The sequence below is a fragment of the Salmo salar genome, chromosome 23 (genome assembly GCF_965601325.2).
Source record: "Salmo salar chromosome 23, fSalSal1, whole genome shotgun sequence".
NCBI lineage: Eukaryota > Metazoa > Chordata > Actinopteri > Salmoniformes > Salmonidae > Salmo > Salmo salar.
In genome coordinates this window covers 44,571,655-44,643,743 of record NC_138313.1, presented here as the reverse complement: position 1 = coordinate 44,643,743, position 72,089 = coordinate 44,571,655, and the positions used below count along the sequence as shown (strand labels likewise).

The 72,089-nt window shown below is 41.6% G+C and overlaps 2 protein-coding genes across 2 annotated transcripts; both read left to right on the top strand.

The window, feature by feature from the left end:
- The first annotated feature begins 17,490 nt into the window (after nt 1-17,490).
- On the top strand, nt 17,491-27,819 carry LOC106584709 (cytochrome c oxidase subunit 5A, mitochondrial). The gene is made up of 5 exons (XM_014170224.3): nt 17,491-17,689; nt 20,755-20,874; nt 26,299-26,420; nt 26,719-26,836; nt 27,644-27,819. Exons 1-4 carry the CDS (start codon nt 17,617-17,619, stop codon nt 26,824-26,826), a joined length of 423 nt encoding a protein of 140 aa, XP_014025699.1. The 5' UTR covers nt 17,491-17,616; the 3' UTR covers nt 26,827-26,836; nt 27,644-27,819.
- A 3,023-nt stretch (nt 27,820-30,842) lies between these two features.
- On the top strand, nt 30,843-65,627 carry LOC106584708 (AT-rich interactive domain-containing protein 3B). Its single transcript, XM_014170223.3, has 9 exons — nt 30,843-31,166; nt 32,796-33,446; nt 54,180-54,254; nt 56,302-56,374; nt 60,724-60,907; nt 61,248-61,501; nt 62,980-63,261; nt 63,461-63,556; nt 63,729-65,627. The coding sequence occupies exons 1-9, from the start codon at nt 31,143-31,145 to the stop codon at nt 63,872-63,874; spliced, it is 1,785 nt and encodes a 594-aa protein (XP_014025698.1). The 5' UTR covers nt 30,843-31,142; the 3' UTR covers nt 63,875-65,627.
- Nucleotides 65,628-72,089: the final 6,462 nt, after the last annotated feature.

Genomic DNA, 72,089 nt, shown 5'->3' with positions numbered 1-72,089 from the left:
CCCAGTCTCTCTCAATCCTGGTCCTGGGGACCCAAAGGGGTGCACATTTAAGTTTTTGCCCTAACACTACACAGCTGATTTGAAATCATCAACTCATCAAAAGGCTTTGATGATTTGAATCAGGTTGTGTAGTGCTAGGGTAAAAACAAAAATGTGCACCCCTTTGTGTCCCCAGGACCAGGAATGAGAACCACTGGTCTAACCTATGGACTGAACCATTTCAGTGCTCTGCCACAAGGTGGGGATGCTCAGCACTGCAGGCTGTCATGCAGATACTGTACAGTACGTGCCATATGCCAGGTGCTCCCATTTCACAGGACAGTGGAGTGTCATCAATGTCCACAAGGAGGAGATACAGACACGTAGTTAGCCGTGTGTGTGTGTGTGTGTGTGTGTGTGTGTGTGTGTGTGTGTGTGTGGTGTGTGTGTGTGTGTGTGTGTGTGTGTGTGTGTGTGTGTGAGAGGGAATGTGTCCATGTGTGTGCATGTGGGTGTGTATGCCTTTTAATGTCTTTGGTGTGTGCGTGTTTGTATGCATGTCTGTATGTGTGTGTGTGTGCATGTATATGTGTGTGTCAATGTATATGTGTGTGTGTGTGTGTGTGTGTGTGTGTGTGTCTGTCTTACCTCTGCTCCATTCGACACCTCCTCTGCAGCTCCTGCCATCACTCCCAAGGTGTAGAAAGAAAACACACACAGTTCCCCGCTACACACTGCAGGCTGTAAACACACACAGTTCCCTGCTACACACTGCTGGCTGTAAACACACACAGTTCCCTGCTACACACTGCAGGCTGTAAACACACACAGTTCCCTGCTACACACTGCAGGCTGTAAACACACACAGTTCCCTGCTACACACTGCAGGCTGTAAACACACACAGTTCCCTGCTACACACTGCAGGCTGTAAACACACACAGTTCCCTGCTACACACTGCAGGCTGTAAACACACACAGTTCCCTGCTACACACTGCAGGCTGTAAACACACACAGTTCCCTGCTACACACTGCAGGCTGTAAACACACACAGTTCCCTGCTACACACTGCAGGCTGTAAACACACACAGTTCCCTGCTACACACTGCAGGCTGTAAACACACACAGTTCCCTGCTACACACTGCAGGCTGTAAACACACACAGTTCCCTGCTACACACTGCAGGCTGTAAACACACACAGTTCCCTGCTACACACTGCAGGCTGTAAACACACACAGTTCCCTGCTACACACTGCAGGCTGTAAACACACACAGTTCCCTGCTACACACTGCAGGCTGTAAACACACACAGTTCCCTGCTACACACTGCAGGCTGTAAACACACACAGTTCCCTGCTTACACACTGCAGGCTGTAAACACACACAGTTCCCTGCTACACACTGCAGGCTGTAAACACACACAGTTCCCTGCTACACACTGCAGGCTGTAAACACACACAGTTCCCTGCTACACACTGCAGGCTGTAAACACACACAGTTCCCTGCTACACACTGCAGGCTGTAAACACACACATAATTTCAGCATTATAACACTGTACCTTTTCCATATGAGGGCCACAGCAACTGCTTCATGTCAAATCCCTCTACTACTCTAGCGAGTGTTGCATACTCTTGGATAAGGAGGCAGAACAATAGCTTGGCTATATTGTAGATAAACACATTAAATGGGTTTTAAGTGGAAACATAACATTTATGAATTTTCTGGCTGTGCTATAGAACAGTGCCCTTAAAGGTAAAGTGATAGCTGAACTCTTAGAAACAAAAAGGTTCTTTGCGGATGTCACGCTCGTCGTAGTAATTGGACCAAGGCGCAGCGGGTTGAGTGGTCATCTTAACTTTTATTGTGAACACGACTAATAAACAAACAACCAGTCTTGTAGGCTCACACAGCCGTACAAAGAACAACCTCCCACAATTCCCAAAACAAACATACTCCTAATTATAGGACCTTCAGTCAGAGGCAACGATAAACAGCTGCCTCCAATTGAAGGCCCCAATCCCAAATACCTAAACATAAAATTAAACACCCTAGAACCGACATAGAACTATACAACATAGAACTTAACCAAAAAACCCCGGACTAATAAATCAAACACCCCTCTACATAAACACATACTCAAACACACCCTGAACCACATAAAACAAATCCCCCCTGCCACGTCCTGACCAAACAATAATAACAAATAACCCCTTTACTGGTCAGGACGTGACAGCGGAGGGACAGGGTTCTACAAATACATATTTTGATCAAGGGTTCTCTGTAAGGCAACAGGTTCTACCTAGAACCTTTAACATCCTAAGAACCATTTTTGGAAGACAAGAAGGGTTCTACAAAGAACCATTCGTAATATTTCCCAGCATGCTCTATTGCAGGGAGATTACCAGAATTGTTTGTTTTACTTTAATATCTGTGTTTTTGCATGTACATTTATTGGTTGATACATTTTATGCTTCATAAAGATAAATAACTTTTTCTAAACTACTCCATCTGCTAGTAATTGGACTTATTGCACCTGTTACTGAGATGGTTGTTCCAGTTTAGATGATTGAGGTACAGTAGTCTCAGTATTAAATCTTCCCTTCCCTGCCAGTCATTCTGGATACAGGTCGCCGGTGATTAACAATTCCACTTGTTGGATATCCTAACTCTGTCTGGATTCCAATAGGAATTACACATCACTTTGCAAGCCAGTATAATGTGACTTGCAGGCCTGATGTGACCTGTTAACCAGGAGTTTCCTAACACCTGTGTTGGGGTATAATTAGGCCCTCAAATAAAGGCCTTATGATACATGTAATGTATTGTCATAAATAATTAAAATGTAAAGGCTAATAAGGCTGGTGGAACCGTTCATAGAGGGTTCTAGGAAGAAAAAAATAAATAATAATAATATAATAATGTATGAAATGAATTGAAATGTATGCATTCACTACTGTAAGTCGCTCTGGATAAGAGCGTCTGCTAAATGACTAAAATGTCAAATGTAAATGTAGATGATAAAATGGTTCTTGGTAGAATCCTTCATAGAGTGTTCTAGGTAGATTTATATACAGGGGTTCTTTGAAGAACCCTACATAGAGGATTCTAGATTCTACCCAGCAGCAAAAATGGTTGCCATATGGGGACAAATTCAAGAACCCTGTCTGATTCTACTTAGTACCTTTTATTTCTAAGAGTGTGGTTCCTCACCAGAAAAGAGAAGTATGGAAGACTCGAATGTTCTGACAAATATCTGTCTATGTTTTTCCGGCCTCTTACTACTAACCAAGTAAAACAAAGAACTTGAGTACAATCATCTTACTAATTGATAATGTGCCAAATCCCTTTCCTTTTCTGGGTCACTCACACAGTGAGGGACATGAGGTGTGATGAAGATGGGGACTACTGAGTTATTCACCACGCTCACCTTGCGTCCCCCTCCCCTTAAAAAACACAGCCTCCAAACAGCCATTTCCCCAACACCAGATGGCCCTCTCTCAGGAAACAAGTAGACCTACTAGCCATAGGCTATGTGGGCTGTTGATATTAATAACGGCCTCGATACAAAATGTTGTCTAAATCCAAAATGATCTTATGTTATCTTGCTGCCAAACCTGTGAAAAGGAAATACACAATGCCTCTGAACTTGCCTTTAACTAATCAATTTCAGGTTCCTCCAGCCAGGTGTCTGTGTATATCTTTTGACACTCCGTTTGAGAGACTTTGTAATAAATGACTACGTACTATCCCTGTACTATCCCTGTACTATCCCTGTATTATCCCTGTACGATCCCTGTACGATCCCTGTATTACCCCTGTACTATCCCTGTACTATCCCTGTACTATCCATGTACTATCCCTGGACTGGCAGCAGGCATTCTTGAAATGCGAGTGAAGGAGGGGAGCAAGTTCTGAAACTTCTTGAGATTCGCCATGGCTCACATGCAGGGAGATTAAGAGGGACTCTTGGACAGTGGTCAGATGACAAGGCTGAGGACAGTGAGAGGAAGAGGGACTCTTGGACAGTGGTCAGATGACATGGCTGAGGACAGTGAGAGGAAGAGGGACTCTTGGACAGTGGTCGGACGACAAGGCTGAGGACAGTGAGAGGAAGAGGGACTCTTGGACATTGGTCGGACGACATGGCTGAGGACAGTGAGAGGAAGAGGGACTCTTGGACATTGGTCGGACGACATGGCTGAGGACAGTGAGAGGAAGAGGGACTCTTGGACAGTGGTCAGATGACAAGGCTGAGGACAGTGAGAGGAAGAGGGACTCTTGGACAGTGGTCAGATGACAAGGCTGAGGACAGTGAGAGGAAGAGGGACTCTTGGACAGTGGTCGGATGACATGGCTGAGGACAGTGAGAGGAAGAGGGACTCTTGGACAGTGGTCGGATGACATGGCTGAGGACAGTGAGAGGAAGAGGGACTCTTGGACAGTGGTCAGATGACATGGCTGAGGACAGTGAGAGGACGACATGTACATACTACCTCAATTGGGCCGACCAACCAGTGAGCCCGGTTAGCCAATGTGCGGGAGATCTGCATTGTGTCCCACCCACCACCCGCCAACCCCTCTTTTACGCTACTGCTACTCTCTGTTCATCATATATACATAGTCACTTTAACCATACCTACATGTACATACTACCTCAATCAGCTTGACTCACCGGTGTCTGTATGTAGCCTCGCTACTTTTATAGCCTCGCTACTGTATATAGCCTGTCTTTTTACTGTTGTTTTATTTCTTTACTTACCTATTGCTCATCTAATACCTATTTTGCACTATTGGTTGGTGCAGTAAGTAAGCATTTCACTGTAAGGTCTACACCTGTTGTATTCAGCACACGTGACAAATAAACTTTGATTTGATTTGATGCAGGGAAAAGGATTCTTGGATGGAGGTACAATCCTGCCGGGGCTTAGGCAAGGACAGGGAATCATGGATAGTGATCGTCTGAGCCGTACAGGGCTTAGAGTGAGACAGGTAGTTTTACTGGGTCAGGCAAGGGGATTACCGAGACCATAACTTGTGTTGAGTTCCTGAAGCATAAACTGGGAGGACTGCAGCATATGTCCAAGGTAACTCCCAGGTCCAGGATTAATGTCCCTACTATCAGTTTACTGCTGTGTATAGACCCACTGGACCAACGCGAGCCTGGGTATCAGCCACCAGAAACCCTGCATGATTTTGGGTACCAGCACTCAGGGTACCAACCACTTGGGTTCAAGCCCCAAATGACCCTATAAGACAAAGTAGAAATTCCATCCTGACCAGGGCTTGAACTCACAACCCTCTACACCGTAACACAACATACTCATGAAGCACCGTTAATACCACTGACCCAGAAAAGCAAAAGCATTTTCTGGATCTTGGGGTGACAGTACTTCTAGGTCTCAGAAAAGCACTAGTGATGTGCTTAGCCATTCACTACACCTACATACACTCCCTGGGTAGAGGGACAGGGAAAGAGCTCCCCTAGCTGGAGGGAAAAATATATCTCACCAAAGTCTCTGGTTACCGTCTGCCGAGTCCCCAACAACCAGATGTTCCGGTTGTCAGGGGAAATGGAAAGTGAGCCTGTGATGCGACTTCCGATTTTGGACGTTAACAAGGCGACACTCCATCTCAACTCCTCCTCCACATATACTGGATTGGTTAAACAGTGCTGTTTTTATAGGAGATATATTTTCAGGCATTTCTTTTACGCCTGCTACGTTAGGTTTGCTACCTTTTGGCGCCAAGAGAGCCTTTCTGGAAGGCCGCATTGTGTTCCCCTCGACTCCCACACTATGATTGGTCATTGTGAAACACAAACTCCCTTTAGACACAACAGAGAAACTGAAAAAATACATTGTCTTTGATAAAACACTATTAAACACCTTGTAAGATGACGCCGGAGAAGATGGCAGACGTTTTACGTGCTCCCAATTGTGTTTTTTTGTTTGTTTATAACTTATTTTTTTACTTATTTTGTACATAATGTTGCCACTACCGTCTCTTATGACCGAAAATAACTTCTAGACATCAGGACTGCGATTACTCACCACGGACTGGCAGAATCCTCTTTTTCCTTTCACGAGTCTGACGAGCCTGACGTGAATGATATACTGCTTCCTCGGGAACAGGCCCCGATCCCCGTGATCTGCGTGAAAAGGACACGGAGAAAGAGGGGCCAAAGGTCGGGCTGCCTTCTGAGAATTTGTAGGCGATCAAATAAACCCCCACTTCTCTCCATTCTGCTAGCAAACGTGCAATCTTTGGACAATAAAATCGACGAGTTCTGCGGAAGATTAAACTACCAACAGGACATTAAAAACTGTAACATCTTATGCTTCATGGAGTTGTGGCTGAACAACGACAACCTCAACATACAGGTGGCTGGTTATATGATGCACCGGCAGGATAGAACAGCGGCATCTGGTAAGACAAGGGGTGGCGATCTGTGTATTTTTGTAAACAACAGCTGGTGCATGACATCTAAGGAAGTCTCGAGCTACTGCTCACCTGAGGTAGAGTATCTCACAGTACCTACCGAGAGAGTTTTCATCTGCATTCTTTGTAGCTGTTTACATACCACCACAGTCAGAGGCTGACAGCATGGTATTCCACCATAAGCAAACAAGAAAACGCTCACCCAGAGGCGGCACTCCTAGTAGCCGGGGAATTTAATGCAGGGAAACTTAAATCCATTTTACCAAATTTCTATCAGCATGTTAAATGTGCAACCAGAGGTAAAGGAACTCTGGACCACCTTTACTCCACACAGAGACACATACAAAGCTCTCCCTCGTCCTCCATTTGGCAAATCTGACCATAATTCTATCCTCCTGATTCCTGCTTACAAGGAAATATTAAAGCAGGAAGCACCAGTGACTAGATCAATAAAAAAAGTGGTCAGAGGAAGCAGATGCTAAGCTACAGGACTGTTTTGCTAGAACAGAAATCCTGCATGATTTTGGGTACCAGCACCCAGGGTACCAACCTCTTCGGTTTAAGCCCCAAATTACCCTATCTGACAAAATTCATATTCCATCCTGACCAGGGCTTGACCTCACACTAGATCAATAAAAAAGTAGTCAGAGGAAGCAGATGCTAAGTTACAGGACTATTTTGCTAGAACCAGAAACCCTGCATTATTTGGGTACACAGACTGGAATATGTTCCGGGATTCCTCCGATGGCATTGAGGAGTACAACACATCAGTCACTGGCTTCATCAATCGATGTGCATCGATGATGTCATCCTCACAGTGACCGTATGTACATACCCCGTTTCTAGCTACAATAGTCGTTTACAACATTAACAATGTCTACACTGTATTTCTGATCAATTTGATGTTATTTTAATGGACAAAAAATTAGCTTTTCTTTCAAAAACAAGGACATTTCTAAGTGTCCCCAATTTATTCTCTGCAGCAGAGGTAACTCTGGGTCTTCCTTTCCTGTGGTGGTCCTGAAAGCCTGTTTCATCATAGCGCTTGATGGTTTTTGCGACTGCACTTGAAGAAACTTTAAAAGTTATTGAAATTTTCCGTATTGACTTACCTTCATGTTTTAAAGTAATGATGGACTGTCGTTTCTCTTTGCTTATTTGAGCTGTTCCTGACCTAATATAGACTTGGTCTTTTACTAAATAGGGCTATCTTCTGTATACCAACCCTACCTTGTCACAATACAACTGATTGGCTCAAACGCATTCATTTCCATAAATTAACTTTTAACAAGGCACGCCTGTTAATTGAAATGCATTCCAGGTGACTACCTCATGAAACTGGTTGAGAGAATGCCAAGAATGTGCAAAGCTGTCATCAAGGCAAAGGGGGGCTACTTTGAAGAATCTCAAATATAAAATATATTTTGATTTGTTTAACACTTTTTTGGTTACTACATGATTCCACATGTATTATTTCATAGTTTTGATGTCTTCTACAATGTAGAAAATAGTCAAAATAAAGAAAAACCCTTAAATGAGAAGTTGTGTCCAAACTTTTGACTGGCACTGTGTGTGTGTGTATATATATATACTGCTCAAAAAAATAAAGGGAACACTTAAACAACACAATGTAAATCCAAGTCAATCACACTTCTGTGAAATCAAACTGTCCACTTAGGAAGCAACACTGATTGACAATAAATTTCACATGCTGTTGTGCAAATGGAATAGACAACAGGTGGAAATTATAGGCAATTAGCAAGACACCCCCAATAAAGGAGTGGTTCTGCAGATGGTAACCACAGACCACTTCTCAGTATCTATGCTTCCTGGCTGATGTTTTGGTCACTTTTGAATGCTGGCGGTGCTTTCACTCTAGTGGTAGCATGAGACGGAGTCTACAACTCACACAAGTGGCTCAGGTAGTGCAGCTCATCCAGGATGGCACATCAATGCGAGCTGTGGCAAGAAGGTTTGCTGTGTCTGTCAGCGTAGTGTCCAGAGCATGGAGGCGCTACCAGGAGACAGGCCAGTACATCAGGAGATGTGGAGGAGGCCGTAGGAGGGCAACAACCCAGCAGCAGGACCGCTACCTCCGCCTTTGTGCAAGGAGGAGCAGGAGGAGCACTGCCAGAGCCCTGCAAAATGACCTCCAGCAGGCCACAAATGTGCATGTGTCTGCTCAAACGGTCAGAAACAGACTCCATGAGGGTGGTATGAGGGCCCGACGTCCACAGGTGGGGGTTGTGCTTACAGCCCAACACCGTGCAGGACGTTTGGCATTTGCCAGAGAAGATTGGCAAATTCGCCACTGGTGCCCTGTGCTCTTCACAGATGAAAGCAGGTTCACACTGAGCACATGTGACAGACGTGACACTCTGGAGACGCCGTGGAGAACGTTCTGCTGCCTGCAACATCCTCCAGCATGACCGGTTTGGCGGTGGGTCAGTCATGGTGTGGGGTGGCATTTCTTTGGGGGGCCGCACAGCCCTCCATGTGCTCGCCAGAGGTAGCCTGACTGCCATTAGGTACCGAGATGAGACCCTCAGACCCCTTGTCTGGGTTGTGGGTTCGATTCCCACGGGGTGCCAGCACAGACAAAAAAAAAATGTATGAAATTGTATGAAATGTATGCATTCACTACTGTAAGTCGCTCTGGATAAGAGCGTCTGCTAAATGACTAAAATGTAATGTAAATGTTGTGAGACCATATGCTGGTGCGGTTGGCCCTGGGTTCCTCCTAATGCAAGACAATGCTAGACCTCATGTGGCTGGAGTGTGTCAGCAGTTCCTGCAAGAGGAAGGCATTGATGCTATGGACTGGCCCGCCTGTTCCCCAGACCTGAATCCAATTGAGCACATCTGGGACATCATGTCTCGCTCCATCCACCAACGCCACGTTGCACCACAGACTGTCCAGGAGTTGGCAGATGCTTTAGTCCAGGTCTGGGAGGAGATCCCTCAGGAGACCATCCGCCACCTCATCAGGAGCATGCCCAGGCGTTGTAGGGAGGTCATACAGGCACGTGGAGGCCACACACACTACTGAGCCTCATTTTGAGTTGTTTTAAGGACATTACATCAAAGTTGGATCAGCCTGTAGTGTGGTTTTCCACTTTAATTTTGAGTGTGACTCCAAATCCAGACCTCCATGGGTTGATAAATTGGATTTCCATTGATTATTTTTGTGTGATTTTGTTGTCAGCACATTCAACTATGTAAAGAAAAAAGTATTTAATAAGATTATTTCATTCATTCAGATCTAGGATGTGTTATTTTAGTGTTCCCTTTATTTTTTTGAGCATATATATATGTGTGTGTGTGATGGGATGTATAGACATTATGGACAGTATGTGGATAGAACATGTAGTATATCTATAGAATACGTAGGATAGAATAGTACATGTACAGCATTAGTTGAATAGGATGGCCTTGAATAGAATACAGTATATACATGAAGTGGGTAAAACAGTATAGTGCAGCGTTTCCCAAACTTGGTCCTCAAGACCCCAAAGGTTGCATGTGTTGTTTTTTGCCTTAACACTACAATGCTGATTCAAATGATCAATGCTTGATGATTAGTTGATTATTTGAATCAGTTGTGTAGTGCTGGGGCAAAAAGCAAAACTTGCACCCTTTGGGGTCCTGATGACAGAGTTTGGGAAACCCTGCATAGCGTTACCTGGTCTAATTAGCAAAGTAAAGTTGTTCTAATTAAATCCTTATTGTCATTGGTTAATAAGTGTGGTTGGGGTTGAGGAGAAAAGGGTTAAATTCTGTCCTTTTCATCCAGCTCAGGGTTTTAACAATGTGCTCAATAGCAGTTTGTTGTGTCCTGTATGTACAGACAGTTGCTTTAGGCCAGGTCTGCCCAATCCTCTTCCTGGAGATCTTCTGTCCTGTAGGTTTTCAGTCCAACCCTAATAGCGTATGAGTTTTTCTGACTTGGGTAGTAGATACTTTTTCTTGCCACTGTATGTGAACTCTTTGGAATTACCTGGATTTCTGCATAAATTGGTCGTTAAATTTGATCTGATCTTCATCTAAGTCACAACAATAGACAAACCTAGAGTGCTTAAAATAACACACATAATTTACATAATTTAAACATTCACAGTGTAGGTTGGAAAAAGTATGTGAACCTCTAGGCTAATGAGTTCTCAAAGCTAATTGGAGTCAGGAGTCAACTAACCTGGAGTCTAATCAATGAGACGAGATTGGAGATGTTGGTTAGAGCTGCCTTGCCCTATAAAAAACACTTACAAAATCTGAGTTTGCTATTCACAAGAAGCATTGCCAGATGTGAACCATGCCTCAAACAAAAGAGATCTCGGAAGACCTAAGATTAAGAATTGTTGACTTGCATAAAGCTTGGAAGGGTTACAAAAGTATGACTAAAAGCTCAATGAGGTTAAGAAGAATCCTAGTGTCAGCTAAAGACTTAAAGAAATCTCTGGAACATGCTAACATCTCTGTTGACGAGTCTACGATTCGTAAAACACTTAACAAGAATGGTGTTCATGGGAGGACACCACAGAAGAAGCCACTGCTCTCAAAAAAAAAACATTGCTGTGTATCTGAAGTTTTCAAAAGTGCACCTGAATGTTCTACAGTGCCACTGGCAAAATATTCTGTGGCCGGATTAAACTAAAGTTGAGTTGTTTGGAAGGAACACACAATACTATGTGTGGAGAGAAAAAAGGCACAGCACACCAACATTAAAACCCCATCCCAACTGTAAAGTATGGTGGAGGGAACATCATGGTTTGGGCTGCTTTGCTGCCCCAGGGCCTGGACAGCTTGCTATCATCGACGGAAAAATGAATTCCCATGTTTATCCTAACATTCTCCTGCAAAATGTATTGATATCTGTCCGCCAGTTGAAGCTCGACAGATGGGTGATGCAACAGGACAATGACCCAAAACACAGTAGTCCTGACCTCAACCCGATTTGAGATGCTGTGGCATAACCTTGAGAGCCATTCACACCAGACATCCCAAGAATATTGCTAAACTGTTTTGTATAGAGGAATGGTCAAAAAATTCCTCCTGACCGTTGTGCAGGTCTGATCCGCAACTACAGAAAATGTTTGCTTGAGGTTATTGCTGCCAAAGGAGGGTCAACCAGTTATTAAATCCAAGAGTTCACATATACTTTTTCCACTCTGCACTGGAAGTGTTTACACTGTGTGATTTAATAAAGACATGAAAACGTATAATTGTTTATGTGTTATTAGTTTAAGCAGACTGTCTGTTGTTGTGACCTAGATGAAGATCAGATCAAATTTCATGAACAATTTCTTTCAGAAATCCAAAGGGTTTACATACTTTTTCTTGCCACTGTAAATGGCCTAATTGCCAAAATCACAAAGTATCCCTTTTACGATCCAGGCTGTATCACATCCGGCCGTGATTGGGAGTCCCATAGGGCGTCGCACAATTGGCCCAGCGTCGTCCAGGTTTTGCTGGGGTAGGCCGTCATTGTAAATAAGAATTTGTTCTTAACTGACTTGCCTAGTTAAATAAAGGTGAGAAGAAAAAAAATATGTTTAGTGTTGGGCTGTCACTGGAAAATAATTGGATCTTGGTCGACCGAAAGTTGTCTGTTCTTTCGACCAATCTAAGGTGTATTTTTCCTTATGTAGACACACCTTTAATAAACTCAACTATATGCATTGAGCTTGTCTGAGGGTTTAAGCGCACTGTGTGATGAAATAAGACACACATGACTCAAAAGAGGGAGCCAGGGATCAAGATAACCAGAAGAAAAAAAATCCTTAACCTGACCCAATCATCCTTCTCCTGCTGGCTTTCTAACGTTACACTCCTGAAGTTGCTGGTAATAAGCTACACGAGTAGTCGGCAACTTTTTCTCACATGGAATGCCAATGTATCTTACCATTTCCACTGATCTGCGTTCCAATTATGGTTTTCATATGCACATTTTCATGGAACAGTTTATTTTATAATGACGTCTTCGTATCTCAAAATCATTGTCGTGTTCATTGGCGAAAATCTGATATCAACTTTGGAGGGGACAATTACATGAAATTTTCTCAAGAGCAATTCCTGAGGGGGACACCAAAAGTAGTGCTGTAAAACATAGCCTACATTGTAATATGGTAAATGTATATTGAGGAACCAAAGAAATAAGGTGTTTGCCGTACTCCTAACTACCGGTACCCAAAACTACACAACTAATCACAACAGCAATACCATTGCCTTTAACAAATCTTAGTTCAGTCACCAGTTTAAGTTGAGAGTGGGGGTATCCATGGCATTTTCCAATTATGTTCCTATTTTACAAGTCAAAAAAATTGAGAACCTTTCATAATGTTGCCAAACAAAGACTCAACAAACTTACCTGAGACTCCCTGTCTCTGCCAGTCTGTCCCTGCATATCTGTCCCCAACTCTGCTGTCTATGTGCCATCTGTTGCCTGCTCTGCCTAATGATATCATTGTGAAACATTTCCATTAGAATTTAATTTCTTTCTTATGAACATTTTATCAACTAGTCTTTGAGATATTAGGCTACTAGGGTTCTTACTATGCGTTTTGGTGTATTGAAAAATACTCTGATGTCCGTCTTTTATTTTTCTGCCATTTTTCTACCTGGCTGGCTGGCTGGCTACACACACAGTGCGTAGGTTATTTACAGTAGGAGATGGGCTTCTATCATCTTCAATCATTCTATTTGGGCTTCGATCTAAAAGGTAGCTAGCAAATGTGAAACGGATTAAAATGACAAGAGTTGACAGCTGTATGAGTTCACAATTTACACAACATATGCTGCAACCTTTTGTAATTTTAATAGTTTGTTTCATATTGGCTGGCTTCCAACAATAGCTGAATTTGCAAAGCTAGCGAGCACCAATTCAGTTTCAGTGGTGTTTGCTATAATCTTTGCTACCCGGGTTAAATAAAGGTGAAATAAAATAAATAAATAAAAGTTCACTTGCGACAATTTAGCTTTTGCAACGAGACCATTAAATATATTTAAGACAATGGTAGAAGAGAGTGTAGTTCTGTTCAGTTTGGATTTCAGTTTATCGCTAACCTTATCACAGGGACTTTGAAGCACTAACTTACATCATCTGCATGCTGATTCCATTTTTGACGACGCCACATAAATGGAATAGGTACTAGCTAGCTTAATAGTTAATATTTGCGCGCTAGCTCTGCATATTCTGCTAGTGTGTGTGCGCGATTGACTGGATTAACCTCACGTCAGTTACGTGCATTGAGTGCCTTTCAGACAGTAGATACGACCTCTCTGTTACGGAGCAAGCTAAGGAACTGGCAGTGGACCAAACCATTGTGAGGCAAGGGTGGGGGGGTTGCAATCTTTTGAAACTTAAAAATGCGCTATTAAGTGTCTATAATCTGCACAATTGCTTTCGTTGCGTATTATTAATATTATTTAAATTGCATAGTTATGTTTCAGTGATATATTGGGGGGGACAAATCATATTTTTCCCAGGATGGGGGGGTCGTGTCCCCCCCGTCCCCCCCGGGATTTCCGCCCCTGGTAGTGTTTAATCAAAATTAGATCCAAATGAAAATGATTCAAACCTAAAATAACTTATATTGCCATCTATGTAAAAATAGCCTACATTAAAGCCAACAAATAAAAACATTACAGCCTGCAGGCAGAAAATATCCTGATTTAATAGTAGAGAGACTGATTTATTTAAGTTTTTTTAATATCTTTCATCACATTCCCAATGGGTCAAAAGGTTGCATGCTACCAAATACTAATTGAGTGTATTGCCTTTAAATTGTTTAACCTGGGTCAAATGTTTAGGGTATCCTTCCACAAGCTTCCCATAATAAGTTGGGTGAAATTTGGCCCATTCCTCCTGACAGAGCTGGTGTAACTGAGTCAGGTTTGTAGGCCTCCTTGCTCACACATGCTTTTTCAGTTCTGCCCACAAATGTTCTATGGGATTGAGGTCAGGGCTTTGTGATGGCCACTCCAATACCTTGACTTTGTTGTCCTTAAGCCATTTTGCCACAACTTTGGAAGTATGCTTGGGGTCATTGTCAATTTGGAAGACCTATTTGCGACCAAGCATCACCTTCCTGACTGATGTCTTGAGATGTTGCTTCAATATATCTACATTTTCCTTTCTCATGATGCCATATATTTTGTGAAGTGCACCAGAGCCCGGATCTCAACCACATTGAGCACGTCTAGGACCTGTTGGATCGGGGGGTGAGGGCTAGGGCCATTCCACCCAGAAATGTTCGGGAACTTGCAGGTGGAAGAGTGGGGTAACATCTCACAGCAAGAACTGGCAAATCTGGTGCAGTCCATGAGGAGATGCACTGCAGTACTTAATGCAGCTGGTGGCCACACCAGATACTTACTGTTACTTTTGATTTTGACCCCACCTTTGTTCAGGGACACATCATTCCATTTCTGTTAGTCACATGTCTGTGGAACTTGTTCAGGTTTTCTCAGTTGTTGAATCTTATGTTCATGAAAATATTTGCACATTTTAAATTTGCTGAAAATTAACACAGGTGACAGTGAGAGGACGTTTCTTTTTTTATTTATTTATATATATATATACACACACACACACCTTTAAAAAATATATATTTTCTTTATTACCCTACCTACCCTCCCCCAATTGGAGCAAACTAGTCAACAACAATGCTTTAGGCCTTTACCTCCAGCTTATACATACTATATGCATTTTATGGACAGTCTATTTTACAATAGTTTTATTTTGTTTGTTTTTAACTCTTGTCCTTCCTCTACCCTCAACCTCTCCCATATATTTATGATGTCCATCCGGTTTGATTTCCTTTTGCCAAACAATTTCCTAACCTATATACGTTTTACGGGCACAGTACACATTAGTTATCTTGTTGTTATTAGTCCCAACCTTCAGCTTCATTCAACCCCTCCCATCTATCTCTTAACACTATCCATATTGGATTTCTATTTGCCATGTTTTTCAACTGTGCTGTGATGTTTCACAGAAGCTCTGAAACTTTCCATTCTCATTGTTTCTACAGATTGTAAATTGAAAATATTTTTCTTTGCTAAAAGTATTATATCGCCCATTAGTGCTATCTGCAGGGTTAGCTCCAGGTAAATATTGCAATTCTTCAGCCATTCCTGGACCTGTGACCAAAAACAAGCTATATATGGACAATACCAAAACAAATGATCTAATGTTTCTGCCTCTTCGCAGCAAAATCTGCAGAGCTGGGAAGGTTGTATCCCCCATATAAATAACGTTCTGTTGGTTGCAGGAATTCCGTATTATAATTGATATTGAAAAATTCTACGTTTTGAATCCGGCGTCGTTTTGCGTATCAGTTCATAAACCATGTGCCATGGAATCCGTACGTCAAAAATCTAGGGCCGACAGACAAGTTCCTTACTTTTTGAGTGAAATACAGAATCGTTCCGTATTTTATCGAACGGGTGGCAACCCTAAGTCTAAATATTGCTGTTACATTGCACAACTTTCAATGTTATGTCATAATTGTGTATAATTCTGGTAAATTAATTACGATCTTTCCTCCATTTTTTTTTGTTTTTCCTCTAACTTACTCTGAGCCTCTATGGTACAATTTTTATTGCTATCAATCTGTTCTGTTAGATCTTCTATTTCCTTTGTAAGTATGGACTCCTTTGACCTAACTTGCTTTTGTTTTAGAGATGAGTACTGAATTCCATGACCTCTAAATGCACATTTAAAAGTGTCCCATACAATAAGCGGATTTGCTGTACCTATGTTATGTCGGGAAAAATTCAGTTATAAATTCCTCTGTCCTAGTTAAAAACAAGTTATCATCCAATAGGCTTTTATTCAATTTCCAATATCCTCGCCCACGTGGAAATTCAGTAAGAGTAATGTATATGCCAATTATCTGATGGTCCTACCACATTCTATCCCCTTTCAATTAGAGCTGGGCGATTATATTGAGTTTTTTCAATATAATCGAGTTTGTTTTGCGCGATATGGAAAATGCCTGTATCGCAAGAATCGAGGTTCTGTTATAATGTTGTGACGATTTACAAATGCAGCATCTCACTGTCTCTTCTCTGTCAGCCCAGTGTTGAATCATGTCCCAATTGCTTGACAACACATGCACAGAGGTTACCCACCAATCACAACCCTAGACAGCCTTTCACAAATTGTAACCACGCTGGAGAAGTGTAGCGGCGGTAAGAGTTCCACCAAAATGGAAAGCGAGGAAGCCAACTCAGCCTCTCGTGAGGATGAAATCAACCCCAAAAAGGGCAGCAATGTTTTTTAGTAATATAAATTTTTAGTAAAATGTATGAAATGTATGCATTCACTACTGTAAGTCGCTCTGGATAAGAGCGTCTGCTAAATGACTAAAATGTAAAAATGTATCTGATTCAGCTAGTTAAGGTCTTGTTGAGCAGCTAATTAGTAGAATCGGGTGTGTTTTAAATCAGGGTTGGACTGAAAACCAACAGGACTGTAGATCTCCAGGAAGAGGGTTGGGCAGCCCTGCTTTAGGCTGTTCTTGTAGACTCTCTTTAGTCCCAGTAAGGGGAGAGTTAGGCTTTGTTTAGAACTGGAAAAGGGGTAATCCCTAGTTATGCTGTTTAGCATTTAGGCCAAGTTTTAGCTGCAGCAGGAACCCAATTGAGGGGCTGTGCTTTAGACACAGTTATGTCATTTTTGTGAATTTTCTTTTCCTGACTGTTGCTGTTATGGACAACTGTGACAAGCCATGTATCCTGAAATTCAGCATCTCTAATAAATTGCAAGTATTGTTTTTGTACAATGATGGATCCTCATTCTGACCTATCACCTCCCTTGGCTACTCTTGATCCGCTCACTTACAAGTAGTTATTGACTCAACATTTTCAGCTTTAGACATTTTTACAAATTAAAATTATTTAAACAAAATTCCCCTTTGACATTGTGGGTTATTGTGTAGATCAGTGGCACAATATCAATTGATCAATCTTTAAATTCGGGCTGTAACACAACCAGTGTTGGGGAAAAAATAAAAAGTCAAGGGGTGTGAATACTTCCCGAAGGCACTATGTATTACAAATGTGAGTGGAGTTACGTTTATAACCTTGCACATGCGCCGTGGGAGCTTGGTATTGAGCTACTAGCTAACATCCTTGAGTCAAAGTCTGATCCCATCAATATCTGCTTCTCCGTAACGTTAGCTGACTGTCCCTGCATCATGTTTCGAGCCGCCGTCCGACTTTCAGTGTCCGGTGCCCGGAGTTTGACACGGCCACAGCTCGGACGTACAGGTATTATTGTGTTATCACCTAATTTCGTAGTTTGCGACGTTCATGCGGAAATCACTGTCGGCAGTCGTTATTGGCTGGCTAGCTAACGTTAGCATGTTGTTACTAGCACAATCAGTTGCGGATGGATAACGACAAAATACACGTTTTCGGTTAACTACAAGTGGTAGACGTGTTAGATGAGCTATATCACTTCAATCCTTAAAACAAGTAATGTTTAAAAGCGCTTTGTAATATTCAAGTGGCTTTGTTTTTATTGATGTCCTTGCAATGACCGACTGCTTGAGTGAGGCTTAGGCCTGTAACTAGCTAGCAAGTTAACTAGCTAATGCCATAACCATGGCCTGTATTTGTCTAATGCTAACTAGCGAATTAGCACTGGATAGCAGATGTCTTGCCAGCCATGTCTAGCTAGTTAAAGGTTCTAGTTAACTACTTTACGTTTGCATATAGACTGGAATGGTTGTTCAACTCGAGATGCTAGATTGTGCTTATAAAGGAAGGGCTAGTACTAACAGGCAGCAACTCTAGCTAGCAAACCAGCTCGGCTAACTAACGTTACTGCTCAGAACTGCTGGTTAATAGTGCATGCTGCATAACCCATTAATAGACGCTCACTGCTTTGGTGCCTACTGATGATGGTATATTATGGCCAGGGGTATTTTAAGATCCCTGAAGTTCGTTCTGAACCTGGGCGCCTACCTGTGCTAGCTAGCGTGCTCCAAACACCGGTTTGGCTGGTGCCTAGCCGACTTTAGCTAACCGTGTATATTACTCCCTTAAAATACCTTCGCCAATAGTACTGTTTGTCCATTCAGAAATTTGAAGCCAGTATCCACTTCCTCAATATTCCGAATTCATCTAAGAACTGAAATCGGTCAATAATTTGTTTTTGCAGATATCTTAGTTGCAGTATTTCTCAATGAGAAAATGGTCATAAACTAGTAGTCTCTCGTTGAATAACAAATAATTTTATTGAAGAAGCCCAACTGTTGACCAATCACCGATGAAGGGGTGTAGACTTCGGCTCCGTACTTCCGTTTGCCTCGATCATTTGTGCCCGGACAGCCGAAAAACCCCTTACCGAAGTCAAATGTACGAACTGTTTCGGCTGGGAAGCATGCAGACGCCTTATTAACTGGGGAGGAAGTGTCGTTCACTTCAACTGGAGGCACTCACTTTATGGATATGTGCAAAGCTGCTACAGTATTGTTTTACATTTTTTTTAATTTAACCTTTATTTAACCAGGTAGGCAAGTTGAGAACAAGTTCTCATTTACAATTGCGACCTGGTCAAGATAAAGCAAAGCAGTTCGACACATACAACAACACAGAGTTACACGTGGAGTAAAACAAACATACAGTAGAAAAATATGTCTATATACAATGTGAGCAAATGTAAGTGTTTTTTTAGACTATTTCTCGCTGATATGAAAGATAAGGGGCATATCAGTATATGGTTTGAAAACCATTTATCAAGTAAGATTATTGACTTTAAACGTTAACACAGCGACGCTAACCCATGAAACCCCTATTGTTAAATTAACAAGGGTTTTCTAGAGCTATGTGCTGCAGTGCACTGCATAGCTCAAGCCATAGCAAATGCCATTACTGGCATAACTTGTTAGCTATATTTTCTCAACATATATTGGAATATGTTTGGGTCTTAGAAAGCATAACCTACTTTGCCTGGCTACCCTAGCTCCGGATAAACGCTACACCATGCCCAACAGATGTTATTATATTCTCCACAATGAGTCTGGGTACCTCCCTGACCTTTCACTGAAAGCTCCCACATTTGGGGCTGTCGGATTGGTCCAGAAACCGATTGGTTGGACCAGAATAATTGGCTTTGATACTCTGATTGGTTAGACGATCCAATTGCTGATTACTTTGTACAACACCCCTCATCACCACAAATGATGAACGACAGAGCGGCGGAAGAATTTAGTCAGTCGTCAGGCTATAATTTACTGCGCCGTCAAACCTGGCTTCCATTCCCTCACCCTGAATGTCCTGTTGGACTGTGAACAGTTTAAGTGGTAATGGTGCCATGACTGCCATCTAGCTAGGTCATGCAAGTACACTGGCAACAATCCAACTGGACTCCACAACCTTTCCAAGTACTCTAGGGCTGGATTTACACAAGCAGCCCTATTCTGATCTTTTTCACTAATTGGTCTTTTGATCAGCTTGCAGAAAGATCTGATGTGATTGGTCAAAATACCAATTGATGGGAAAAATGTCAGTTTTTACTTATTTACATCTACAGCCCTAGTAGATGTAGCTAAATACACTTTACTAGTGATGGCTCTGCTACCTGACATTATACATCAGGTTAGGGCTGGGTAGGGCCTGTTTAAAATAAAATAAAAATCCCCATCAATAACTTGGGTACGGGCAGGGCTTGGTTATCACTAAATGGATCATTTTGAAGCAGAGCGCTCTGCTTGTAAAGTCATATCTGTCTAAAATCATAACATGGTGTCAGAAGTGCTTCAACCTCATCAAGTATAAGACAAATTATTTCACAAAATGTTCGCGTTTTATCGGAGTTTAGAGTAGTTAAAAAAAATTTTTTAGTTATATGCGCCAAATTACAACCAGTGTAGATCTTACCATGAAATGCTTACTTACAAGCCCTTAACCAACAATGCAGTTCAAGAAATAGAGTTAAGAAAATATCTACCAAATAAAGTAACAATAAAATAACTATAATGATATACAGGGAGTACCGAGTTAATGCGCGGGGGTACAGTTAAGTTGAGGTAATTTGTACATGTAGGTAGGGGTAAAGTGACTATGCATAGATAATAAACAGCGAGTAGCTGAGCAGCCAAAGTGTTTTTGCAATGGATACTCAGCCCCTCCCATGTTTTGAACTGGGATCTGAATAATGAAAGTGCTCTGTGGCCCTGACTAGAGTCTGAGGTGATGCTCTAGTCAGACTATAGGCTCTCTATTCCCCAAAGAAAAGGGGGGGGGGGGGCTGACTCCCAAAATCCATGGTGGTATAAGACAGGTGCTGATGACATTTTATTTAATAATCCATGTATCTTTTCCTGCAGCTCCCCTGGCCCAGAGGTGTTACTCCCATGGTGGGAAGCTGGAATCGGACGAGGAGTTTGATGCCCGCTGGGTAACCTATTTTAACAAGGCAGATATTGATGCATGGGAGCTGAGGAAAGGTGAGTGGCGAGGAAATCACATGGTCAGCCCTACGATTATGATGAGGAGCATAGTGCACAGCTGCATTGATTACTTGGAAGAGAGGTGTGTATATGAGAGATTTACAGTGTATGTATGTGTTTTATTTATATATATGTATGAATGTATGAATGAATGAATGAGAGAGATTTACAGTTGACTAGATATCAGTAGTTCTCAACTAGGGTTGTGGCAGTCATGGCATTTTGTCAGCCGGTAACTGTCATGCAAATAACTGCTGGTCTCATGGTAATTGACCGTTAATTAACAAAAATAGCCTGCAAGCCACTGATGCGGACCTTTGGAACATCTACAATTGAAAGTCGAATAAATCAATTTATACTGAACAAAAATAAAAATCCACCAATATAAAATATTTGGCTTAATTACAGTTCATATAAGGTTCAGTCAATTGAAATAAATGAATTAGGCCCTAATGTATGGATTTCACGTGACTGGGCAGGGGCACAGCCATGGATGGGCCTGGGAGGGCATAGGCCCACCCACTGGGGAGCCAGGCTCAGCCAATCAGAATATGCTTTTCCCCACAAAAGGGCTTTATTACAGACCGACATACTAAAGAAAGGTTTAAAAAAACGCATTGTGAAAATGTCTATTTCAGAAGAACAGAATACCGTTTTCTGAGTCGTCCTTATGTTGGGCCCTGATCTGGTTATGCCATTGGCTGTAGGCTACACTAATTCATTTAGCAGACAAGATTTGCTTATGATTATTTTATAGTAAGACTAATACAATTGAACGTGGCTGAAATAAAATATAAAATATATTTTCACCAAATGATTTCCGGAGGAGTTGAACGGTTAACAAAATTATTATTTGAAACAGGTGCTTTATTTTAAAGTTAATTTTTTATATGCAACTTTAGTTGTGATACAGACCTTAGGCTATATGTTTTGGTTTCTAATACATTCTAAGGCTGCATGACATGCAACTAAATATGTTTTGAAAAAAGTTGCATGAAAGGCATGACCTCTGCTCAGTTAATTGGTCAGGCTACACACAATCAGTCTCTCATTCATAATGTGACAAGGACTTGATATTATTCTCACCATCAGACTATTCTCCATTTTTAATTTGGTATTTACATATAACCAGAATTTTTTATTAAAAAAAAAATTGTTTTGGACGTTTTTGCTAATTTATTAACAAACTTATAATACATTTACATAAGTATTCAGACCCTTTACTCAGTACTTTGTTGAAGCAGCGATTACAGCCTGGAGTCTTCTTGGGTATAACACTACATGCTTGGCACACCTGTATTTGGAGTTTTTCCCAGTTTCTTCTCTGCAGATACTCTCAAGCTCTGTCAAGTTGGATGAGGAGCTTCGCTGCACAGCTATTTTCAGGTCTCCAGAGATGTTTGATCGGGTTCAAGTCCAGGCTCTGGCTGGGCCACTCAAGGACATTCAGAGACTTGCCCCAGTCTGAGGTCCTTAGTGCTCTGGAGGTTTTCATCAAGGATCTCTCTGTACCTTGCTCCATTCATCTTTCCCTCGATCCTACACTAGTCTCCCAGTCGCTGCCGCTGAAAACATCCCTACAGCATGATGCTTTCACCACCATGCTTCATCGTAGGGATGGTGCCAGGTTTCCTCCAGGCGTGATGCTTGGCATTCAGGCCAAATAGTTCATCTTGGTTTCATCAGACCAGAGAATCTTGTTTCATGGTCTGAGAGTCCTTTAGGTGCCTTTCGGCAAATTCCAAGCGGGCTGTCATAGCCTTTTACTGAAGTGTGGCTTCTGTCTGGCCACTACTATTAAGTCCTGATGGGTAGAGTGCTGCAGAGATGGTTGTCCTTCTGAAATGTTCTCCCATCTCCACAGAGGAACTCTGGAGCTCTGTCAGAGTGCCCATCGGGTTCTTGGTCACCTCCCTGACCAAGACCCTTCTCCCCCGATTGCTCAGTTTGGCCAGGCGGCCAGCTCTAGGAAGAGTCTTGGTGGTTCCAAATTTCCATTTAAGAATGATGGAGGCCACTGTGTTCTTGGGGACCTTCGATGCTGCAGAAATGTTGGTACCCTTCCCCAGATCTGTGCCTCGACACAATCCTGTCTCTGTGCTCTACGGACAATTCCTTCGACCTCGTGGCTTGGTTTTTGCTCTGACATGCACTGTCAACTGTGGGACCTTGTATAGACAGGTGTGTGCCTTTCCAAATTGTCTAATCAATTGAATTTACCACAGGTGGACTCCTAGTTGTAGAAATATCTCAAGGATGATCAATTGAAACAGGATGCACTTGAGCTCAATTTCGAGTCTCATAGCAAAGGGTCTGAATGCTTAAGTAAATAAAATATGTCTGTTTAGTTTTTATTAATGGGCAAACATTTCTAAACCTGTTTTCGATTTGTCATTTAGGGGGTATTGTGTGTAGACAGAGGGGGGGGAAATGCATGTAATTTATTTTAGAATAAGGCTGTAATGTAACAATATGGGTAAAAAGTCAAGGCGTCTGATTACTTTCCGAATGCACTGTAAACATGTCAGCCTACTAATTATCTTCTTATGGCTTGAATCCCGTTAGTGGGATCGATATGACGACAGCCAGTGAAAGTGCACGGCGGCAAATTCAAAACAACAAAAATCTCATAATTAAAATTTCTCAAACATACATTTTAAAGATAAGATTCTCCTTAATCTAACCACAGTGTCCAATTTCAAAAAGGCTTTACGGCGAAAGCAAAACATTAGATTATGTTAGGACAGCACCTAAACAAGAAAAACCACACAGCCATTTTCCAAGCAAGGAGAGGTGTCACAAAAACCAGAAAGTCAGCTAAAATTAATTACTAACCTTTGATGATCTTCATCAGATGACACTCCCAGGACTCAATGTTACAAAATACATGTATGTTTTGTTCTTATTTATATCCATAAACCCCATTTTACATTGGCGCGTAAAATGGGGTTTATGATGTGAATGAGCACATCAATTTACAAAAATACTCATCATAAACATTGATAAAATGTACAACAGTTATAGAAAGAATTATAGATATACTACTCCTTAATGCAACCGCTGTGTCAGATTTTAAAATAGCTTTTCGGCAAAAGCATATTTTTCAATATTCTGAGTACACAGCTCAGCCATCAAAGCAAGCTATACAGTTACCCGCCAAGTTCTGGAGTCAACTAAACAAAGAATTAGTATTATACATTTTCCCTTACCTTTGCTGATCTTGGTCGGAATGCACTACCAGGACTCCTACTTCCACAAGAAATGTTCTTTTTGTTCGAAATACTCCATATTTATATCCAAATACCTCCGTTTTGTTCGTGCGTTCAGATCACTATCCAAAGGCATAACGCGTGAGCGTAAAATAACAGACAAAAAGCCAAATAGTTCCATTACCATTCGTAGAAACATGTGAAACGATGTTTACAATCAATCCTTAGGGTCTTTTGAACATAAAACGTAGATAATATTCCAACCATACGATAGCGTATTCATTACAGAAGAAAAAGAATGAGCGGCGTGCCAAACGTGCCCGCGCAGTAAACAACTCACTGCTCCCAGGCAGTCCACTCATTGACTGAGCTCCTATTCTCTGCCCAGTAACAGGAGACGCATTAAACAAGTTTCTATAGGCTGTTGACAGCCAATGGAAGCCTTAGGAAGTGCAAAATGACCCCACAGACACTGTAGTTTGAACAGGGATTAGATAGAAAAACTTCAAATCACTCCCTGGTTGGATTTTTTTCTCAGGTTTTTGCCTGCCATATGAGTTCTGTTATACTCAGACATCATTCAAACAGTTTTAGAAACTTCCGAGTGTTTTCTATCCAAATCTACTAATAATATGGATTTCTTAGTTTCTGGGAGTGAGTAGGAGGCAGTTTACTCTGGGCACGTCAGTCATCCAAGCGACTCAATACTGCCACCATCCATAAGAAGTTATACAAATAGGCCCTATTTTTTTCAAAATGTAAAATCAAATTCGCTAGCTTCTACTTGCTTTATCATGGTTTAAATGATTCCAGTCTGTATAATACAGTATAGTAATACAGTTCCCACTAAAAAAGATTAGCCTACTGGAACTAGTTTCATTGATTTACCCAAGAGAGCATATAGCTAGCTACAGCTATGGGCTTTTACTGTATATTTTTCTGTCGTTGTGTAATGTGCAGTAGCCTTTATCATATGTATTGGATAACGGCGCAATCATTTGGGCTTCCTTGAGCTCATTAAATGTATTTTATTTATTTTTTTATGTAGTACTCCTAAAATGTATTTAATGTATGGCTCGTTAGGCGCCTAACGAGCCATACATTTTAGGAGTACTACATAAAAATACAAATAAATACATTTAATGAGCTCAAGGAAGCCCAAATGATTGCGCCGTTATCCAATACATATGATAAAGGCTACTGCACATTACACAACGACAGAAAAATATACAGTAAAAGCCCCTAGATGTAGCTAGCTATATGTAGCATCAGGCTTGAATTTTATATCAAATCTATAATCAAATCCAGACATATTTATATAGTTTTGAATGACACTTATGGTTTTGGTGGGAACTCCTGGGTTACCCAGGAGTAAAATGATTTATTCTCGGGATGGAACATTTTTCTAAAATACAGGTATGCACTTGAATAGCAGATAGAGGACTCCCTTCATGCAGTTCATTTTCATGCCAGCCAGGTACGCTACTCTTGTCGTGAAGCGACGCGATATTAATATTAGCAAAGTTGATAAATAAATAAATAGGCCTTGCCTATAGAACGCTGAAATGGCCTGTATTAAAAAGATCATCAACTTTCTCACTGAAATGCGTAGCCTATAGAAAAGTTGTACAACATGGCTTTAATAGAAAGTTATTTTAAATCATCAACCAGCAGTGAGGAGCTGGCTCTCGCTGAACAGGTGTTCCTATTACGCTCCAACTCAATGCCAGGGCTCTGTGTTTTAATTTGTTTTTCGATCGCATTAGCATTGATGTCAGAGATAAGAGGGACAATAGAGCACTGAGTACCAGGCCATTAGCACATTTTTGTAGGCTGTGAATGACCATCAGCGACATCCGAGCATTTTGAAGAAGCCTTGTTGCCATGACTCAACGGTCATGACATGTGACTGCCGATGTGGTGGTAAGATGGTCACCATGCCAGCCCTATGCTCAACCTGTTCTGGTTACTGAACCCCAATCATATTTTCCTCTGCCCTGAGTCTTCCCCGGGGGTAATGGTAGTATGCCAGAACCAGCACCCTAGATGAGTAATATTTCTTTAAAGGAATGATTTGAGTAAACAAATCTATCCTTTTGGAGTCTCACAGACCAAGTGACTTGCCGTCATTAGTTTTAAATAAGCAACTGTTGTTAAAAGTAGACCTTTTCCATCATGCTGTGTGGTAACTAACCTGACGTTGTTTGTCCAGGGATGAACACGCTGATTGGGTACGACCTGGTGCCTGAGCCTAAGATCCTGGAAGCAGCCCTCCGAGCCTGCCGCAGGTTAAATGACCTGGCTAGTGCCATCCGTATCCTGGAGGCTGTCAAGGTGAGTTGGAGGATGCTCCTCTGAACATTTTAAAATGATAACGATCAGTGCTAGAAGAACACCTGTTGAATGGCAATGTTTCAGCATGACCCCTTTGACTGGCCTAGTCACTAGTCTATCCCCTTTCTGTATTTTTACTCTGGACATTTTTATTTATTTTTTATATATATTTTTTGTAATCATTCTGCTCCGAAATAAGCAAAACATAAAAGCTGCAGCACCTCTTTATATATCATGTTTTGCCACACATCTTCCCTGTCATTTTTCTTAAAGCAGTTGGTTTATGTTCTTTCCCCAGGACAAATCTGGCCCCCACAAAAAAATCTACCCATACTTAATTCAGGAGCTGCGACCAACACTAGATGAGCTTGGTATCTCTACACCTGAAGAGCTTGGCATGGACTAAGTATAGATGGGTAGGTATCCAATGGACATGCACTGTCTAAGCAATAAGGGCCGAGGGGGTGTGGTATATGGCCAATATACCACGGCTAAGGGCTGTTCTTATGCATGACGCAACGCGGAGTGCCTGGACACAGCCCTTAGCCGTGGTATATTGGCCATACACCACAAACCCCCAAGGTGCCTTATTGCTATTATAAACTGGTTACCAACATAATTGGAGCAAAAATAAATAGAAAATGTTTTGTCATACCCGTGGTATACGGTCTGATATACTGGCTGTCAGCCAATCAGCATTCGAACCACCCAGTTTATAACAGTCTTTATACCCTGAATCCCAAATGAACCCCTACAGGACTAGGCCAGGGGTGTCAAACATTCAGCCCGCGGAGGGTCTAATCGGCACACGTTTTGTTTGTCATTTTAAATAATATTTGTATTTGGGGGGGGGGGACAAACTCAATATGCTTTAAAATAACTAAAACCGAATTGAAACTGGTGTAGAAATTATAATTATTATTTTTACTGTGTCCAGCTCGCTGATCATCACTGAAATAAAAGCTAGATAGTCAGAGCATAAAACAAACTAGGTCTGAAGAGCCGCACTGAAAATGTGTTATATTTATTTGCTGTCAATTTGCCCAAAGATAGTCCTTCACCCATTGAAGACTAAATGTATAGATCTGAGAAGATTGGATAGGTGTAAGCAGTATGGTGATGCTCCATTGTGTATATTACCCTTAGATAGGCCTGGTGGAAATGCAGCAATATTGCTTACACATGTCCAGGCCTGTTTAACAGAATTTTTTATTTTCCTCTAGTTTTCTCTGGGCTGCTGTTGTCTCTGGGACTCTCTGGGCTGCTGTTGTCTCTCTGGGACTCTCTGGGAACCTTGTACTTTGTCTTTGCCTCGTATAATGTGTGATATTTAATTTGGGCCTTTATTAAGTTCTTTTGCTTGTAAAATATTGATGAACGTAATAAAGGAAAAAATACACTTTTTTTTTTTTTTTGAATGTGTCAAATGTGCTTCTTGGTATCATTTTAGATATGTTTGCATTTCAACATTGCAGGTGATTTAAAAAAAAATTAAAATAAAACATCAGTTTTTAAATGTTTCTAGGCAAGTCTGTTAAGAACATTGTTATTTACAAGGATGGCCTACACCGGCCACACCCTAACCCGGACGATGCTGGGCCAATTGTGCTCCGCCCTATGTGATTGCCGACTGACTGAACTACAGATTGCCTTGCATCATAAAGAACTATTAATTATTTGTAGCTCAGTCACAATTTAACCAAAATGCCTCACATCCCCTGGGGCGGCAGGTAGCCTAGTGGTTAGAGAGTTGGGCAAGTAACCGCAAGGTTGCTGGATCGAATCCCTGAGTTGACAAGGTAAAAATCTGTAATTCTGCCCCTGAACAAGGCAGTTCCAACCCACTCTGCCCCGGTAAGCCGTTATTGTAATTGACCGTTGAGGGGGTGGGTGCGGTGTCAGGAAGTCTAGGACCTATTTGCAAGGACCATTCTAGCCATTTTAAAGTAGTCCATTTTCATCATTGACTGTGCTCAACTCAGGAATCCCCACCCAGTTGACTACTTTAAAATGGTGGAAGCCCTCTGGCAATGTCCATGCTAAAATGCATTATCTGTCATTTAGTCTCAATGACAACAGGCTGATGACAACTCTGATAAGTTTGTTTTTGGGTAAGTTGCCAAAAGGTGACTGAGCCATAGAGATATATAGAGGACTCATTTGTATCGGTGTTGTTATAGCGTCTGTGACAGCATGGGCAGCCACTCAGTGCATTTATAACAAACTAACCATTCCAAACATCTATTAAATCAAATAAACCTCAAGTAGCAAATGAGCAATTACATTTGTATTTTTTTTTACCAAATAAGATGCTCATTGACCTCCATACAAAACTCCTCACTTCTGGGCAGTGTTGTAAAGTATTTAAATAAAAATATTTTGAAGTACTACTGAAGTAGTTTTTGTTTTGTATTTCTACTTTAATATTGATATTTTTGGCAACTTTTACTTCACTACATTCCTAAACAAAATAATGTACTTTTACTCCATACATTTTTCCTGACACCCAAAAGTACTCGTTACATTTTGACAGGAAAATGGTCCTATTTTCACACTTATCAAGAGAACATCCCTGGTCATCCCTACTGCATCTGATCTGACGGACTCTAAACACAAATGCTTCGTTTGTAAATTATGTCTGACTGTTGGCGTGTGCCCCTGGCTATCCGTCAATAAAAATAACATAACAAATGTGTGCTGTCTGGTTTGGTTAATATAAGGAAGTTGAAATGATTTATACTTTTATCAAATCGTATTTGTAACAACAGGTGTGTAGAGCTTACAGTGAAATGCTTACTTACAAGCCCTTAACCATCAATGCAGTTAAAAATAAAAACAAACATTTGAGCAATTCCATTTACTTTTTATACTTAAGTATTTTTAAAACCAAATACTTTTACTCAAGTAGTATTTTACTGGGTGCCTTTCACTTTTACTTTAGTCATTTTCTATTAAGATATCTTCACTTTTACTCATGTATGACTATTGAGTACTTTTTCCACCACTGCTTTTGGGTTTATTTTCGTGGACAAATTTTGGGCAGAGCTGAATGATTTGCTTTAGAATGTTTTAATTCGAGTAGCCCTATAGCACCGGAGAACGTATAAACCTACTACTAAACGAATTACTCTTGCTCTGCACTGCACTGCCGTGACTATAGCAACTGGTGAAGCAGTCCGTCATGTTATAGTATGTTTATGCCACCAGGGAGCAGAATCGAGTCCTGAATTTGATAAGTACTGTTACAGGTTTTTATATGCGGTTTTGACTAGAGTATAGTTTGTCAGAATTTACCATAATGCACTTTTTTATATCCGGTTAGGGGAACATACGCAGCAGGTTAGGATAATTAAGTTAAGGTTAGGAAAATGGTTTAACTAAAATGCACCAAAGAAAATCCACTTTCGACTTCAATTTGACATAAGCTATATTCTGTATAAACCATGACCTTTATATGCGCTCATCACACTGAAGCGCATGGATGGCCTCCATTATAAAATGGGGGAGACTACATCAACATGGCCAAAGAGCATTCCTAGATACGGATTGTAGGCATATACACAATTATTCAAAGCGTTATTGCATAAACATGGTATGGTTATAGTTAAAAAAATTAAATGATAGTATAGAAATATGCAATGCAAAGAAATAGATAACCGCTGTCTGGTCTCCGCACCAGTGTAACATGTGATCGTACTTCCTAGCATTGTTTTTAAAGAAAGGACTGTCCAGCCAGTGTTTCTTCTGATGATATACACACGGAAGTAGCACGTTAGATGAGCGGGGCGACAGTATGTCGATGGGTGTAGATTCGTGATTCGTCTGTTGGCATGGAAATAACTGAATTAGCAGGGAAGCTAATGTGACCGTTACAATTACAGCATGCTAAGCTAACTCGCTCTTACAACAATAGCATACAAAAAAAGCACATCTCAGGACGCCCCTAACACCTACCATACACACATATATATCTATAAACATCAGGACATGTAACGTTACATAGTGAATTCATACACATTGTAAATATGAGAATATAATACAGTATTTCAGAACGTGACCGACTGCATGCATGTCAATATCAGACGGGGAATAATTTGTTGGCGATCTCCCTAATCTGCAAGTATGACCAATCACATAACACCTTTTTGATATGTAAATTCAACCAACCAATAGGAATACATAAACATTATATACACATTTTTGCAGCGTTAAGTGGGAACGCAACTAACCCTGCTAAACACGTTGATGACCCATATATACATGTATTGTTGATGGTGTTATTAGGATATAAACTATGCTATGAAAAACAGCTTCACATAGCAGGCTACAGTTGCGTAATTTATTCTAGAAACACTATTCATAGTATTTGACGTTGCTGTCTGAGGAGCACTGTGGTAAGAATTGACCAACACCATAATGTTGTAAACGAAGAGGCACCCCTTTTGAAGTAGGGCGGGCCTTCTCTTGTTACTGTGGGGGGTGTAGTAGACTACTAACCTATACAGGCAGAGACAATCAAGACCAGGCTGCGGTCAGGGAGGTGAGGCCTGGCATTTACCCTACACTGGCCTCCTCGAGAATCTTCCCATCGCAACACTTACAGGCATTATATGGATTTCAACCGAAAGTTTATCATAATAAACTATATTGCCATATAAATTGATTTACGTAGGAGAGAGAACGAGTGGAAAAGAAGGTTTAAATTGGGAAGCTGAGGGGAGGATGGAAAACTCGAAATCGCAAATGGTGAGTTTCAATCGAGTCAGTTCGCTGCTGACGGACGGTTTCCCTGGCACCGTGCCCCATTTAGTCACATACTGGAACAGTCGTGAAAGTCATATGTAGTTTTACACTTTTGAAACTAATATTTTATAAACCATGATGGGACGACATTTTGTTACCTGGTCGGCGAATTGTTTACCTTATTCCTATACGTGTTTAAACATTGAGACACTACTTTGGAAAAGTAAAACTAGTACACGTCATGTTTGCTTTACCATCACCACGGAGCAGAAGAGATCACCTTTTACAAAGTTGGAGATTGATACATTGTTGTCGATGGAATCTCGTGAAATAAACATTCGACAACATGTTTTCTAGTCACCTTATAACACTTTGTAGATCAATAAATAAATTCATCTGTTGGTATTGTTTTAATGTAATTTAAACCACGCGCGAGATGTATTTTTCTCAACAAGTTTGTTTGAGTCATCCACGTGCCAGTGTATCCTATTTATTAAAAAATAATAATTGGGGACTGTACTAACGGTAATTTTGATAGGGGCCTATTTTATCAAACGAATTTGGTTTAATAAATAATATTTAATTCATCATATTTTCCCTTTTGATGTCTTATTGGGCATAATATCGTGTGGTACGTAACTGCCCCTGTTTATCAAAGAAAACATGCCTCTCCTTGCACGCTTTTTAAATAACTTTGAACATGCTGAAAAGAAAAGCCAATTATAGAAACTGTGTTGGCTCTTACACTGCCGCCATTTTCTTTCAGGTTAACTTATAGACCTATATGTTAACAGCTGGCCATACATTGTGTAGGTAAAATTCTGAAGTGGAGTGGTTGAGGCTCTACCCAGAACCCTAGCCAGCAGATCCGACCTGCTTGCTTACTGGCTGCACTAGGGCCAGACAGCATTCCTGTGTATATTAAGACACTGCGTAACCATTGTGAGATATGGCTTGGAAAATGTACCTCAATCCAGGGATGAGATATGCATTGGACTCCGAATTGGCCCATTATTCCAACTGTTAAACTGAGAAGATTGAACAACTGCTATACTTAAGCTAGCAGTTTAATCTTTACTGTGTAACAGTTAGGATAATGGGACAATTTGGAGTACAATGCATTTCTCATCCTTGGATTGAGGAACATCTTCAGAGACATATCTCGTCCCTGCCCCCCTGAGTGCACATTTTGGTGTTTGCTCTAGCACCACACAGCTGATTCAAATAACCAACTCATCATCAAGCTTTGATTATTTGAATTGTCTGTGTAGTGCTATGGCAAAAACCAAAACAAGCCCTAGGACCGAGTTTGGGAAACCCTGATTTAATATACACAGGAATGCTGTCTGACCCTGGTGCAGCTGTAACCAAGCAGGTTGGATCTGCTGGCCATCCAGAACCCCGCATATAGAAAAATCTTACACCCCTGTAACACCCAGCCATAAACTACATAACTATACAAATAAGATATTCTATCTTTGGGGGGAAAAAATGTTAATTTTATATATATATAAAATTGAACCTTTATTTAACTAGGCAAGTCATTTTTACTTCCTTACATCTGTGGGGAAAAATAAGATCTGTTTACAATATATTTACTCTGTACATTTCGTTCCTTTCCTCTCCCTACAGCCCAACCTATCGCAGGAGGCTGGGGGTGGTCTGGGTCTAGGTAGCCCTGTTGGTGTCAGACTAGAGGCTGTGATGGAGCAGCTCCAGAGACAACAGGAGGCCAAGCTGGAGATGGACCGGCAGGAGAAACACCTCCGCCAGGCCCAGATGATGTTCATTAAACATGTGACTGCGACCCGGAACACTGGAGCCCCCCTGGACTCTACCTTCCTGGGCAAACGGATGGAAGGAACCGGGACAGGAAGGACCCCTCAGATGGGTCAGCAACAGACCGAGGCTGGTGGTAGTAACACCAACACTCAAAGTGGTGTGGATAGGGAGAACGGAGAAGAGGGACTGGGAGGTGAAGGGTCAGAGGAAGATGATGAGGAAGAAGAAAGGATGGCATATGAAGAAGAGAACAGTGAGGATGATGATGATGATGGTGGCCACATGACGAAGATGTCTCCACTCCAACAGGATAGTTCCTTATCTTCTTTTCCTCTGTATTCGACCTCTCCATCAGCGTCTGCTAAACACAGCGCCGCTTCCCTTCCTATGAATCTAAAGCAAGAGTCTGTGGAGAAAGACCAGTCTACAACAGAACAACACTCCTTCACATCATCCAATGGATTTGGAGATTGGGGCTTTGATGATGGATCATTCAAACAAGTAAGTTGTATTTCACCCTTCAACACCCTTACACTCTATAAATGTTTTGTGGTAAGATTTTACATTCCAAAAGCCAGGAGTGTGATCTACTTTCACTTCAAGAACATTGGAATGGGTCTCTACAGGGAATGGGTAGCCTACACTGTAGGAAGACACTGGTGGTGTGCATGCTTTACCGTGAAATTAGCTTTAGGTATCCCATGTGCAGCAAAAAGCCCAGCAGCAGATGTAATATTGAATCCACACACTTTACCATGTTACAAAAGTGTTGGAGTATTTTGTATTTTTTCCTCCATTGATCACAGCAGTTCTATGTAAAACAGGCTATTATCTACTGTTTGCTTACTGCGACGTGGTATGCAGTCACTTTTAATGACTGGCTCCATATGAAACTTGCATAATGCTTCATAATGCTTCACAGTGAGGGGGGAGGAAGGGTCATCTTTTTCTTTTTTTTTTCTCTGTTGTTTTGTTTCCATCCATCCTTTCTCTCTGTTGACCCACTCACACTGAGAGTCAAGGACCGAACACTGGCACACTGCCATCCATCTCTGCTCCTGCTGCTAAAATAATATAGTAACATACAATGTCCCACTTTAGCAAAACTGTGTTTTTATCCAAAATGACTTGGTAGATTAGAGTGATTGCATAGAGCCTACATTTTTATATTCTCTTGACGGGCTGTTAACATAAATGGAATAGCTGGCCAGCACACTGAGATTAATGCATTTTGTAGTAGGGGTGTGATCCTTATTGGACATGAACTCATGACTTTGGCATTGCTTGTAGCACCACCTAAATCCTCTTAACAATTGAGTATACACAGACAGCCTGCACTGCTTCTGCTTCCTGTTTCTTCTCATGTAGAGGTCAGGCAGAGAGCACAGAGAACTGTGTTCTCCCAGCAGCTAGCCCAACAGGAAGGGGAGAGGAGGTTATTCTCCCACTTTCTTCTTTGTCATCGTGTCTTCCTGGCCACTAGCCCAACAGGAGGGGAGTTTATTCAGCCGGACGCTCCAGGGGTTTTCCCACCTTCTCCTTTCGGCTCGTGTGACTTCTTGTTTACGTCCCAAATGGCACCCTATTCCCTATATAGTGCACCACTTTCTACATGGACTTTGGTCAAAAGTAGTGCACTATATAGGGAATAGGGTGCCATTTGGGAGGGTGCCCGCCACACTCTTCACACAGAAAGAAGGGTTCTTGGCAGAGCTAAGTAGCCTTGGCCTCTGTCCAAGACACTGTTGAATGAATGGGAACTACTGGAAGCAGCTGGTTCAGAATGAGATGTGATAGGCCATAAAGTGGGAGAATAGTATTTGTGAATGAATATGACACCAAATTGTTTGGGGGGGGCAGGACAGGCAATCAAATCAACTTACATTTGTCAAAATGCGCTGAACACAACATGTGTAGATCTTAGTGAAATGCTTACTTACAAGCCCCGAATCAACAATGTATTTATGAAAAATACCTACACAAATAAGAAATGAAAGTAACAAATAATTAAAGAGCAGCTGTAAAATAACAATAGTGAGGCTATATGCAAGGGGTACTGGTATTTGATATTTTATTAGGATCCCCATTAGCTGTTGCAGAAGCTACTCTTCCTGGGGTCCACACAAAACATTACACATAATACAGAACATAATTAGACAATAACAGCTCAAGGACAGAACTACATACATACATCTTGGCCATGTTCTGTTATAATCTCCACCCGGCACAGCCAGAAGAGGACTGGCCACCCCTCATAGGAAGAAACCTAGAGAGGAACCAGGCTATGTTTCAGCCTTTCTAGGGAGTTTTTCCTAGCCACCGTGCTTCTACACCTGCATTGCTTGCTGTTTGGGGTTTTAGGCTGCGTTTCTGTACAGCATTTTGTGACATCAGCTGATGTAAGAAGGGCTTTATAAATACAGTTGATTGATTGATTTTTAAAAAGGCACACATAGCCTACATGTCAATGCATACACACAAACTATCTAGGTCAAATAGGGGAGAGGCGTTGTGCCGCGAGGTGTTGCTTTATCTGTTGTTTTGAAACCAGGTTTGCTGTTTATTTGAGCAATATGAGATGGAAGTCCATGCAATAAGGGCTCTGTATAATACTGTACGTTTTCTTGAATTTGATGGATTTGGGGGCTGTGAAAAAAAAAAACCTGGTGGCATGTCTGGTGGGATAAGTGTGTGTGTCAGAGCTGTGTGTAAGTTGACTATGCAAACAATTTGGGATTTTCAACACATTGTTTCTTATAAAAAGAAGTGATGCAGTCAGTCTCTCCTCAACTCATAGCCAAGAGAGACTGGCATGCATAGTATTAATATTAGCCCTCTGATTATAATTAAGAGCAAAAGGTGCTGCTCTATTCTGGGCCAGCAGCAGCTTAACTATGTGTTTCCTTGCAGCACTGGACCACACGACTGGACAATAAATAAGATTAGACAAAACTAGAGCCTGCAGAACTAGTTTTTTTTGAGTGTGGTGTCAAAAAAGCTTTGCATCGCTTTATTACGGGGAGTAGAGGGCCTAGAGAGCTGCACTGTGGTACACCACACTTTACATGTTTAACATTAGAGAAGCTTCCGTTAAAGAAAATCCTTTGAGTTCTATTGGATAGATTGCCATATCGTAGATTCGGAGCTGAGGTTGAAAAGCCATAACAAACGTTTTTTTAACAACCGGTTATGGTCAATAATATCAAAGGCTGCACTGAAATCTAACAGTACAGCTCCCACAATCTTCTTATTATCAATGTCTTTCAACCAATCATCAGTCATTTGTGTCAGTGCAGTACATGCTGAGTGCCCTTCTCTATAAGCATGCTGAAAGTCTGTTGTTAATTTGTTTACAGAGAAATAGCATTGTATTTGGTCAAACACAATTTTTTTCCAACAGTTTGCTGTTTGGTCTGCTGTTAGAACCAGTAAAGGCCGCTTTACCACTCTTGGGTAGCGGAATGACTTTGGCTTCCCTCCAGGCCTGAGGACAAAGACTTTCCTCTAGGCTCAGATTAAAGATATGACAGATAGGCGTGGCTATAGAGTCAGCCACCATCTTCAGTAGCTTTCCATCTAAGTTGTCAATGCCAGGAGGTTTGTCATTATTGATCAATAACAATAAATGTTCTACCTCTCCCACACTAACTTGACAAAATTCAAACTTGCACTGCTTTTCTTTCATTGGCTTTTTATACATGAATATAATTGCTCACTGTTTGTCGTGGGCATTTCCTACCTATGTTTTCCCACTTTGCCAATGAAATAATCATTCAAGTAATTGGCAACATCAAATGGTTTTGTGATGAATAAGCCATCTGATTCGATGAAAGATGGTGTTGAATTTGTCTTTCTGCCCATATTTTCATTTAAAGTACTCAAGTCTTTTTCCATCATTCTTTATATCATTGATCTTGGCTTCATAATAAAGTTTATTCCTTTTGTTGAGTTTAGTCACAATTTCTCAATTTGCTGTAAGTCAGCCTGTTAAATGTGCAGCCAGACTTATTAGTCACTCCTTTTGTCCCATCTCTTTCAACAATACAGTTTTTCAATTCCTCATCAATCCATGGAGCCTTAACAGTTCTAACAGTCAGTTTCTTAACAGGTGCATGTTTATCAATAATTGGAAGAAGCAATTTCATAAATTCATCAAGTGCAGTGTCTGGATGCTCCTCATTAATCACATCAGACCAACAAATATTTTTAACATCATCCACATAAGAGTCACAGCAGAATCTTTTGTATGATATCTTATACACTATTTTAGGCCAAGCTGTTGGAACTTTGGCTTTCATTGATATAGCCACTATATCGTGATCACTGCATCTAATGGGTACGGATATAGCTTTAGAACAAATTTCTACAGCATTAGTAAAAATGTGATCGATACATGTGGATGATCTTGTTCCTGTAGTGTTTTTAAACACCCTGGTAGGTTGATTAGAGTCAATGTATGGGGGCAGCGGTTAGTCGAGGTAACTGAGTAAGTAGTCTGGGTAGCCATTTAATTAGAGCAGCCTTTCTTAAAGTGTAGGTCGCGGACCTGTTAATGGTGGGTCGCAACGTGCCAGAGTAAATGTAGAACTATTTCATTGATTACTGGGATTGATTTGGCCACGTGCAACTGCGCTCACTGTTCAGTGCGCTCTCTGCTTAGCAGCGGTCTGCTCAGTTTGGCAGCTGTGGGAGTGGGAGATGCCCGTGTGTTTCACGGTTTACCATATTTATTTTCCTGCAGTTTTCTTGAAGATCCCTCCGCGACACATGCTGCACCGCTGTCGTTCAGCAGCAGATGATGCGCTGTCAGCTACTGACTTGCCATTCCCACACGCCATCACTCACCGCTGTCATCAAATTGACTCAAGCTAGCCACAAGTTCTGACTGGGCTCAATCATCATGAAATGCAAATACAGCAATGAGTTTCTCTCTCTTGGTTTCATACAAACTTTGAGAAATAACGAGGGGCGTCCACAATATGTTATGTGCGGGGAAGTGCTTAGTAATGAGTCAATCAAAGCAAACAAGTTAATATGACACGTCCTGACCAAACATCCGCAGCATGATGGTAAACCCAGGGAGTTCTTTCAGAACAGGGCAGAATGTTTCAGGAAACACTGCTTCGACAGTGGAGAAGTCAGCTAGCAAGGCATTGTTGTCATTTTATAACACGTGATGATAAGCAGAAATAAGGGAGTTAGTTGTGGCCAAAAGTTTAGAAAATGACAAATATTAATTTCCACAAAGTTTGCTGCTTCAGTGTCTTTAGATATTTTTGTCAGATGTTACTATGGAATAATGAAGTATAATTACAAGCATTTCATAAGTGTCAAAGGCTTTTATTGACAATTACATGAAGTTGATGCAAAGAGTCAATATTTGCAGTGTTGACCCTTCTTTTTCAGACCTCTGCAATCCGCCCTGGCATGATTTCAATAGACTTCTGGGCCACATCCTGACTGATGGCAGCCCATTCTTGCATAATCAATGCTTGGAGTTTGTCAAAATGTTGGGATTTTTGTTTGTCCACCCGCCTCTTGAGGATTGACCACAAGTTCTCAATGGGATTAAGGTCTGGGGAGTTTCCTGGCCATGGACCCAAATATCAATGTTTTGTTCCCCGAGCCACTTAGTTATAACTTTTGCCTTATGGCAAGGTGCTCCATCATGCTGGAAAGGGCATTGTTCGTCACCAAACTGTTCCTGGATGGTTGGGAGAAGTTGCTCTCGGAGGATGTGTTGGTACCATTCTTTATTCATGGCTGTATTCTTAGGCAAAATTGTGAGTGAGCCCACTCCCTTGGCTGAGAAGCAACCCTACACATGAATGGTCTCAGGATGCTTTACTGTTGGCATGACACAGGACTGATGGTAGCGCTCACCTAGTCTTCTCCGGACAAGCTTTTTTCCGGATGCCCCAAGCAATCGGAACGGGGATTCATCAGAGAAAATGACTTTACCCCAGTCCTCAGCAGTTCAGTCCCTGTACCTTTCGCAGAATATCAGTCTGTCCCTGATGTCTTTCCTGGAGAGAAGTAGCTTCTTTGCTGCCCTTCTTGACACCAGGCCATCCTCCAAAAGTCTTCCCCTCACTGTGCGTGCAGATGCACTCACTCCTGCCTGCTGCCATTCCTGAGCAAGCACTGTACTGGTGGTGCCCCGATCCCGCTGCTGAATCAACTTTAGGAGACGGTCCTGGCGCTTGCTGGACTTTCTTGGGTGCCCTGAAGCCTTCTTCACAACAATTTAACTGCTCTCCTTGAAGTTCTTGATGATCTGATAAATGGTTGATTTAGGTGCAATCTTACTGGCAGCAATATCCTTGCCTATGAAGCCCTTTTTGTGCAAAGAAATGATGACTGCACGTGTTTCCTTGCCGGTAACCATGCTTGACAGAGGAAGAACAATGATTCCAAGCACCACCGTCCTTTTGAAGCTTCCAGTCTGTTATTCGAACTCAATCAGCATGACAGAGTGATCTCCAGCCTTGTCCTCGTCAACACTACAAGGACTGACATGATGTCAGCTGGTCCTTTTGTGGCAGTGCTGAAATGCAGTGGAAATGTTTTTGGGGGATTCAGTTCATTTGCATGGCAAAAGAGGGACTTTGCTGTTAATTGCAATTCATCTGATCACTCTTCATAACATTCTGGAGTATATGCAAATTGCCATCATACAAACTGAGGCAGCAGACTTTGTGAAAATTAATATTTGTGTCATTCTCAACTTTTGGCCATGACTGTACACTCTCTCATAGTAGTAGATGTGAGTTTCTCTTTCAAACAATCCCCTGGGCTTGTACACAGCTAATAGCTAATGTGAACCAAAGCAAGCTAGCTAGCAACTGCAACCGTAAGTATCAGTAAATACAGATGAAGATGCAAAATGATTAGCAGTTGCCATACCAGGCAGTGATGCAACCAGTCAGGATGCTCTCGATGGTGCAGCTGTAGAACCTTTTTGAGGATCTGAGGACCCATGCCAAATCTTTTCAGTCTCCTGAGGGGGAATAGGTTTTGTCGTGCCCTCTTCACAACTCTCTCGGTGTGCTTGGACAATGTTAGTTTGTTGGTGATGTGGACACCAAGGAACTTGAAGCTCTCAACCTGCTCCACCCGTCGATGAGAATGGGGGTGTGCTCCGTCCTACTTTTCCTGTAGTCCACAATCATCTCCTTTGCCTTGATCACGTTGAGGGAGAGGTTGTTGTCCTGGCACCACACGGCCAGGTCTCTGACCTCCTCCCTATATCCTATCTCGTCGTTGTTGGTGATCAGGCCTACCACTGTTGTCATCGGCAAACTTAATGACGGTGTTAGTCATGCCTGGCCATGCAGTCATGAGGGAACAGGGAGTACAGGAGGGGACTGAGCACGCACCCCTGAGGGGCCCCCGTGTTGAGGATCAGTGTAGCAGACACGCGGTTGCCTACCCTTACCACCTGGGGTTGCCCGTCAGGAAGTCCAGGATCCAGTTGCAGAGGGAGGTGTTTAGTTCCATGGTCCTTAGCTTATTGATGAGCTTTGAGGGCACTATGGTATTGAACGCTGAGCTGTAGTCAATGAACAGCATTCTCACATAGGTGTTCCTTTGTCATCCATTCTTATAAGCTTCCGGGTTAGAGTCCTACTCCTTGAAAGCAGCAGCTCTACTCTTTAGCTCAGTGCGGATGTTGCCTGTAATCCATGGCTTCTGGTTAGGGTATGTACGTACAGTCACTTTTCGGGACAACGTCATCAATGCACTTATTGATGAATCCAGTGACTGATGTGCTGTACTCCTCAATGCCATCAGAAGAATCCCGGAACATATTCCTGTCTGTGCTAGCAAAACAGTCCTGTAGCTTAGCATCTGCTTTTTTATAGACTGAGTCACTGGTACTTCCTGCTTTAGTTTTTGCTTTTACCTGGGTGTGGTGTAAGATAATTAGTGCTGTGTGTATTTCTTTAGAGGTGCCTGACATCAATCTTTTACTTGTTCTTTTTGAAGGGAGTAATCCATTCTTACATTTCTTACATTACCCCCCCCCCCCCCCCAAGGTCATGTATCCACTACCCCCTGTAATTTGAACCTTTCCATTTATTTTTCCTCTTTACTGCACCCTATAGAGTTGTATTCCTCTTTGGTCCTAGTGTCAGTTGTCATTAAAGATTGTGTTGGAGACGAGGGGATTTGTTTTGAGAATATTACATCTTTCTGATTTTCCTTCTGTGTTCAATCCAGTTAAGAAACCTTAAAGATACTTCCCCCTTATCTCAGGTTTAATTCAAACTTGTCCCTCAGTGAGATAAGTACATTTTTAAAGCTGTTTGTTGAGTTGGATGAGTGTAGTACTAGGATAGTGTCCTGGATCAAGAAAATGTCTGCCTCAAATGCTTTAATTCCCTTTCATCTTTTACTGCAGCCTATAGACTAGTTTCCCTCCTTAGTATCAGGGTCAGATGTCGTGAAAGATGGAGGTGGAGAGCCAGACTGGTTTGATGGCACTGTCTGTCCGTACAAAGGCTAGCAGATGCCATAAAATCCATTTACAAATGAGAGTGGAGGATGGGTTTCCATTTTTTAAAGCTTTTTGCTCAATAGATGTAAATAAGAATGTTATTAACTGACTTGCCTAATTAAATAAAGGTTAAATTCATAAACAAATAGTAACACAAACATAGACACATGCATACAGTACACACACACATGATAACATACGCACTATACACACACACACGTTCACTTGGATTTTGTGTTGTGGTAGTGGAGTATGGGCCTGAGGGCACACACTTAAGTGTGTTTGTGGATTCTGTAATTTATTGTAATGTTTTTTACTGCCTTAATTTTGCTGGACCCCAGGAAGAGTAGTTGCTGCGTTGGCAGCAGCTAATGGGGATCATTTAATAAATACAATTACAAAATGGTCGTCTGTTTCTCACTTGGTAGAGCATGGTGATTGTAATGCCATGATAGTGGGTTAGATTCCCGGGACCACCCATGCGTGGACGCAGGACTATGTCACTTTGGAGTAAAAAAAAAAGTCTGCTAAATGCTATTTATTATATATATATATCTTCCACAATCAGCACGTTACATAGTTGTTTAACATGAGTTTAAAGGGGCCTGACCTTGTGAGTGGGCCCAAGAGGAGATCTTCTATTTAGTACTGCATTTCTGTCAATAACAAAAAAAAATATGTTATTTGTCTTAACGAGGCTAGCCTGGTTAAATAAATAAATCAATTCAGTACTTACGTCATTGACCACCCCTGGTCCTTGCATAATTCAGCTGTCGCTCGGCAACGCTTTGTGCTGCAGTTTGGCACAGCTGCACATGATCAATGGAGCCCTAAACACGGCCCTGATTTGGTTTTATTCTGGCCTCATTTACGTTGATTGATGAGGACCAACTGTCTTGTGGATACAAGATGGTTTATAAACCAAGTAGAGAAGGTTAAAGGGTCTGTCTTTATATTAGTTCTGCCTAGGGGTGTAACAGTTCACCAAACCCATGGTTTTGTACATATTGCAGTTTTGGGGAAAGTTAAATGCCGTTCACAATGTTCCTTGCATTGTTGTTGTGACCGGATCGACATGTTAGGCCTCTCGAGTTTCCATTCTGATGCTGCGTTTGTAACCATGTAGGAGGTGGGAATTTAAGTCCTAAATAAAAGTTGGATGAATTCATGTGGTTTGAACTAGTTGAGAAATGCCATTTTGGCTAATGGCCAACAAGGTGTGTCAAGTACAGGTGTTATGCTGTCATCCAATTGGACGGCACACAATTGGCCCATTGTCGTCCGTCGTTCTTGGTTAGGGGAGGTTTTGGCCGGGGTAGATCGTCATTGTAATTAAGAATTTGTTATTCACTGACTTGTCTAGTTAAAGGTTAAATAAAAATAAGTGACAGCCCAATCACATTACCCCACCGTGCTACAAACACGCCTCCTTTATGAGGGTAACAAGTGTGTATCTGGTGCTGGAGGAGGCAGTGTCATGGTGCATTCGTAAACAAGTGGGAATCTACCACATACGACTGGGAAAAAAACACTTGAAAAGCTCTCAAACTGGTGATTTACTCATTCTCACACATGGTGACCTCATCTACAATGGAAATGGCCTCTAGAACAGCATTTTCGGCAGTTAAATGCAACACAACAGTATTTATAAAAAGCAATCTATTCATGTGGTTTATGAACTCAGTTATTTGTTTACAAGCATTTTTTTATTTAACGTTTTATTTAAAAATATATAAACTAGCCTATCTACTAGTCTTGTAATTTATTCTGTCCAGTTCAGAATCCGCTGCCAAGGGCTGCTTGAATTCAGAGGGGAGCCAATGTTTCTTTTCGTGTCAGTCTTGCTCCGGTGTACTGGGGTGATGTCTGCGTGACATGGGTCAACATGTTTGAGGTGTTGGCAGCTGCATAGGCTATTGTCGTTGAGCGTGGCAACACACTGTTTAATCTTTGATCCACAACTCTCTGTGCATCATTGGGAATCTTCTGGGATGCTACAATGTTTCCAAACGGGCGATTTTTAAAGGACAGTGGAAGATCCTCCAATTCTGGTTTATCCACCCCACCACTCGACATCATATAGAACTAGTTCCCGGCTGCCCCTCACAAAAGAACTGTTTTTGGAATGTGTCATTTATGGATAGAATATTACAACTTGTGCATAGTCTTTAGTTAAGGGAATAGCCTGCCATGTTTTCAGCTCAGATTTACTCGAGGCCTAGAATGCAGCATAGCCTAGTGGCCTTGTTTTTATTTTGTACATTTTTGGTAGGTATTAATTAGGGTTCACAGTGCGGACCGAACCATCGGTACGAATACATGTACCCTTTACACCCCTAGTCCTGTCCCACCCTATGGGTTATATGCCTTTTACATTAGTCCTGCCACTGTGTGTGTGTGTGTGTGTGTGTGTAAAATGTCCATGCATGCATGCATGCATGCATGCATGCATACATACAGTTGAAGTCAGAAGTTTACATAAACTTTAGCCAAATACATTTAAACTCAGTTTTTCACAATTCCTGACATTTAATCCTAGTAAAAATTCCCTGTTTTAGGTCAGTTAGGATCACCACTTTATTTTAAGAATGTGAAATGTCAGAATAATAGTGTAGAGTGATTTATTTCAGCTTTTATTTCTTTCATCACATTCCCAGTGGGTCAGAAGTTTACATACACTCAATTAGTATTTGGTAGCGTTGCTTTTAAATTGTTTAACTTGGGTCATTGTCCATTTGGAAGACCCATTTCAAGACATCAGTCAGGAAGCTTTAACCTCTATGGGCTAGCGTCCCACCTACTCAACAGACAGTGTAATCCCGTGGCGCGTTATTCAAATACCTCAAATGCAAAAACTTCAATTTTTCAAACATATGACTATTTTACACCATTTTAAAGACAAGACTCTCGTTAATCTAACCACACTGTCCGATTTCAAAAAGGCTTTACAACGAAAGCAAAACATTAGATTATGTCAGCAGAGTACCCAGACAGAAATAATCAGACACCCATTTTTCAAGCTAGCATATGTCACATAAACCCAAACCACAGCTAAATGTAGCACTAACCTTTGATGATCTTCATCAGATGACAACCCTAGGACATTATGTTATACAATACATGCATGTTTTGTTCAATCAAGTTCATATTTATATCAAAAACCAGCTTTCTACATTATTATGTGACTAGCATTCCCACCGAACACTGCCGGTGAATTTACTAAATTACTCACGATAAACGTTCACAAAAAGCATAACAATTATTTTAAGAATTATAGATACAGAACTCCTCTATGCACTCGATATGTCCAATTTTAAAATAGCTTTTCGGTGAAAGCACATTTTGCAATATTCTCAGTAGATAGCCCGGCATCACAGGGCTAGCTATTTAGACACCCAGCAGGTTTAGCACTCATCAAAGTCAGATTTACTATAAGAAAAATGTTCTTACCTTTGTTGTCTTTGTCAGATAGCACTCCCAGGACTTCTACTTCAATAACAAATGTTGGTTTGGTCCAAAATAATCCATCGTTATGTCCAAACAGCGGCGTTTTGTTCGTGCGTTCTAGACACTATCCTAAAGGCTAAATAAGGGTGACGAGCATGGCGCAATTCGTGACAAAAGAATTCTAAATATTCCATTACCGTACTTCGAAGCATGTCAACCGCTGTTTAAAATCAATTTTTATGCCATTTTTCTCATAAAAAAGCGATAATATTCCGACCGGGAATCTGCGTTTAGGTAAACAGACGAAAGAAAATAAAGCATGGGGTCGACTCGGGCACGCGCCTAAGCCCATAGTACTCTGATCGGCCACTTGCCAAAAGCGATAATGTGTTTCAGCCAGAGCCTGCCTCGATATCGTTCAGCTTTTTCCCGGGCTCTGAGAGCCTATGGGAGCCGTAGGAAGTGTCACGTTATAGCAAAGATCCTCAGTCTACAATAAAAAGAGCCAAGATGAAACACAACTTGTCAGACAGGCCACTTCCTGCATGGAGTCTTCTCAGGTTTTGGCCTGCCATATGAGTTCTGTTATACTCACAGACACCATTCAAACAGTTTTAGAAACTTTAGGGTGTTTTCTATCCAAAGCCAATAATTATATGCATATTCTAGTTACTGGGCAGGATTAGTAACCAGATTAAATCGGGTACGTTTTTTTATCCGGCCGTGTCAATACTGCCCCCTAGCCCTAACAGGTTAACTTCCTGACTGATGTCTTGAGATGTTGCTTCAATATATCCACATAATTTTCTTTCCTCATGATGCCATCTATTTTGTGAAGTGCACCAGTCCCTCCTGCAGCGAAGCACCCCCACAACATGATGCTGCCACCCCTGTGCTTCACGGTTGGGATGGTGTTCTTCGGCTTGCAAACCTCGCCGTTTTTCCATTAAACATAATGATGTTCATTATGGCCAAACAGTTCTATTTTTGTTTCATCAGACCAGAGGACATTTCTCCAAAAAGTACGATCTTTGTCCCCATGTGCAGTTGCAAACTGTAGTCTGGCTTTTTTTTGGCGGTTTTGGAGCAGTGGCTTCTTCCTTGCTGAGCGGCCTTTCAGGTTATGTCTATATAGGACTCGTTTTATTGTGGATATAGATACTTTTGTACCCGTTTCCTCCAGCATCTTCACAAGGTCCTTTGCTGTTGTTATGGGATTGATTTGCACTTTTCGCACCAAAGTACGTTCATCTCTAGGAGACAGAACGCGTCTGCTTCCTGAGCGGTATGACGGCTGCGTGGTCCCATGGTGTTTATACTTGCGTACTATTGTTTGTACAGATGCACGTGGTACCTTCAGGGGTTTGGAAATTGCTCCGAAGGATGAACCAGACTTCTTGGCTGATTTCTTTAGATTTTCCCATGATGACAAGCAAAGAGGCACTGAGTTTGAAGGTAGGACTTGAAATGCATCCACAGGTACACCTCCAATTGACTCAAATGATGCCAATTAGCCTATCAGAAGCTAAGCCATGACATTTTCTGGAATCTTCCAAGCTGTTTTAAATGCACAGTCAACTTAGTGTATGTAAACTTCTGACCCACTGGAATTGTGATACAGTGAGTTATAAGTGAAATAATCTTTCTTTAAACAATTGTTGGAAAAATTACTTGTGTCATGCACAAAGTAGATGTCCTATCCGACTTGCCAAAACTACAGTTTGTTAACAAAAAACTTGTGGATTGGTTGAAAAACGAGTTTTAATGACTCCAACCTAACTGTATGTAAACTTCCGACTTCAACTGTGTGTGTGTGTGTGTCAGCAAAAAAAAAGACATGTCCCTTTTTCAGGACCCTGTCTTTCAAAGATAATTCGTTAAAATACAGAACTTCACAGCTCTTCATTGTAAAGGGTTTAAACACTGTTTCCCATGCTTGTTCAATGAACCATAAACAATTAATGACTGTTCCTCAGGTGCATGTTCATTAAGACACTAACAGCTTACACACAGTAGGCAATTAAGGTCACAGTTATGAAAACGTAGGACTCTAAACAGGCCTTTCTACTGACTCTGGAAAAACACCAAAAGAAAGATGCCCAGGGTCCCTGCTCATCTGCGTGAACGTGCCTTAGGCATGCTACAAGGAGGCATGAGGACTGCAGATGCGGCCAGGGCAATAAATTGCAATGTCCGTACTGTGAGACGCCTAAGACAGCGCTACAGGGAGACAGGATGAACAGCTGATTGATTTGGAGGTGGAGGGTCCATCGTGGTCTGGGGCGGTGTGTCACAGCATTGGACTGAGCTTGATGTCATTGCAGGCAATCTCAACGCTGTGCCTTACAGGGAAGACCTCCTCCCTCATGTGGTACCTTTCCTGCAGGCTTATCCTGTCATGACAATGCCACCAGCCATACAGCTCGTTCTGTGCGTGATTTCCTGCAAGACAGGAATGTCAGTGTTCTGCCATGGCCAGCGAAGAGCCCGGATCGCAATCCCATTGAGCACGTCTGGGACCTGTTGGATCGGAGGGTGAGGGCTAGGTCCATTCCACCTAGAAATGTCCGGGAACTTGCAGGTGACTTGGTGGAAGAGTGGGGTAACATCTCACAGCAAGAACTGGCAAATCTGGTGCAGTCCATGAGGAGGACATGTACTGTAGTACTTAATGCAGCTGGTGGCCACACCAGATACTGACTCTTACTTTTGATTTTGACCCCCCCCCCCCCCCCCCCCCCTTGTTTATTTACATGAAAAGCATTTTTTTTGTCCATTAAAATAAGATAATATTGATCAGATACAGTGTTGACATTAATGTTGTAAATGACTATTGTAGCTGGAAACGGCAGATTTTTAGTGGAATATCTACATGGGCGTACAGAGGCCCATTATCAGCAACCATCACTCCTGTGTTCCAATGGCACGTTGTGTTAGCTAATCCAAGTTTATCATTTTTAAAAGGCTAATGGATCACTAGAAAACTCTTTTGCAATTATGTTAGCACAGCTGAAAACTGTTGTTCTGATTTAAAGAAGCAATAAAGCTGGCCTTCTTTAGACTAGTTGAGTATCTGGAGTATCAGCATTTGTGGGTTCGACTGCAAGCTCAAAATGGCCAGAAACAAAGACCTTTCTTCTGAAACTCGTCAGTCTTTTCTTGTTCTGAGAAATGAAGGCTATTCCATGCGAGAAATTGCCAAGAAACTGAAGATCTCGTACAACGCTGTATACTGTTCCCTTCACAGAACAGCGCAAACTGGCGCTAACCAGAATAGAAAGAGGAGTGGGAGGCCCCGGTGCACAACTGCGCAAGAGGACAAGTACATTAGTATGTCTAGTTTGAGAAACAGACGCCTCACAAGTCCTAAACTGGCAGCTTCATTAAATAGTACCCACAAAACACCAGTCTCATTGTCAACAGTGAAGAGGCGACTTCGGAATCCTGGCCTTCTAGGCAGAGTTCCTCTGTCCAGTGTCTTGTGTTTTTTTTGCCCATCTTAATCTTTTCTTTTTATTGGCCAGTCTGAGATATGGCTTTTTCTTTGCAGCTCTGCCTAGAAGGCCAGCATCCCGGAGTCGCCTCTTCACTGTTGATGTTGAGACTGGTGTTTTGAGGGTGCTTTTCTTTCAAAAACATGGACATATCTAAGTGACCCCAAACTTTTGAACGTGTGCGCGTGCGTATACATAACGTAACAAGCTCTTTCCTTGACAAACTGACCAAGTGAAAACTATGATTCCTTTTTGATGTCACCTGTTAAATCCACTTCAATCAGTGTAGATGAAGGGGAGGAGACAGGTTGAAGAATGATTTTTAAGCCTGAGACATGGATTGTGTGTGTGTGCCATTCAGAGGGTAAATGGGCAAGACAAAATATTTAAGTGCCTTTGAACAGGCTATGGTAGTAGGTGCCAGGCACACCGGTTTGTGTCAAGAACTGAAACGCTGCTGGGTTTTTCCACACTCAACAGTTTCCCGTGTGATTCAAGAATGGTCCACCACCCAAAGGACATCCAACCAACTTGACACAACTGTAGCAAGCATTGGAGTCAACATGGGCCAGCTTCCCTGTGGAACGCTTTCAACACCTTGTAGAGTCCATGACCTGATGAATTGAGGCTGTTCTGAGGACAACAGGGGAGGAGGTGCAACTCAATATTAGGAAGGTGTTCTTAATGTTTGGTATACTCAGTGTATCGTTGTGGAGAGGGGTAGTGATGTGGAGTATTAAAAAAAAATATATATATATATATGGTAATGTTTGGTTATACTCGGTGTATAGCTTTTGGATTTATTTTGTTTTTGCTTGCTCTCTTGCATTGTGCGGTAAAGGATGGTAATGTTTGAAAAGAGGTTTAAGATTCTAGAATTATCTAAAATGGAGTTACATTTTTTTGAAATGTCATCCATTTTAGTAGCCTTATTGAGGAAAAGACTTGGCTTTTTATTTTCTTAATAGCAATAATGTTGTAGCAATCTGGTGTCTTCGAATGTTTCCTTTTTAAAAAAAACAAATATCTTTGGAGATTAATAACCTATCAGTCTTGAAACGTACAGAATGCACACCCCACCCGATGAGCAACAACTTCCACAGTGCTGGGCCAGGGCCAGCCATGTTTAATCCTTGATGAGCAACAACTTCCACAGTGCTGGGCCAGCCATGTTTAATCCTTGATGAGCAACAACTTCCACAGTGCTGGGCCAGGGCCATGGCCAGCGATGTTTAATCCTTGATGAGCAACAACTTCCACAGTGCTGGGCCACGGCCATGGCCAGCGATGTTTAATCCTTGCGTGTGACCAGGCACACCAGCTAACCATGACATCACTGAGCTAACGCTGTTGGATAAAGACTCTTATCCGCTCAGATAACCCCGGGCACAGCAAGGGGCCAGACCAATTATTTGGACTTGTGGAGGGGAGAGTGGAGGCCCAATAAGTTGATTAAAGATCATTTGGATGAAAGATTTGCCCTCCCACTGCTGCAACTGTGTGTTTTAAGGGATAAGGTTTCACTGCAGGAGCAGCTGCACCTCTGGTAATGAAGCTCATTACTAGAAAAGCAACGGACAACGAACACAATTGGATCTAATCGATGGCAATTTGAATGCACAGAGATACCGTGATGAGATCCTGAGGCCCGTTGTCATGCCATTCATCCGCTGCCATCACCTCATGTTTCAACATAATGCATGGTCCCATGTCGCAAGGATCTGTACACAATTCATGAAAGCCGAAAATGTCCCAGTTCTTCCATGGCCTGCATACTCACCAGACATGTCACCCATTGAGCATGTTTGGGGTGCTCTGGATAGATGCATACGACAGCGTGTTCCAGTTACCGCCAATATCCAGCAACTTCACACAGCCATTGAAGAGGACTGGGACAACATTCTACAGGCCACAATCAACATCCTGATCAACTCTATGCGAAGGAGATGTGTCGCGCTGCATGAGGCAAATGGTCACACCAGATACGGACTGGTTTTCTGATTCACGCCCCTACTTTAAAAAAAAAAGAAGTTCTGTGACCAACAGATGCATATCTGTATTACCAGTCATGTGAAATCCATAGAATTACTGATTTCCTAATATAAACTAACTCAGTTTTTATATTTTTGTTCACTATAGTTAGTGTATTATTGGATACAAGTAGAGTTTTTTAGATCAACTAAGTGATTATATTGTGGAAAAATAGAAGTTCCCTGAATGCTTTTACCCTGATCTGCGTTTTGCTCTCTGTTGTAGGGTCCTCTTATCTTAAACGAGCAGTAAGTGGTCAGAATTGAAAGCCTAGAAAGTAATCACTAAAAGGAGATGACCAAGTGGAGCTTTTTGTCAATAGTGAAATCCCACTATGGATCTGTCTATCTCCTCAACAGGGAAGGGGATTTTATTTTCACTTTATTACCAACGAGTCACTCCGATCAGGGCAGGGGCATCTGCTTCCCCGTCAATAGAAAGGTCCGGTCTGTTGGTCGGTTGCTCAGGGCAACCAGACTGCCATTATTAGAATAATATATAGCCACCGGTTTGGCCATTATTGCTGCTTTATGCGACAGCTGTACTCACAGGGGTACTGTTACGGCTCGACAATACGGCCTTTACAATGGATTGGCTGTATCTGTCTTTGAGGACGGACTGTAGTTAAAAGCGTAACACACAGGGAACCATACAGGGCTTTTCAATGGGTTTTGTGTAGATGGACTGTTCCTAAAGAATAGCCCCCCCCAGCTATTGTAGGTTTGGTGGTCTCCAGAACTAATGTGTATCTGGCTACATGAGAAGAATAAAAAACAACACAGGGAGCATGAAGAAAAAGTATTGTTATGCAGAATACGAATTAATCATCCTTTTTAAGTGGATCTTGCGAGACATTGATTCGTCAGGCGGCTTTTACAACAGTGATTTTTATACTAGATTTTCCAAAACGACCACCAACCAGCTCCGTAGGACCATATTGGAAAGGATTCATATCTCCATAAATAACTGGTACACACTGCCAAATGATGGCTTAGAAATGTTAGTTGGTGTCTTGAACCTATAAAATGGTCAGCGTATGCCATTGATATTTGTCCCTTGAATATTTTGAAGACGAGGTGCCCAAAAAAACCTACCCAAAATACTGACTCTTGAACATACTGTCAAATGGGTTTCCTAAAGTCTACTAAATACAGTGATTATAAAATATGACATTCTGCATTTTGTCAATTTCAAGAAATGTGACAAGAAACCTTCCCTGTACTTAGAATGTTGGCAATGGAACCATGGACATGAAGCCATTTCCAATATAACTCTACCTTGATGGAATAGGACATGATACTAAGGCTACCATTTACTTTTTATGCCAGCACTGTTTTGGTACATGTTATATATCATTCTTATCCACAGATATTACACAATATTTAGAAATCATTAGGAGCATGCTCAAAATGTTATCCTCTCAATTGAGGGATATATAGGATATAGATAGATATATATCTATCTATCTATGATTTAAACAGCATTTTGGCCACATTTTTGGTAATATAAAAAAAAACATACATGATCTCTTTGATTGTATTTTCTACTCTACCGTGAACATTTTAAGCCATCATTTATTTCACTTACTAATGGCCAATTATAAATAACAGAACAGTAATTTTAGAGGACATTTCCACCACATTTCTGCATTAAGTTTAAAGGACAGTGCATTCGGAAAGTATTCAGACTCCTTCACTTTTTCAACATTTTGTTACATTACAGCCTTAATCAAAAATTGATTATATGAATTGTTTTCCTCAATCTACACACAGAACCCCATAATGAGAAAGTGAAAACAGGTTTCTAGTTTTTTTTGCAAATGTATAAATACCTTATTTACATAAGTATTCAGACCCTTTGCTATGAGACTCGAAATTGAGCTCAGGTGCATCCTGTTTCCATTGATCATTCTTGATGTTTCTAAAACTTGATTGTAGTCCATCTGTAGTAAACTCGATTGGAAATGATTTGGAAAGGCACACACCTGTCTATATAAGGTCCCACAGTTGACAGTGGATGTCAGAGCAAAAGCCATGAGGTCAAAGGAATTGTCTGTAGGTCTGGGGAAGGGTACCAAAAAAAAGTCTGCAGCATTTGAAGGTCTACGAGAACACTGGCCTCCATTCTTATTAAATGGAAGAAGTTTGGAACCACCAAGAGCTGGCCACCCGGCCAAACTGAGCAATCGGGGGAGAAGGCCCTTGGTCAGGCAGGTGATCAAGAACCCGATGGTCACTCTGACAGAGCTCCAGATTTCCTCTGTGGAGATGAAGAGGGAAAAAAATCTAAGATGTCACTACAGCAAAAAAAAAAAAAAAACGCTTATTTAGACATGACCTAGCTAGGTGTGAAATTTAGTGGCTCTGTCACCTTTTGTAATGTTTTTTCACGTAGCCACTGGACTATGGTCAAATTTACTTTAATATGACCCCTTATTCAGGTCTTAACAGTAGTTTTTATGATCAGAATTGTCTGTATAATTGTTTCAGTGCTTGGGAGCAGAGCTGTCTGAGACACCAGCTGGAGTAGGTCATTGTGTCCTTGAAGCCAAGAGAACAAACAAAATCCACAGCTGTATAAATGGAGAACATCGCTCATGGTGGGTCACGCTATGCAAATAAAGGTGAAGTCTCACTCACACTCACACACACACACACACACACACACACACACAGGTTTCCATCCACTGGCTCTCCCTGAACCCTGTTTTGTAGCTGGTAGAATATTGAGAATATAGGGCAGAGAGTATGGGGGTAAGTATGGGGGTGTTGGATACAAAAGAACACAGACACTGGACAGAGCAACTCTGCCTAGAAGGCCAGCATCTCGGAGTCGCCTCTTCACTGTTGACGTTGAGACTGGTGTTTTGCGGGTACTATTTAATGAAGCTGCCAGTTGAGGACTTGTGAGGCGGTCTGTTTCTCAAACAAGACACTCTAATGTACTTGTCCTCTTGCTCAGTTGTGCACCGGGGCCTCCCACTCCTCTTTCTATTCTGGTTAGAGCCAGTTTGCGCTGTTCTGTGAAGGGAGTAGTACACAGCGTTGTATGAGATCTTCAGTTTCTTGGCAATTTCTCGCATGGAATAGCCTTCATTTCTCAGAACAAGAATAGACTGACGAGTTTCAGAGAAAGTGTTTTGTTTCTGGCCATTTTGAGCTTGTAATCGAACCCACAAATGCTGATGCTCCAGATACTCAACTAGTCTAAAGAAGGCCAGTTTTATTGCTTCTTTAATCAGTACTACAGTTTTCAGCTGTGCTAACATAATTGCAAAAGGGTTTTCTAATGATCAATTAGCCTTTTTTTAAATGATAAACTTGGATTAACTAACACAACGTGCCATTGGAACACAGGAGTGATGGTTGCTGATAATGGGCCTCTGTACGCCTATGTAGATAATCCATAAAAAAAATCTGCCGTTTCCAGCAACAATAGTCATTTACAACATTAACAATGTCTACACTGTATTTCTGATCAATTTGATGTTATTTTAATGGACAAAAAATTTGCTTTTCTTTAAAAAACAAGAACATTTCTAAGTGACCCCAAACTTTTGAGCGCGCGCGTGTGTGTGTGTGTGCGTTTTATTAAGTCTTCGCAGGTTTATTGTATAGAAAGAGGAGAGGCTGCTGACAAAGCAGTAGCACGGATTCAAACCCATTCTGCTGCGGTACATATGCACTGGAGGCAGCAGCCCCTTTATATATGTGTGTGTGTGTGTGCATGTGTAACCATGTTTTTTTTGTTGTGTGTTTACAGAAAGGCAGTGTTGGCTGGGCGGAGGAGAATGAAGGAGGCAAAACAAGAGGAGAGCCGTCCAGAGACTTCGCCAAGGTAATCAGATTTTAAAGAAGGATGTAAGCTGATGCATTAAGCTCAGCTAAACTAAAACTAATCCACACAGACCGTCTGAGCTAAGCTACATTCCCATGCTCTACCCGTGTATTTAAAAGGAGTGGACTGGTGTAAGGAAATATGGTGGAAACTCCCTCCAACTATGCTTGCACCAATCCAATGCATTTTTAAATGCCTGAGTGGGTAGTGAACAAGTGCACACTTCTTAGAGAGTAGTTACTCAGCCCTATACTCCAAACTGGATTAGTTTGATGATTCATTTTGTACACAAAATCTTGATGTGGCTTCTATTTTGTCAAATTTTCAGTGTGGCATGCCTACAGAGTTCTGAAATCTGATTGCAGCTGACAACCAGTCTTGTTGAGACGTGTGTGAGTTTTTCTCCGATGGTCTTCGTGGGCCTACCACTGGATAGTATGTCTGAATAGTGAATAAACAGAATTGTGTTTGGATGGTCGTTAACCCAATGAGTCCCACCGTAACTCTGGCCTATTTTGGACTTTTAAAACTTTTTTTTAATTTTTGAAACATTGTGTGTTTGGGTGTCAATTCTGGGTTTGTACCATTAGATTTGTCTATTTCCTCTGCGTCTGTAGATGCCAGCCATTAGTGTGTGATTAACGGGATCGGGCAGATCCCGAAGGGGCCCGGGCCGTCTCTTTTCTATACAAAAGAGTCCGAATGGTTTGAGCTACAAACTATCTATGAAAAGCTGAGACCCTCACGAACACACACATGTAACATGTTTTGCTCTATGACACACAAGCTACACAACCATCGTTAGAAGGTACAGGGTTCTTCTACATAGAAGATCATAGGAAATCCCAGGACATAGTGTCTATAATACTGTAAGGGGTTCTTCTACATAGAAGATCATAGGAAATCCCAGGACATGGTGTCTATAATGCTGTAAGGGGTTCTTCTTCATAGGAAATCCCAGGACATTGTGTCTACAATACTGTAAGGGGTTCTTCTACATAGAAGATCATAGGAAATCCCAGGACATGGTGTCTATAATGCTGTAAGGGGTTCTTCTTCATAGGAAATCCCAGGACATTGTGTCTACAATACTGTAAGGGGTTCTTCTACATGGAAGACCATAGGAAATCCCAGGACATAGTGTCTATAATACTGTAAGGGGTTCTTCTACATAGACGATCATATGAAATCCCAGGACATAATGTCTATAATACTGTAAGGGGTTCTTCTACATAGATCATAGTGAAATCCCAGGACATAGTGTCTATAATACTGTAAGGGGTTCTTCTACATGGAAGATCATATGAAATCCCAGGACATAATGTCTATAATACTGTAAGGGGTTCTTCTACATGGAAGATCATAGTAAATCCCAGGACATAGTGTCTATAATACTGTAAGGGGTTCTTCTACATAGAAGATCATAGGAAATCCCAGGACATAATGTCTATAATACTGTAATAAGCTCACATAGTTGATGTCACAAACTCCAAACTCCACAGAGTTGTCACTGACTAGTTGGATATTAATTTCCCACTGAGAGAACCAGCATTCATATAAATGCATTTTTATCAGGTTGTTGCTTTTGCTGACCTTTTTTAAAAAAATGTATTGCCATTTGTCAAATCAACTCGCGACTTCAACTGTTTGTCAAATTGTTGTGTTCTACTTGTAGCCCTGGTTGTCCTGAAAAGACAACGGTAACACTTCATTGTGAGGCTAAATATAATTGCTGGGTGGGCAGATAAATGAAAGTCAGATCAATTGAAAGACAAGTTTTGTCTGCTATCTCAGGGCTGATTGGGTTAACTAAGTTATTTATAAAGTCGATTATTAAAGTCGATTAAGTGAAGGACAGAGGTCTGGTGATTTTGGGTTAAACTACGGCAGTATTTTTACAACCTCCCGCTTTGGGCTGGTTGTGACAATAAGTAGTTCATGCATGCAGAATTACTGTCTTAACTCATTTAGCAACGGAATCCCTAGTTTGAAAGCAACTATTTAACTCTGTGATAAAGTTATTAACAAAGTTAATTTCCACCCCCAGCTGTATGAACTGGACAGTGACCCAAACCGGAAGGAGTTCCTTGATGAACTGTTTGTCTTCATGCAGAAAAGAGGTAAACCTCCAGTCTTTTTATTGTAAAGCCAGTTCTGCTTTAGTGGAAAACATTGCACCTGAGGATTCCTCACTTGGAGTGAACATGTGAAACTTCAGTCGAGCTGTTTTAAGATTATACTGCACATTCCAAACTCTCATAGAATAACGTAGCATGCCTCTCATCTAAACTCTCATAGAATAACGTAGCATGCCACTCATCTAAACTCTCATAGAATAACGTAGCATGCCTCTCATCTAAACTCTCATAGAATAACGTAGCATGCCTCTCATCTAAACTCTCATAGAATAACGTAGCATGCCACTCATCTAAACTCTCATAGAATAACGTAGCATGCCACTCATCTAAACTCTCATAGAATAACGTAGCATGCCTCTCATCTAAACTCTCATAGAATAACGTAGCATGCCTCTCATCTAAACTCTCATAGAATAACGTAGCATGCCTCTCATCTAAACTCTCATAGAATAACGTAGCATGCCTCTCATCTAAACTCTCATAGAATAACGTAGCATGCCACTCATCTAAACTCTCATAGAATAACGTAGCATGCCTCATCTAAACTCTCATAGAATAACGTAGCATGCCACTCATCTAAACTCTCATAGAATAACGTAGCATGCCACTCATCTAAACTCTCATAGAATAACGTAGCATGCCACTCATCTAAACTATCATAGAATAACGTAGCATGCCACTCATCTAAACTCTCATAGAATAACGTAGCATGCCACTCATCTAAACTCTCATAGAATAACGTAGCATGCCACTCATCTAAACTCTCATAGAATAACGTAGCATGCCACTCATCTAAACTCTCATAGAATAACGTAGCATGCCACTCATCTAAACTCTCATAGAATAACGTAGCATGCCACTCATCTAAACTCTCATAGAATAACGTAGCATGCCACTCATCTAAACTCTCATAGAATAACGTAGCATGCCACTCATCTAAACTCTCATAGAATAACGTAGCATGCCTCTCATCTAAACTCTCATAGAATAACGTAGCATGCCTCTCATCTAAACTCTCATAGAATAACGTAGCATGCCACTCACCCAAGACATGTTTAATGTTCCATTTCCTCTTTCAGTTTGGTTCTGGACGGAGTTGTTGTTCATTGTTAATTTTTTCACAGTCTTTAAGAAGTAAGGATCGATCTTAACCTTATGTCCTAGGAGCCATGTCTATTCATGGTTTATGAGTGCAATACTGCAGGAATGTCGGTAATGGCTGGTTAAACAGTTAAAATCTTCCAGTTCAAATGTTATTGAAGATGTCAGCTGTGATTAAAGCTAGGGCCATGCTTTCCGCCTTACAATAATGTACCCTCTTTAGCCCCCCCCCCCCACCATGCGCCGTATGTTCAGTCTTTCCCCTATATTCAAATATGGATGTTTTTCAAATGTATGTATATTTCTGCTTAGATGCGCTTTTAAATGAGTAATTTTTAGCTCAATGACTGGAAGTTTATGGGAACGGCAAGCATGTTGCGCTAGCGCTATTAGCAATGCAAAGTGGGGGTGTTTGGGTGAGGAGGGGGATAGGAAGGCGGTTAAGGGGCCCCTCTGTTTCAATTAGGCCTGATGGATGAACAAGCCTCTCTAATTCAGGGCCTCTTCTTTCATACAATGCTTTCAGAAAGTATTCACACCTAGGGCTGTTAGCGTGACTGTATTACCGCCACACCAGCGGTCACGACTCATGACCGCAGTCGAATTCCACGTGACCATTTAGTCACGGTAACGAGGCTTCTCCAAGCTCTGCTGCTGCTGATGGTCATTTAGTAGACATGTATTTTTCCCCCTTGTTCCCAGACAGGTGCATGATAATGGTCCATTCTAAATCCAAACTCATATTCAATATTCAGACCCTTCACATTTTGTTACCGTTACAGGCTTATTCCTAAATGGATTTAAATCGTTTTTCCCCTCATCAATCTACACAGAATACCCCATAATGACAATGCAAACACAGGTTTGTATTTTTTATATTTTTTTGCAAATGTATTAAAAGTTAAACAAAATGAAATCACATTTATATAAGTATTCAGACCCTTTACTAAGTACTTTGTTGAAGCACCTTTGGCAGCGATTACATCCTCGAGTCTTCTTGGTTATGATGCTACACGCTTGGCACACCTGAATTTGAGGAGTTTTTCCCATTCTTTTCTGCAGATCCTCTCAAGGTCTGTCATGTTGGATGGGGAGTGTCGCTGCACAGCTATTTTCAGATCTGTCCATAGATGTTAGATCGGGTTCAAGTTCGCGCTCTGGCTGGGCCACTCAAGGACATTCAGACTCGTTCCGAAGCCACTCCTGCATTGTCTTGGCTGTGTGCTTAGGGTTGTTGTCCTGTTGGAAGGTGAACCTTTGCCCCGGTGTGAGGTCCTGAGCTCTCGGGAGCAGGTTTTCATCAAGGATCTCTCTGTATTTTGCCCCGTTCATCTTTCCCTCGATCCTGACTAATCTCCCATTCCCTGCCGCTGAAAATTATCCCCACAGTATGATGCTGCCACCACCATGCATCACGTGGGGATAGTGCCAGGTTTCCTCCAGATGTGACGCTTGGCGTTCAGGCCAAAGTGTTCATCTTGGTTTCGTCAGACCAGAGAATCTTGTTTCTCATGGTCTGAGAGTCCTTTAGGTGCCTTTTGGCAAACTCCAAGTGGGCTGTCGTGCCTTTTACTGAGGAGTGGCTTCCGTCTGGCCACTCTACCATAAATGCCTGATTGGTGGAGTGTTGCAGGGATGGTTGTCCTTCTGGAAGGTTCTCCCATCTCGACAAAGGAACTCTGGAGCTCTGTCAGAGTGACCATTGGCTTCTTGGTCACCTCCCTGACCAAGGCCCTTCTCCCCCAATTGCTCAGTTTGGCCGGGCAGCCAGCTTTTATTTTTTTATATTTCACCTTTATTTAACCAGGTAGGCCAGTTGAGAACAAGTTCTCATTTACAACTGCGACCTGGTCAAGATAAAGCAAAGCAGTGCGACAAAAACAACAACAGAGTTACACATGGAATAAACAAACATACAGTCAGTAACACAATAGAAAAACCTGTATACAGTGTGTGCAAATGAAGTAAGGAGGTAAGGCAATAAATAGGCCAAAGAGGTGAAATAATTACAATTTATCATTAACACTGAATTGATAAATGTGCAGATGGTGATGTGCAAGTAGAAATACTGGGGTGCAAAAGAGCAAGAAGATAAAATAACAATATGAGGTAGTTGGGTGTGCTATTTATAGATTGGCTGTGTATAGGTACAGTGATCGGTCATAGATGGAAATGGCTTCGTTTTTCATATAATTTTATATCTCTGAAGTGTTGGACTTCATTGTCAGGGTAGGGATCAATTCCATTACAAATCAGTTAAGATGAAAATAATAAATTCACATTTCCTAATTTCTTTTTAATTTTATGTTATGATTCAGACAGTGGTTTGCAAGACAAAACACAGGTTCTTCATGACCTGCTGAATAGACTTCTAGCTTTACTGTAGGTTTGTAGGCTAATGGACCCACAATGGATGACATCATTTGGGACAGACATCTACAGAGGTTTACTGGTTGTGCTACATGTTAGCCCTTCCTGCCCTTAATTCCCCACTCGGCAACAAATGGCATGATTTGAAAACACGTGTGTGTGTGTGTGTGTGTGTGTGTGTGTGTGTGTGTGTGTGTGTGTGTGTGTGTGTGTGTGTGTGTGTGTGTGTGTGTGTGTGTGTGTGTGTGTGTGTGTGTGTGTGTGTGTGTGTGTGTGTGTGTGTGTGTGTGTGTGTGTGTGTGTGTGTGTGTTTTACAAACTCATCCCCATGTCTAAAGTAAGAAATAATCCCAACCCAACAACTGCCGTTTAGCCCCCTTCGTTAATTGGTTTTAGGATTGACTGTCAATCCTCATTTCTGAGATTCCTCACTCTCTTCCTCTCCATGACTCGGTCCACCTGCCATTTACAATAGTTCTCCTATTACCTGACTGTTTTAATCTGGGTTAAATAGGTGTTCTGCACATTAGGCCAGTAACCGAAAGGTTGCTGGATCAAATCCCCGAGCTGACAAGGTAAAAATCTGTCGTTCTGCCCCTGAACAAGGCAGTTAACCCACTGTTCCCCGGGCGCCGAAGACATATATGTCGATTATGGCAGCCCCCCCCCCCCACGCCTCTCTGATTCAGAGGGGTTGGATTTTAAATGCGGAAGACACATTTCAGTTGAATGCATTCAGTGTTACCCATGTTTCTCCAGGCACCCCGGTGAACCACATCCCCATCATGATATCTACCACCATCTTGGATCTGTAGACGTCTAGTTTCAACTCTTCTACCTGTTTTTACCTCTTTCTCCAGGCACCCCGGTGAACCGCATCCCCATCATGGCTAAGCAGATTCTGGACCTGTACATGCTCTACAAGCTGGTGACGGAGAAGGGCGGCCTGGTGGAGGTCATTAACAAGAAGATCTGGAGAGAGATCACGAGAGGACTCAACCTGCCCACCTCCATCACCTCAGCAGCCTTCACCCTCCGCACACAGTGAGTCTACTCTGGACCATGTTCATTCTGCACCAAAACAGAAGTAAATGTTCCCGAAATTGAGGTTATCGGTGGAGACACTATGTGAACCTGTCCAATAAGAAATGTTTTTATTTTACCGTTACAAACCAGTTTATAACGTCTTCTTACAGTGTGCCCAAATGAACCTAACCCAGCACTATCTACAACCACCAACACCCCCCGGCTACTCAGTAGATGTTAGTTGTTTTCAAATGAGAAATGATTTCTTATAGGCAACAAACATTTTTCTGTTCATGATAGAAATGTACTTCTAAATGCATAAGAAATCCAACCACTGCCTCGTCATACGTCCACCCAGGTATATGAAGTACCTCTACCCGTACGAGTGTGAGAAGAAAAGGCTGAGCTCTCCAGGCGAGCTCCAGGCTGCTATAGACGGTAACCGAAGGGAAGGCCGAAGACACAGCAACAGCCTGTACCGCTTCTCCCCCTCCACCGCCCCTGGCCACCCACACCACTCCCTCCTCTCTCCCCCCAAGATGCCCCACCACTCCTCAGCCGGTCACAACGGCCTGCACACCTCCCTCAGCCCATCTCTGAAAAGATCCACAGGTATTTCTATACATATTTTAAACGTGTAATTGTTTTTGGTATGTAGTTTTGGAAATCCTCCATTGTGTTCATCTACTGTGATAGCTGCTGTCATGTGGCTACCTTGTGATGGGCTACCTAGTTTTGACACCACATTTACAAGGAGTTAATGTGTTATGGCACCCTCTGCTGTTTACTTCATTTCATCTTTATTTAACCAGGTAGGCCAGTTGAAACAAATATATATACAGTGAACTGTCTATTCAAATCAAAAGTGTCACGTGCACAGGATACAGGGTGTAAATGGAACAGTGAAATGCTCTCCTCTACACGAAGAAGCAATACAAAGTAGTAATGAAATGAGAACATGGTAATGATTCAGACATGATCACTGGGCTCCCGAGTGGCGCAGCAGGGTAAGGCACTGCATCTCAGTGCAAGAGGCGTCACTACAGTCCCTGGTTTGAATCCAGGCTGTATCACAGTATTAAATAAAGGTTAAATAAAGAATGAATCACTCACCATCCAGATAGCATGGATCTGATCCAAAGTAAACAAATGGCTGACCATGCTTCTGAAGTCGAATCTAACGGCCATGCTTCTGAATCGAATCTAACGGCCATGCTTCTGAATCGAATCTAACGGCCATGCTTCTGAATCGAATCTAACGGCCATGCTCCTGAATCGAATCTAACGGCCATGCTCCTGAATCGAATCTAACGGCCATGCTCCTGAATCGAATCTAACGGCCATGCTCCTGAATCGAATCTAACGGCCATGCTCCTGAATCGAATCTAACGGCCATGCTCCTGAATCGAATCTAACGGCCATGCTCCTGAATCGAATCTAACGGCCATGCTCCTGAATCGAATCTAACGGCCATGCTCCTGAATCGAATCTAACGGCCATGCTCCTGAATCGAATCTAACGGCCATGCTCCTGAATCGAATCTAACGGCCATGCTCCTGAATCGAATCTAACGGCCATGCTCCTGAATCGAATCTAACGGCCATGCTCCTGAATCGAATCTAACGGCCATGCTCCTGAATCGAATCTAACGGCCATGCTCCTGAATCGAATCTAACGGCCATGCTCCTGAATCGAATCTAACGGCCATGCTCCTGAATCGAATCTAACGGCCATGCTCCTGAATCGAATCTAACGGCCATGCTCCTGAATCGAATCTAACGGCCATGCTCCTGAATCGAATCTAACGGCCATGCTCCTGAATCGAATCTAACGGCCATGCTCCTGAATCGAATCTAACGGCCATGCTCCTGAATCGAGTCTAACGGCCATGCTCCTGAATCGAGTCTAACGGCCATGCTCCTGAATCGAGTCTAACGGCCATGCTCCTGAATCGAGTCTAACGGCCATGCTCCTGAATCGAGTCTAACGGCCATGCTCCTGAATCGAGTCTAACGGCCATGCTTTGAAAAATTGTGATATTTGAGGGGTGACTGATCTATGAAAATGTCTCTGCCTCTGTTCCCTCTCAGAGGAGATTTCAACCCCCATGCTTCCAAGCCGTCTACCCATGGCCCATGCTCTCTCCCTGGGGCAGCAGCAGCAGCTAGCCCAAGCCGCCTCCCTGGAGCACCTTCGAGAGAAGCTGGAGAGGGCTGCTGGAGGAGGAGAGGGTCCAGACATGAAGATGGCTCGTTTGGCCATGGAGGAACAGCAGAGACTGATGCAGCAGGCATTCCAACAGAACCTTCTGGCTATGGCATCTCACTTCAACCCTGGCATGAAGCAGCTCAAACTCAATAACAGCAGACACGGTTGGTACTGGCCTGGGTGTGTTGGCTACCAATTAGTTGTCATATTCTACCGCTGACGTAGTCGGGTTTAGCCTGTTCTCAGATCTGTTTGTGCTCTTTCTAAACTCCATTGCAGCCCATTGTCAATTCAAACATTTACTCACATAATTGAATTGTAAACATTAACAGACTGTCTCATTTTGTTTTTGTCCCACCTCAGAGAGTACCAGTGAACAAGACCTGTCTCTCAGTATTTCCAGTAATGGGGCAGCCAGCATCAGTGTGTCTGTGGAGGTCAATGGAACTCTATACTCAGGTGAGAGTAATCAAAAGATTATTAATGCTGTATTTCAGATTCTTGAGACATTTCTGACCCGTTCAGAAACAACTCCGATCCCCTTATTCCTTAGGCGGTGTGGCATTGAACTTGTCACACTCACACAGAGGCCCACTACTGACTAACAAATGTGTTCTTGCCTCCCCTGTAGGAATGCTGTTTGCCCAGAAGACTCCTGGTGCAGCCTCTGTGATGTCGGAGACCGTGGCTCCTGCTGGACAGAGTGGTTTTGGTGTCCTCTCCTCCTCTCAGAGCCCTTCCTCCGCATCCTCCTCTTCCTCCAAGGGGCCAAACTGACCATGGTGCTCCATCAGTCTCTCTCCAGTGTTACTCATGTTATTCTATTGGCCTGTGTTGAGGATAAATTAGTGCTCAATCAAATACCTCTTCTTTAGTCAAACTGAACTCGTCTGTGTTACTGATGACAAATATGGGGGTGGAAAATCAAAGGAATTTACCTTAAAAAACGAATTTACTTTGTTATTAGTAAGTTCATTTTTCTAATTGCACCCCTGACAACCAATCAACTGTTGTACAATCACTTTATCTTTGTACTGAACACAAATTTGCTTTAAAAACAAGCAATGCATTTTGGGAAAATCTAAATTAGAACCAGGTGAAGAGGCAAATTTTGTGTTTTGCTACACTTTTATTTTTTAATTTCTTTTAATTTCACGTATTACAAAAAAAGTGCTGTTTTCTTTGTATACCTCAATTCATTGGCTGTGAGAGCTACAGTATTAGTAAAGAACCACTTATTGCCACAACACAAACTGCTTGTGAACAGACTAATGTATTTAAATCATGTAAGGACTCACGATTAGATTTTAGTTTATTTTCTAAACCTTTAGAATAAAGCAAAAAAGCATGATTGAAAAGGTTTGTGTAAAAGCAGATTTTTTTGTAGTTTTATTTTTTTAATTATTTTTTATTTTTTTACATCAAAATACTGTATGGTGATTGTCTATACTCTGGAGCCGATTGGTTGTCTACCTCATTTGATGGTTTTTACATTATGTAGCCATCACTTCTGTTTACGATATGTTATTATAGCCATCAGCAGGACAATATGGATGCCAATAAGGGCTTTCAACCGGTGTGTTCATTTTAACTCGCCTTTGGCGCCGGTTGGGTAGAGTTGACACATTTTAGACCATCCTAAAGTGAAAGCTCCCCCTGTTCACAGGCAGGGTGAGGTGAAACTGATGCACCCAAAAGTCATGATCTCTTACAATTAACTAAAGTAACTGGTAACAGCTCAGAGATGAGCTGTTTTGTAAAACCGGAAACTATACACGTCTTACCTCATTTAAAGGGGAAGTTCAGTATTTTACAACTTGTTGTTTACATTGTTCCTCACCCTGGAAGTATTCTATGACCCTGGAGAAACTGTACTTTCAGGGTGAGGATCCATCTAGCATTTTAAGTTGTAAAATACTGAACTTCCTCTTTTAAGGACTTTCCATTTCGGGAAGTGATTTTCTCAGGAACTCACAGGACCAGGGTAGTCTGTCTTAGAATACTCTTCAGGAAAATTGTTCAGTATTCATACAGTGGGACACTGAAATAGGTCTACCTCACTTGTGACATCTGTGTCATGGGAGCTGGGTTGTGTTCATTAGTGCAAAATGCTTTGATAGATAGTGGGAGGGCTCAGCTGCCTGTATCTTTCAAACCAGTCATTGGTCAGGGACCTTATTTAATATGATAATTCTGTACGTACAATCATGGGGCCATAGTCATAGCCTGGTAAAACCATACTGAATGCTGTGTCAGTGTTTCCAGATCAGCGTTATTTCACTTTGCAAAAACATTTTGTTTGGTTTAACCAGGCTAACAATCATGTATACCTCACACTGCAAACTCCACAAATCACACACACACAAAATGCCTCAGAATCACCAGCTAGCTGCATTATATACCAAAGACCTGATGTATTGATAGGAAACGATTCAAATGTTTTTGGTGTTTGTTCACTCAATGTATTCTTATGTGGACAAGAGGAACTAAATAAACTCCTTGAGGAAATAAAAGTCGCTTTCTCACTTTGTATTGCTGTTTGTGTTGCTGCTTCAGAAGACCAAAAGCCTGATTGGTTTTTAACGCTTTAGGAATGTAGTTATAGATATGTATGAGACGTTATTAGCGCATGTGTCATGCATTATGAATGTCTCATAACTGACATGGATATAAGGTGTTATGTTTACTTTGCATTATGAAGAGGGTATTCATGGGAAGTGTTAGTTAGTAGGATGCAGTATAGGATGGATGCAGTATGATTCAGTGACCTGTTGGGGGTGGCATTGCCTCTTAGACTGAGATTACATCCAGCAACATCTCTGGAGCAGAGTCCATATCTGTGCTCTGTTTTTATTTCAAATGTGTATTACTGTTTTATTAAGCCTCTACCATAACCTCACAGATATCTGGTGTAATTCTCCTGTCTTGTCTGGTGTCCTTTGATCTTAAGTATTCTCCCATCTTTCTCTCGCTCTCTCCCCTCCCGGAGGACCTGAGCCCTAGGATCATGCCTCAGGCCTTCCTGGCCTGACGACTCCTGGCTTTCCCCAGTCCACCTGGTCATGCTGCTGATCCAGTTTCTGCTGTTCTGCCTGCGGATATGGAACCCGGACCTGCTGTTTCGACCCTCTCTCACTCTCTTTCTTGCTAACACACTTGCTGTCCTTTCTTCTGAATGCTCGGCTATAAAGAGCCAACTGACATTTACTCCTGAGGTACTGACCTGTTGCACTCTATATAAGTACTGTGATTATTATTTGACCCTGCTGGTCATCTATGAACGTTTGAACATCTTGAAGAACGATCTAGCCTTAATGGCCATGTACTCTAATAATGTCCACCTGGCACAGCCAGAGTCTGGTTCCTCTCTAGGTTTCTTCCTAGGTTCCTGCCTTTCCAGGGAGTTTTTCCTAGCCACTAATAAGAATATTTCGAAGACAAATACATAACGCTGAGACAGAGGACGAGAAGTCAATAGAGTAATAACGATCAATGGACATAGTTGGATTTTCTGTATAGGGGATTAACACAGAGACATGGGAGGAATTTGTCTATAAAGTCTGAAATGGGATACTTGTTATTTGGCCATTGGCCCAGTTTTATTGCATGGAATTCTAATTGGTCAGCCACAGGCTAGGGCTGGGTTATAAAACTACATGCTGTCCCTTTGTTCTGGGGGGAGAATCACTGAGAACAGGGGAGAATGACCATCTACTTCCAAGCATTATTTGTCCTTTTTGAATAAACCTATTTTCCTCCCCCTGATTTGCTTTGGGGTCTGTGTTATTGAAGGGTAACATCAACTGCTAACACCACTGTTCTTCTGCGTTGTTTGTTCTTTAGGGTTTTAAGCTGTGTTTCTTGTTAAGCACTTTGAGACGTCTGCTGATGTAAAAAGGGCTTTATAAATACATGTGATTTGAAATACAACACAGCCTCCACAACATTTATTTATTTTTGTTTTTTTTATACGTTTTTTTTTACCCCTTTTTCTCCCAAATTTCGTGGTATTCAGTTGGTAGTTACAGTCTTGTCCCATTGTTGCTACTCCTGTATGGACTCGGGAGAGGCGAAGGTCGAGAGCAGCGCGTCCTCCGAAACACAACCCAGCCAAGCCGCACTGCTTCCACAGCCTCAGAGGATCTAGATACCCTGATTAACTCTTTAGTCATATCCCAGTTTACCTATTTGCTTGTGGTTTTGCGTACACTTAGCGACCTGCATTTTAAATAATATGAGCAAAGAATATTCAATTTTATTTGGAGTGGCAAGCCAGACAAAATTTAAAAGGGCCTATTTATATGATGAATATGAATTCGGAGGGCAGAAATGATTAAATATTAAAGCATTAGACCTCTCACTAAATGCTTCAGTCATACAACAGTTAAATCCAAAATGGTACTCTAGTAAATTAGTTAGAATGTCTCACCCTGTGTTCAAGAATGGTCTTTTTCCCTTTATTCAGATTACAACCGCTCACTTTCGGTTATTTGAAAAAGAAATAATCTCCAAAATATCGTTATTTTTTAAACGAGCGATAGAAAGTTGAGGCAATTTCAGTTTAATCCACCTGAAAATACAGAACATATAATACAACAAATATTGTGGTTAAACTCAAATATACTAATTGATAAAAAAATTAATTTATTAAATGATAAAAGGTTTAAGAAAGGTATAATATTTGTATATGATATCATAAATAGGACTGGTGGAGTTATGTCACACATGCAGCTAACACAGATATATGGAAATGTCTGCTCTACCCAAAATTACAAACAACTCAACTAATTGCAGCATTACCACAAAAATGGAAGAGGCAAGTGGAAGGGGGAAAAGTAAGGAACTTGTCTGTCAGCGCTGCATTAAAGACCAAAACTGGTTAAAGAAAATGGTGATAAATAGAAATATACCGGTTTCTTTTAAGGACCAACAAACTGACAGCTGTGTCATATAAATTGCAAAATAGTTGGGAGGAGATTTTCAATGTACCTATTACATGGCACATGGTTTATGATTTGACATGCAAAACGACACCAGATTCAAAACTTTCAATTTAAATTACTATATAAAATTCTTGCAACCAATAGAATGTTTTTATATATACAGTGAGGGAAAAAGTATTTGATCCCCTGCTGATTTTGTATGTTTGCCCACTGACAAAGAAATGATCAGTCTATAATTTTAATGGTAGGTTTATTTGAACAGTGAGAGACAGAATAACAACAAAAAAATCCAGAAAAACACGTCAAAAATGGTATATTGTTTTGCATTTTAATGAGGGAAATAAGTATTTGACCCCCTCTCAATCAGAAAGATTTCTGGCTCCAAGGTGTATTTTATACAGGTAACGAGCTGAGATTAGGAGCACACTCTTAAAGGGAGTGCTCCTAATCTCAGTTTGTTACCTGTATAAAAGACACCTGTCCACAGAAGCAATCAATCAGATTCCAAACTCTCCACCATGGCCAAGACCAAAGAGCTCTCCAAGGATGTCAGGGACAAGATTGTAGACCTACACAAGGCTGGAATGGGCTACAAGACCATCGTCAAGCAGCTTGGTGAGAAGGTGACAACAGTTGGTGCGATTATTCGCAAATGGAAGAAACACAAAAGACTGTCAATCTCCCTCGGCCTGGGGCTCCATGCAAGATCTCACCTCGTGGAGTTGCAATGATCATGAGAACGGTGAGGAATCAGCCCAGAACTACACGGGAGGATCTTGTCAATGATCTCAAGGCAGCTGGGACCATAGTCACCAAGAAAACAATTGGTAACACACTACGCTGTGAAGGACTGAAATCCTGCAGCACCCGCAAGGTCCCCCTGCTCAAGAAAGCACATATACATGCCCGTCTGAAGTTTGCCAATGAACATCTGAATGATTCAGAGGACAACTGGGTGAAGGTGTTGTGGTCAGATGAGATCAAAATGGAGCTCTTTGGCATCAACTCAACTCACCGTGTTTGGAGGAGGAGGAATGCTGCCTATGACCCCAAGAACACCATCCCCACCGTCAAACATGGAGGTGGAAACATTATGCTTTGGGGGTGTTTTTATGCTAAGGGGACAGGACAACTTCACCGCATCAAAGGGACGATGGACGGGGCCATGTACCATCAAATCTTGGGTGAGAACCTCCTTCCCTCAGCCAGGGCATTGAAAATGGGTTGTGGATGGGTATTCCAGCATGACAATGACCCAAAACACACGGCCAAGGCAACAAAGGAGTGGCTCAAGAAGAAGCACATTAAGGTCCTGGAGTGGCCTAGCCAGTCTCCAGACCTTAATCCCATAGAAAATCTGTGGAGGGAGCTGAAGGTTAGAGTTGCCAAACGTCAGCCTTGAAACCTTAATGACTTGGAGAAGATCTGCAAAGAGGAGTGGGACAAAATCCCTCCTGAGGTGTGTGCAAACCTGGTGGCCAACTACAAGAAACGTCTGACCTCTGTGATTGCCAACAAGGGTTTTGCCACCAAGTACTAAGTCATGTTTTGCAGAGGGGTCAAATACTTATTTCCCTCATTAAAATGCAAATAGATTTATAACATTTTTGACATGCGTTTTTTTGGATTTTTGTTGTTGTTATTCTGTCTCTCACTGTTCAAATAAACCTACCATTAAAATTATAGACTGATCATTTCTTTGCCAGTGGGCAAACGTACAAAATCAGCAGGGGATCAAATACTTTTTTACCTCACTGTATGAGGGATACAATCTTCCCAGCTCTGCAGATTCTGCTGCGAGGAGGCAGAGTCATTAGATCATTTATTTTGGTACTGTCCATATGTAGCTCGTTTTTGGTCACAGGTCCAGGAATGGCTGAAGAATTGCAACATTTACCCAGAGTGAACGCTGCAGATAGCAATACTGGGTGATTTGAAAAGTCATAGTCAATTGACCAATAATATAATTACTTTAGCAAAAAAAATGTATCTTTAATTTACAATCTGTAGAAGCTATGAGAATAGAAATGTTCAGTGCTTTTGTGATGCATCACAGTTGAAAAATATATGGCAAATATAATCAAACTGGATGGACATCAGAAATAGAAGGCCAGGACAAAAAAAAAAAAAAAACTTTTGTATAATAGATTATGTCTGTAAAATGTGTATAGTATGTACAAGCTGGAAGTAAACGTCTAAGTGTTATTGTTTATTAGTTTACTCCAATTGGGGGAAGGGTGGTAGGGTTTGGGGAATAATAAAGGTATATTCAAAAACAAAGTGTGTATGTGTGTAGATGTATGTGTATAGATGTATGTGTGTAGATGTATGTGTATAGATGTATGTATGTAGATGTATGTATGTAGATGTATGTGTATAGATGTATGTGTATAGATGTATGTGTGTACATGTATGTGTATAGATGTATGTGTATAGATGTATGTATGTAGATGTATGTATGTAGATATATGTGTATAGATGTATGTGTATAGATGTATGTGTGTACATGTATGTGTATAGATGTATGTGTATAGATGTATGTATGTAGATGTATGTGTGTAGATGTATGTGTGTAGATGTATGTGTATATATGTATGTGTGTAGATGTATGTGTATAGATGAATATAGGTATACAGTTGAAGTCGGAAGTTTACATACACCTTAGTCAAATACATTTAAACTCAGTTTTTCATAATTCCTGACATTTAATCCTAGTAAATATTTCCCTGTCTTAGGTCAGTTAGGATCACCACTTTATTTTAAGAATGTGAAATGTCAGAATAATAGTAGAGAGAATTATTTATTTCAGCTTTTATTTCTTTCATCACATTCCCAGTGGGTCAGAAGTTTACATACACTCAATTAGTATTTGGTAGCATTGCCTTTAAATTGTTTAACTTGGGTAAAACGTTTCGGGTAGCCTTCCACAAGCTTCCCACAATAAGTTGGGTGAATTTTGACCCATTCCTCCTGACAGAGCTGGTGTTACTGAGTCAGATTTGTAGGCCTCCTTGCTCGCACACGCTTTTTCAGTTCTGCCCACAAATGATCTATAGGATTGAGGTTAGGACTTTGTGATGGCCACTCCAATACCTTGACTTTGTTTTCCTTAAGCCATTTTGCCACAACTTTGGAAGTATGCTTGGGGTCATTGTCCATTTGGAAGACCCATTTGTGACCAAGCTTTAACTTCCTGACTGATGTCTTGAGATGTTGCTTCAATATATCCACAACATTTTCTTTCCTCATGATGCTATCTATTTTGTGAAGTGCACCAGTCCCTCCTGCAGTAAGCACCACCACAACATGATGCTGCCACCCCTGTGCTTCACGGTTGGGATGGTGTTCTTTATCTTGCAAGCATCCCCCCTTTTCCTCCAAACATAACGATGGTCATTATGACCAAACAGTTATATTTGTGTTACATCAGACCAGAGGACATTTCTCCAAAAAGTACGATCTTTGTCCCCATGTGCAGTTGCAACCCGTAGTCTGGCTTTTTTATGGCGGTTTTGAAGCAGTGGCTGAGCGGCCTTTCAGGTTATGTCGATATAGGACTTGTTTTACTGTGGATATAGATACTTTTGTACCTGTTTCCTCCAGCATCTTTACAAGGTTATTTGCTGTTGTTCTGGGATTGATTTGCAATTTTTGCACCAAAGTACGTTTATCTGTAGGAGACTTAGTGTATGTAATCTTCTGACCCACTGGAATTGTGATACAGTGAATTATAAGTGAAATTATCTGTCTGTAAACAATTGTTGGAAAAATTACTTGTGTCATGCACAAAGTAGATGTCCTAAGCGACTTGCCAACAAGAAATTTGTGGAGTGGTTGAAAAATAGTTTTAATGACTCCTCCGCACCATCTTAAAGTGTGTTTTTGTGTGTGGAATGGAGAGAAGGAGTTTGTTTCCGGATTAGGAGAGTCAATTCCTGAACTTGGATGTGCAACAGATGGATGACTGTGGACATGCTAATAGAAGTGACAGCTTGAGGGGGGGTTGTGTGTGTGTGCACATACAGGGATGAGGGGTGAAGGGTAGGTGA

Bases quoted from the DNA above. Each gene is read 5' to 3' on its own strand.
- LOC106584708 (XM_014170223.3), top strand. From the start codon at position 31,143: ATGGAAAACTCGAAATCGCAAATG. The intron at 54,255-56,301 runs GTAATCAGATTT...TTCCACCCCCAG, and splicing joins CGTCCAGAGACTTCGCCAAG to CTGTATGAACTGGACAGTGA. The intron at 60,908-61,247 runs GTGAGTCTACTC...ACGTCCACCCAG, and splicing joins GCCTTCACCCTCCGCACACA to GTATATGAAGTACCTCTACC.
- LOC106584709 (XM_014170224.3), top strand. From the start codon at position 17,617: ATGTTTCGAGCCGCCGTCCGACTTTCAGTGTCCGGTGCCCGGAGTTTG. The intron at 17,690-20,754 runs GTATTATTGTGT...CTTTTCCTGCAG, and splicing joins GCCACAGCTCGGACGTACAG to CTCCCCTGGCCCAGAGGTGT. The intron at 20,875-26,298 runs GTGAGTGGCGAG...TTGTTTGTCCAG, and splicing joins TGCATGGGAGCTGAGGAAAG to GGATGAACACGCTGATTGGG.